Consider the following 72,089-nt stretch of genomic DNA (forward strand, 5'->3'; position numbering starts at 1 on the left):
AAAGGAGATGTGGGACATCCTTGAGGTTACCCATGAAGGCACAACTGATGTGAAGAGAGAGCAAGGAAGCATGCATTGATCCAAGAATATGAGATGTTTAGGATACTTAAAGGGGAAACTATCTCAGATGTGCAGAAAAGATTCACCCACATAGTGAATCACCTCATTAGCCTTAGCAAAATCTTTGAAAGGGAGGAGCTGAACATCAAGATCTTCAAATGCTTGGATAGATCTTAGCAATCAAAGGTCACAACTCTTTTAGAATCCAAGGATTTGACTACATTGACCACTGCCTCCTTGTTTGGAAAGCTAAGAGAGCATGAGTTTGAGATGAATCGGTTTAATGATTAAGAAAATGAAGAAAATTTTGTGAGGATCATTGCTCTAAAAGCTGTTGCACAAAATGGTGATCAAGACTCAAGTGACTGCAGTGATAGTGAGACTCTCAACTTGCTCACAATGAAATTTGGCAAGTAATGAATTTAATTCTACAAACTAAACTTGTTTTGGATATAGAAAACAGGGACACATCAAGGCTGAATGTCCAAGCAACATGAGCAAAAGGAAAGGGGGTTACAAGAAGTATAAAAAGAAAGGCAAAGCAAGAAGAGCATACAATGATGATTCATCTTCAAGTTCTTCATCAAAGGATGATGAGGAACCCAACCTTTGTTTAATGGCAAATGAAGAATCATAACCAAGCAGTGTAAGTTCAAGTACTTTCGTTAATTTTGAGAATTATAGTCAACTTCTTGATGCATTCAAAGAAATTCATGAGGAAGCTAACAGGCTGACCCTATTGAATAACCAGATGAAAGGGTTAAACAATTGGTTGGAAAATAGAGTCAAGGCCTTAGAAGAAGAGTTAAGTCATTCAAAAACTGTTTTTGAAAACCTGTAAATGATTTACCAAAACTCTTCTAGTAAGTGTATCGATTCAAGCTTTTGTGAAAATTGTAAATCTCTTCAAAAGAAGGTCCACTATCTTTTAAAAACTGTGGACAAGTTTTCCAAAGGCCAATCAAATCTTGAAACTATTTTTGCCTCACAAAATTGTATTTTTGGAAAGGTTGGACTAGGATTTAACACAAACAGCAAGAACAGATCAGTTTCAAAACCCTTTTCCAGTTTCTTTGAAAAACAACCTTTTGTTTTGTCGAAACAACCGGTTGAAACTTGCTTTTATTGCATGAAAATGGGCCTGTTAGATTCTACAGAGTGAGATAGTTTTTTGTTCCTAAAGGTATTTTGAAATGGGTTCCTAAGGTTCCTACTAACATCATTGGACCCAAATTATAAAGGGACCAAATCTTGCTTCTTGAACTTTTCTTGTAGGGATCCTTGGCGGCCAAGAATCACTTTTGGGTTTGAAGAATGACTTCCAAAGGGAAAAGCGTCAAGAGCAAAGTCAGTCTTTGTGCCTACACTTTTGAATTGCATATGTCTTGTAGGATTCTTAGAAAGTCAAGAGACATCCTTGGCACATGCATAGTGGTTGCTCAAAAGAGAAACTTCAAGAATAAAGAGAGTATGTTGTTAGAATGGATGGCTTTAAACTAGAGCCGGGAGGGGGGGGGGGGGGTGGGTGAATGGTTTAAATAGGGATTTCAAAAACTTTTAAGTCAAGAATGAAATTATCTCAAGAAACAGTTGATAAGGAATCTAGTTTGCCAAAACACAAAGCTAAAAAACACAGCACCAGAAAAACAATCTGTTGTTTCGTAGAAACAATCGGTTGTTTATACCAGTTTGCAAATATTAAAACTGAATTTAAAGAGTTAAGGGAGAGAGAGAATGCACACAGAGATTTATACTAGTTCACTCTAAACCGAGAGCTACATCCAGTCTTCTCAGAAACCACTGAGGAATTCCACTAAGCAATCAAACCTAGATCACTTACAACACAACCAAGAAAGTGACCTTGATCCCCTCAAGACACACACTTCTCTTGGCCAACACACCAACACTAAGAATGCTGATCTTGATCCCCTCAAGAACACACATCACATCCCGGCAAACACACAGAAGAAACTTGTTCAACATATACAAGGATTACACTTGTTACAGAAGCAAATCTAAAATCAATACAAGCAGAAATCCTATCTCACATTCTTTGATCAATCTCAATCTCTAAGCAATCTCAACTCTTTGAAAATCAGAATCTTTTCTTGTTGTTTTTTTTTTAAAACCCAAATTTGTTTTTACTATTTTATATCAAAGATTGTTGTTTGTTATCAAATCTTAACAAACTATTAATTGCCTTTAAAGATTGGTCAAAGCATTAAAGACTGGAGCGTAATCAGTTAGAATTATTTAAAGCTCAGTTAAAACAAAACCATTTTTCTGTTATGGTATCAAAACAAACAATCGGTTGTTTCTTTGAATCAATCGGTTCTTTTGGTTTTAACAGCTCAACCATTTGAAAAACAGTTTTCAATCTTTTCTCAAAACACCTACGTATAAAACAATCGGTTGTTTCGACAAAACAATCGGTTGTTTTTCACTTAGTTTAAAAAACACTTTTCTTTTAAAAGATTGAGAATGCCTAAGCTTTGGATTCAATCAAGAGTGGATTACATAAACAATCTACCCCAGATCCTATCTAAGACAGCTCAGCAACAGCAAGCACAACCAAGCCTTCAACATCCTTCAAAGGGTTTGGATTCTTCAAAGCTTGAACACCACTTGGTTCAACAATCTCCCCTTATTTGATGAAGACAAATCTCTGATGCTTGTGTTGTACCTGATTGAATCTGAAGCAGTTCCTGCAAAGCACAATTTTAAGCAAAGCATAGAACTTCTGATATTTGATTAGCACAGAAACAAGTATAGGAATTCAGAGCATAATATCAAAGTAATCAACAAACAAATATAGGAGCAAAAACCTATAAGGTTTCACTCATCCAAACTGTTTTGCAGAAAATAAAAACTGAAATCAAACACAACATATATCTCCCCCTATTTGTCTTCACAAATAGACAAAGAGAAGAGATAAAAGATAATTGTTTTGAATACACCATAATTAAACAGCAAAAGCAACAAAAAGAAAAAATGATAAAACCATAAAAAAAAAATTGGTTGTTTCGATACATCAACCGGTTGTTTTTCTTTATTCGTCATCATCAGCATATTGAAGATAAAAGATTTGGTTCTATATTGCCTCGATTTTTTCATCTAGAGTCATGAAGCGCGCATCCATGCTGTCAAACATGTTATCAATCCTCTGGAAATTGCTTGTACACAGATCATGGAGATTCCTTTGATTCTCTACAAAGCTATCAAGCCTATTAACCATGAATCTCTCAAAAGGAGACATGGTTTGCATTCCTTCTTCTTGATTTCCAGCACCAGCAGTAGGTCCAACATCTTGATGTGCTTCAGGTAGATCTTCATGTTGAAAATCTATATCTGCAGCATGTTCATCTTGTTCATGATCAGCAACAACACTAGATGAGGCACCAAAGTCACCATCTTTGCTAATCCATTTGCCACCTACTTTGGTAAAAACCCATTTTGCTGAGTGATCCATTGTTCAACTCTTAAGTTGACTTGACCAACTCAGATGTTTCATCCTCTAGGTTCACTTCAAAATAGAGTAGAAATTTAGATACCAAAGTAGAATATGGATAGTGATAGTCATTTAACCTCATTGCCTTTTGCATGTGCTCTTTGATGATGTGGATCCAATTAATTTTGATCTTCTTCATAATGCAGAAGATGTACACCAGATCCTCCTCAGTAAGAACAGAATGATTGCTCCCCCTTGGAGTTAGAATCCAAGTCACAATGAGGGCTAGCAACCTTTCATCAAGCTTTAAGCCTCCAACCGAGCAAGACCTAACTTGTGCATGTTGGTTCTTCAAGCAACTCTTGTAGTATTGGATTTTGTTGAAATCCTCCACTACTCCAAGGTTTCCCTTGTTAATCCTGAGGCCTGAGTACTTTAGACCAGCAACAGCAGTCCACACTTCATGGGTTATCTCCATATTTACACCTTTTACATGAGAAACTAGGTTGTTTCCCTCAAACTTGAGATTTGTGTAGAAAACCATTATTAAATCTGGGTAGATGTTTCCCTTCATCTCCAGGAACTTTCTGAGAGATTGATCTTTGAGCAGTCTGCTTACATTATCCAGCTTTTGGCTTTTCAGCCAATCAAAGCACACAACCTTGGGGTTGTTTATCACTTTGGTGTTTGTTTCAAACCTATATCTTTCAATTAGATCATTGTCTCCAGAAAACCATCCTTCTAGCCTTCCTCCAAACCTTACAACTTTGGTTTTGACTCTCTTTGAGGTGGGAGGAGTTGAGTCCATGATGGCAGAGAAGAAAACAGATAAAAGCTCACTCACAGATTTTGGAAGAGATGTTGCAATTGGTTGTTCTTGTGGAAGAGATAAGCTACAACAGATTTTATAGCAGTAATAGATAAAAAGCATTCAATGACATGAGTGGGTACCAGATTTTCAGAGAGAGAGGACTTGACCCTGCCCTGCACAGAAAACGTCAGAAAAAGCTGAAAATCACATGGTCTTCACATGTGATCTTTGACTAGTCATTAAGGCTCTTGAATTTCCAAGACTTTGGAATATATTCCTTTATGACTGTTTGTAACTTCTCTCTGAACGTGATCAGCTTCAACACAGGTTCATTGACCAAGGATTCTCTCTTTAAATTGATCTGCAACGGATAGAAATTCAAAATAGAAATTAAATTGATTTCTTCACAATGTTGTCAGGCTCAAAACAATCGATTATTTCGAAGAAACAATCAATTGTTTTTCTACAGCAGTTAAAACTGATTTTGAATTTTAACCATGAGCAGAAAGAGTTCAAAGCAGATGAAGTTAAGCATTTTAAAAAAGATATTTAAACATGAAAAAGAACTTTAAAACAGAAATTAAGAACAGGGAAAAGGAAGGTCTTATCCTTTATGTTGTTCTTTTAATGAGCCATGTGCTTTGTGACCAAGAAGCCTCTTTTAACTGTTGAGGGCCTTTGGACAGATGCAGAACATTGATTCAGCTTCAATGTTGGTCTTTTTCTTCCAAGAACTTGATCAAATGACTTAGTCCTTCACACTTCTTTAGATTTCCTGCACAAGCATGAGTTCAAGCAACAAGATTTGGTCCCTTCACAAATGTAGGTCCAATAGGTTTCTTTTTCTCATTTGGAACCTCACATCCTTTAGGAATCCATTTCATGTAGCCTCTAGGAATAGAGAACTTTCTTATTTTGCAGAATCTAACCGAATGGCACTTCTTCATGCAATAAAAGCATGTAACAACCGGTTGTTTCGATTTAACAATCGATTGTTTTACTGGCTTTCTTAAAAAAAAAATTGAAAACTTATCTTGTTGGTTCTGTGGATTGAAACCTAAACCAGCCTTTCCAAAAAAACAAGTTAGATTTCCCTTTTGAAAGCTTGTCCACAGTGGTTTTTTTGAAATGATTTTCCATGTTGTTGAAATCATCTTTTGATTTTTCAATCTCATCTTCAAGTGATTTCACTCTCTTTTCCAGCCAGCTGTTAAGTTCTTTCAATTGGTTGTTTGAAAGAACCAATCGATTAGCTTCATCATGAGTTTCTTGAAAAGCTTCAAGCAATTCACTATAATTTTGTTCATTTAAAGAAGCACATGAACTTACCTCACTTGAGCTACAAGATTCATCGTCTTCTTCAGTAATCAAGCAGATGTTAGTTTTCTCATTTTCACTTGATGAAGAACTTGATGATGATACCTCATTTTCATCCCAAGTTATGTAGGCTCTCTTTGTTTTCCCTTTCTTGTCTTTGTGGCTAGACTTCTTCTCCTTGCTTTTGTTTGGGAAATCTGCCTTTATGTGACCTTGCTCACCACAGCCAAAACATGTATAGTTATTTGAATTAAAATCATTTGATTTCTTGTTTCCATACCTATCTTTGTTGTTGTCCTTGTTGCGGTTCCTCTTTAAGAATTTGCTAAACTTTCTTGACAGCAAGCTAAGGTTTTCCTCATGACTATCATCACTGGATTCTTGTTTGCCTTTGTGCTTGGAAGCTTTTAAGGCTATGCTCCTTACGTGCTTGTCTTCGCTTTCTTGAACATTGAGTCAATTAATCTCTAACTCATGTTCCCTAAGCTTGCCAAACAAAGAAGCCATACTCAAGGATGTTAGATCTTTAGATTCGGAAATAGAAGTTACCTTGGGTTGCCATGCTCTATCAAGACATTTCAAGATCTTGATGTTTAGTTCTTCCTTTTCAAAGGTCTTGTCAAGGCTCATGAGATGATTGATGATGTGCGTGAATCTTTTCTGCACCTCAGCAATTGTTTCACCTTTGAGCATTATGAACATCTCATACTCTTGGATTAGAGTAAGTTTCCTAGCTCTCTTTACCTCATTTGTACCTTCATGAGTTACTTCCAAGGTGTCCCACATTTCTTTTGATGATTTGCATTGAGAGACCCTGAAAAACTCATTAGAATTTAAAGAAGAGGTTATTATATTTTTGGCAATGCATCGAATTTTGCCTTCTTGCTTTCTGAATCAGTCCATTGAGACCAAGGCTTTTCAATGAAAGATCCATCTTTTTCAAACTTTGGGACAAAAGGACCATTTCTAATTGCATCCCAAATTCCTTTTTCAAGTAATTCCATAAAGATTTTCATTCTCACTTTCAAAAATTGGTAGTTCAAACCACAAAACAGAGGTGGTCTGTTGATTGAAGCACCTTCCCCAAAAGGTAGTCTATCAGCCATTTAAAAAACAGTTTTAGGATCAACTTGAATAACTTTCAAGAACCAAGCTCTTGATGCCAATTGTTAGAATGGATGACTTTAAACTAGAGGGGGGTGAATGGTTTAAAGAGGGATTTCAAAAACTTTTAAGTCAAGAATGAAATTATCTCAAGAAACAGTTGATAAGGAATCCAGTTTGCCAAAACACAAAGCTAAAAAACACAGCACCAGAAAAACAATCGGTTGTTTCGCAGAAACAATCGATTGTTTATACCAGTTTGCAAATATTAAAACTGAATTTAAAGAGTTAAGGGAGAGAGAATGCACACAGAGATTTATACTGGTTCATTCTAAACCGAGAGCTACATCCAGTCTTCTCATAAACCACTGAAGAATTCCACTAAGCAATCAAACCTAGATCACTTACAACACAACCAAGAAAGTGAGCTTGATCCCCTCAAGACACACACTTCTCTTGGCCAACACACCAACACTAAGAATGCTGACTTGATCCCCTCAATAACACACAACACTTCTCAGCAAACACACAGAAGAAACTTGTTCAACAAATACAAGGATCACACTTGTTACAGAAGCAAATCTGAAATCAATACAAGCAGAAATTCTATCTCGCACTCTTTGATCAATCTCAATCTCTAAGCAATCTCAACTCTTTGAAAATCAGAATCTTTTCTTGTTGTTTTTTTTATAACCCAAATCTATTTTTACTGTTTTATATCAAAAATTGTTGTTTGTTATCAAATCTTAACAAACTATTAATTGCCTTTAAAGATTGGTCAAAGCATTAAAGACTGGAGCGTAATCAGTTAGAATCATTTAAAGCTCAGTCAAAACAAAACCATTTTTCTATTATGGTACCAAAAACAAACAATCGGTTGTTTCTTTGAATCAATCAGTTCTTTTGGTTTTAACAGCTCAACCATTTGAAAAACAGTTTTCAATCTTTTCTCAAAACACCTAAGTATAAAACAATCGGTTGTTTCGACAAAACAATCGGTTGTTTTTCACGTAGTTTAAAAAACACTTTTCTTTTAAAAGATTGAGAATGCCTATGCTTTGGATTCAATCAAGAATGGATTACATAAACAATCTACCCCAGATCCTATCTAAGACAGCTCAGCAACAGCAAGCACAGTCAAGCCTTCAACATCCTTCAAAGGGTTTGGATTCTTCAAAGCTTGAACACCACTTGGTTCAACATATGTGTGTTTTCATTTCTCAAATTATGTAAGTGTTTTTTGTGACCATATGAACATCTCAAATATTCTTTTGGGTGAATCTATTAGGGTTCTCTTTGCTAAGGTATGAACATATTGCATACTACATTTTTTATCACTTTAAAAGGTGATTATTTGGTTCTAGAAAATGTTTTCTTTGTTGTCATAGTAAAACAAGTTGTTGAAAGTACGAAACAACCTGTTGTTTTGCCTCTGGCACCTCTGAATAAAGCTTCAATAATTGCTTATGCATGGTTAAACGAGTTTTTGCTTTTCAAAACTGGTTGTTGATCAAATATGCAATATGTATGCCTTAGAATCTGGTCATAAAGGAATATATTTTGTTGTTTTCTTGGAATTCAAAGCCTTTTGTGAATGGCAATCACATATTGGTCTTTATGGGGTTGATGAATATTTGTAAAGGAAATATTGCAATGATGAAGGTAAAGACATGGCAAAGGTCGGGTTCCAAGAGCATATGTTATTATTCAATTCACCACAGAAGAGTGTGCTACATCTATGATGTTGTTAGCTAATAAATTTTTAATAACACTGCGGTATGGAATTGCATTTAAAAAAAGCTCGAGTACTGGAAAAAGATATTCATGCAAAGATCAAAATGGATTTTCCTACTTTGGAAGGCTGCCCGATCTCGAAAGAAGGATTTACTGTTTTGGAGAAAATGTAGGATGACAATTTAAGTTTTGGGAGTGGAAAGACAAAGGTGCAGTTAATAATTTCGTATAACCTTGTGCAATATAAACTTAGCTTTCATATGAGAACATTTAGAAGGTTGAGTTGGTTTTTTATGTTGCTAGCACAACACTAAGTTGCTTGGTCTTGTTTATTGGCATCCGACAACTCGACCCGAATCACGAGGCGTCCAAAAAAGCTTTTGATGTTATCAATACTTACCACATTCACGAGGAGTTTAACTCTATTGGAGGACTGGAAACAACAAAACAAGCTCTGTATGAACTTGATATTTTTTCCAAGAAGACCCGACTTGTTTTCTCATGATAAACTTCTTGGGCCATAAAAGGGTGTCCTATTGTATGGACCACCTGGCACGGGGAAGACCATGCTCGCCAAAACCACTGCTAAGGAGTCTGAAACAGTTTCCATCAATGACTGGATATCAAACTTGGTGAGTAAGTGGTTTGGAGATGCCCAAAAAATTGTGTCTGTCGTATTTAGCTTGCTCATAAGCTCCAGCCTGCCATCATATTTAATGACGAGTTGACATCTTTTTGGGTCAGCGTCATACAGCAGATCATGAGGCTTTGTTAAACATGAAAATTGAATTCATGGCTCTGTGGGATGGTTTTACTACTGATCAGAATGCTCAAGTTATGGTCCTTATTGCTACTAATCGTCTTTCAAAACTTGATGAAGCAATACTTCAATGTCTTCCTCAAACATTTGAAATTGATATTCTTGACCAAAGGGAAATGATCGAGATGTTGAATTGTGAGAAGATTGAAGAAAACATTGACTTTGACCATATAGCTTTCTTATGTGAAGGTTACATTGGTTCGGATCTCTTTGACCTGTGCATGAAAGTTGCATATTTTCCAATTATAGAACTGTTGGATGAAGAAAAGAAATGAGAAGTGCTTCTCCTCCTAGACCCTTGTCCCAAGTAGACTTTGAGGTTATGTATCTCTTATATTTGTGAAGACAAATAGGGAGAGAAATTAGTGGTTTCTTGGTTGTAATTCTACTACTCTGTGGTGTTGTAATTCTGATTAATTTTTTGTCGGCTGCCATACTCTGATACACACCATGATTCTGGTGCACACACCACTGGTGCTGCCACACTGTTTTGGACTATTTTTTTTCTGCTTATGGCTTATGTAGAAAATTGGTTTTGTGTGCCTTATTATCCTGTTGCTATACTTGCTTTGTACGTGTACAAATTCTATTTTTCAGGACCTATCAAGGTCAAAAACTACAACACAAGTAAACTAGGGATTTGTCTTCATCAAATAGGGGGAGATTGTTGAACAAGATGCTTTGATGTCTTCAATCCATTAGGAAAGCTTGAAGACCTTATTGTTGGGTGTGTGTGTTGTCTAGTAGTTTTTGACTTGTTAATTCACTCCTTAAGATGATCCAAGTTTATTTGAATCTTTATCTTTTGGAAAATTTGGGTTTTCTAAAAGGCTATGAAATTTCAACCTGTTGAAACGTCGAATTAACCTGTTGTTTGACACTTAGTGGTTTTTAAAATGGTTTGGAAAAGTTTTGCTTTGTTTTGTCTTTACTGTCAAACAGAATCAACCAGTTATTTCAACAAATCAACTGGTTATTTTTATGAAAACCAAAACAAGAAATTTATTTCAATCGATTGTTTTGAAAAACAACTGGTTGTTTTCATAACAAAATTTTGTTATGTGTTTTAAACTATTTTAAATGGTTTCAACTGCTTTTGGTTTTTAATCTAACAACGTTGACCACTTGATTGAGGTTATATAAAGGTTGTTTAACATTCTTTTGAACTATCTAAGAAAGAGAGATTGCTTAAAACGTTTTTCAAGATTTCAAAAGCTTTGGATCATCTTAAATGTGTATTAGGATTAAGTTCTAAACTTAAAGCTTTGTATATCCAGGTGTATTCTATTTTCTTCTCCTTGAACATTGTATTTCTATGTGTTCTTGTGTAGGGCAGTTTCATAAAGGTGTTTCTAAAAACTGTTGTTTTGCCAAAGAGTGGTGTGTGTTTTTTAGGGGTTCAAGATTATCATCACATTTGGTGTGTGTTTTGTAATCTAGGGTGAAAATTACTAAAAATGTTTTTCAAGAAATCAAGAGCTTTGGATCATCACTTGTGTGTGTAATAGGATTGGGTTTTGTATACTTCTGTACTATAGCTTTGAAAAAACCAGGTGTATTCTATTCTCTTCTCCTTTAACATTGTATTTCTGTGTGTTCTTGTATAAGATAATTTTAGAAAAGTGTTTCTGAAAATTGTGGTGTTGTCAAGGAGTGGTGTGTGTTCTTGAGGGGTTCAAGATCATCAGTCTTGGTGTATGTTTTGTAATCTAGGTTTGATTACATAGTGAATTCTCAGTGGTAAGCTGAGGGTTGGATGTAGCTCTTGGTTAAGAGCGAACCAGTATAAATTTCTTATGTGATTCTCTCTATCTCTACTCTTATAAACTATTTTAACTTAGTTTCATATTGTGCTGGTATAAACAACCGGTTGTTTATTAAAAACAACAGGTTGATTTTCTAGAAATAACCTTAAAACAAAAATTTTATTGAGTTGAACAGAAAATCAATTGGTTGATTTTTCAGAACTTTTCACTTTACCTTCAACCTTTGCAAAAATCTTTCAAAAACAATTCACCCCCCTCTTGTTTATGCCACTAATTCTAACACACTAGAAGACTGAGTTTTTTCTAAATAGTTAATATTATTTTTGGGTCAAGCTTTAGCTTAAATAAATTGTATAAAGTTGTTTAGGATTTCATAGGTCATGTATTGGGCCTAGTAGCATAAAATAACTGGACCAAATATTTGGGCCAAGTAGCATAAGTTTTTGGGCTTGTATTTGGGCCAATAGTAAAATAGGTCTAGTTAGGGTAACAAGCTTCTTTGAGCCCAATGTAACCCTAAAATTTATAGGGTATACTAGAGGATGAAAATTACCTTGGCATGGAGCACATGGATGTTCACATGGCAGCCTAGGAGATGAGAGGATTTAGCATGGAAGATGTGAGTCAAACATGGAAAACATGAGTTCACATGGCACCTTCTCATTGGAGAGTTTTATTTTGAACTTTTAAACTTTTGTTCCAAAAGGTTCAACCCTCACTCTTATAAATTGAGGTATTTAGCTCATGAATTAATAAGATCAATTTAGAGTGTTATGCTGCCAAGTTGCTAGCTCTTACACTCTCTTGTCTAAACCTCTCTAGGATAGACACCTTTGGTCTTCTTCAACTCTTTAAGTGATATGGCCCACCCAATCACTCTCCGTACTCTTCATGCACCTTCAAGGAATCCATAGGCGGCTACTCCATATGCCCTATCCCTAACTTGCTATGAAAGCTAGGGTTTAGGTAGCTTGTTGAACACACCAATGCTCCACCTTTTACCTATAAATAGGGATTCCATGCATGTATAATTCAGACTTGATTGAAGGAAAGAAACTTTGTCAATTTGAGTCTAAACTATTTCAATGTATCACTCACATTCTTACTAGGGTTCAAGCCTTAGTTTAGGGTTTTTAGAAGAAGAAACTTTTCTTCACACTAACTAACGTCACACTAGCTAACGTGAAGCTAACTTTGCCTTGCACCGTGCATCTCCTTCATCCAACATATAAATCATTCCACTGCCACTCTTTTTCCATTTCAACCGGTACAACTCAATCACGCATGGAGCAAGCTCCATCAAGTGGTATCTAAAGCACACCTATGATCCAGCTAAGTGTTCTTAGCTTAATTTTCATTTTTCACTGATTAATTGTTGTCAAATGTGTTGTTCTTTGATGTTTGATGTATTGTCTTTCATTTTGACCGATTAAATTCATGTTCTACAAAATTAAATGGTTCAGAGTACTTAAATTTTCTTTAACCATCAAAAACAACCACGATTTAGGGGTTCTTTGGATGCATTTTTTGCCTTTGAAATTTGTTTGAATTTTCTACATTTTCAATCAGTTTTCTTATAATTGCTTAATTTTCAATTTATGATCTATTCTAGCCATGTTCAATACATGTCTTCAATTCATGTTTACCGTTTGTGTTCACTAGCATTAAAATCCCTTGCCAACTTCACTCAAACCCTTGCATACTCTATATTGCACCATGTTTTCATGGATTCATCTATGGATACCAAGTTTGCTTCCTACACAAGCACTTTGCAGAAGCAATCCGCATTCCATAAGGATAGGGGAAATATTTGTATTGCATGGCACCTACAAAGCTTTGATTGAGCCAAGGTCTTCCATCTTGGTTTGAATGGTAGGTCCATTCCACTGGGTATATGAAACCGTGCCTTTCTTAACTTCTACAAATGTGGGTATCCTTCTCTTTTTCATCCAAACCTTTTGTCTCTGCTTATTTGTGTTTCATTTTACCATCTACCTTGAAGGTTGAGAGATGTTTGTCTCGTATCTTCTATATCTTGGAATGTTTACATGGAGTTTGACATTGCCAATATGAATGTTATCTAGTTCCTTTTCCATCTGTCCTGTATTTCTTATACCATAGAATCTCATGAACTCGGATATTCTTCCTATTGAGTTTTTTTTTTTATATGAATACATCGTTCACCCTTCTCCATTTCTGAAATACTTTTAGCATATCATACTCTCCATTATAACCTTATGCATGTTCCATTTGATAGAATGCTACGGTAAATAACAAGTTCATGTTTTACCATGCTAAAAACTAGTGTAGAAGGGTGCTTATCATTATCATTTTTTTCTTTCAAAAAAGGAATAAAAAATAAATGTTGGAAAGTGCAAAGTCACTATAACCCTCACATCTAATGCATTATTGAGCAATAAGTTTCAAAAGAATAAAATATACATATCAAGTAACTAGACCTACAACACAACTTTAGCTGAATCATGTCCATGAAGGAACCTTGATCAGTTCTAAATTATCAATATTAGTTAAATAATATTTTGGATCTTATTGATCAGACAATTAACATAAAAAAAAATCCTAAATATCTCATATCAGCAGCTACTATTTGTTAACTTTCTTTCAAGAATGATTTAATCTGATTAGGAAAAATATGAATATACGTATTTAAGACTTAGAGATAGAAGAGGCTGACAAAAATAAATAAAAATTAGAAACGAAAGAAGTGTAGATATTAAAAGAAAAGAAAGAAAAAAAAGGTGTCAATAAAATATTTGTTATGGAGAATTATTCACATATCATTACTTATTCATTTATAAACCTTTCGCTTTTAAATTTTTTAGACCATGTTGTGTTGATCTCATCGTGAGATACAGAAGATTTGAATATATTTAGTTATATAATGAAGTTAGAGTATATAAACAAAGGATAATGTTGACCAGTTTTATAATAAGAGTGTGTTTGACTTAACTTAAAAAACACTGTGCATAGGTGCATGCTGACCAGAAATGATGGACAAGTTACAGTTCATCCCCACTAGTTCAACATTTGGAACTTATGATTTGCGATGACTACTTCATCAGAAAATGTTACTTCATAACTCTCAAATTATCTTAATAATACAAATAGAGAGACAGAGAGATTATTTTCTATTAACAAGAAAGGGTTGTATAAAAGGAAAGTGATGAAACAATGATGTAGGGTTGATATGATATACAAATCTAGGGAATTCCTTTCTTTCTTAGTTGTGGGGGTTTATGGACAAAAGGCAGTTTTGGTTCTGATAATTGTTTTGGGGGGCATTGTCACCCATCAAAGTGGGACACAACTGATTGGTGTGTGAACCATGCGCAATCAATTTATTACCAGATAGATTGCAGCACATGATGTTGAACCCCTTGATGGCTACCACACACGTGCTCTACTTCACCAAATATCGTACACACCAACAATTTTTTCTTTCAAATTTCCCTCTGCCCCAGTTTCATCTTTCTTCAGTGCTTCCTTTTCTCCACTCACCATGCTCAAATGGATAAAATCTTACTCTGGTTAAGGTTTTTCTACTTTAGTTTTAGCCCTCCCAGTTATACTTACAGAATGTTTCAGTTTATACATTACAATAAAATCATAAAATAGAAATCGAGATAAAAATAATTAGTTGTTATAGTGACTAAATTAGAAACCATTTTTTAAAACTAAAAAAATTTTGATTTTTAAATTAATTTCTATTATTGTTAAATGGTTTTTAAATTGGTGTCTAATTAGCAACCAAGATTTTTACTACCAAATTTAGAATATAAATAATAAGTAGTAAAAACCTTGGTTGTTAATTAAACACAAATTTAAAAATTATTTAATAATAATATAAATTAATTTAGAAACCAAACTTTTTTTAATCTCTAAAATGATCTTTAATTTAATCACTATAGAAACTAATTATTTTTTTTTAAAGTTAGTTTCTATTTCATAATTTTCTTTTTTAATGAATACATGTAAAACATCAAAAATTATTTTATAAAAACTAAAATTATCTTCTACAACCCAACTTCTACAGAAATAAGAGAATGAATTCCTAAAAGGATTACGGATAAAATATGTTTATTTTATCTTTCTATATTAAAATATATAAAGTTATAGTCTTCCTATAATTTATTTGTTTTTAATCTTTGAATTTTAAAGTGTATTATTTCTTGTCTTCTAAGTATTTAGACAGCGTTTTCTAGAGAAAGAAGTGTTTTAGATCTTTCGATCTTTTTATATTAAAATATATAAAGTTATAGTCTTCCTATAATTTTTATTTTTTTTAATCATTGGATTTTAAAGTGTATTATTTCTTGTCTTCTAAATATTTAGACAGCGTTTTCTAGAGAAAGAAGTGCTTTAGAGAAAATATGTTTTTCGATCTTTCTATATCAAAATATATAAAGTTATAGTCTTCCTATAATTTATTTGTTTTTAATCTTTGAATTTTAAAGTGTATTATTTCTTGTCTTCTAAGTATTTAGACAGCGTTTTTTAGAGAAAGAAGTGCTTTAGATCAAATATGTTTTTCAATCATTCTATATTATAATATATAAAGTTATAGTCTTCGTATAATTTTTTTTTTAATCTTTAGATTTTAAAGTGTATTATTCTTGTCTTTTAAGTATTTAGACCGCGTCTTCTAGAGAAAGAAGAGCGTGCATTTCACATTTAGAGGGACAAAAGATGAAAATTTTATTGAATTTTACAGATTTTAGAAATACTAAAAACATTTTATCCAAAAACTAACTTTAACTTAAAAAATTCAATTGTTTATTCTTTTATTTTCACATAAGTATTCATACAAAAATTTGTCAAACCTAATCCAAAATCCTCCATGCATGTAATGCAAATTCCAATCTTCATATTCAAATTTTGAGCCCAGACAAGACAGTAAAAGAAGATATATATGCTAATACTCTTTTACTATAAATTGCAACTTATTAGAATCACACTTTTTTATGAGTTCCATCAATAGGTCAGGAGAGAGATTGGTGAGATGAGAAGTGTAGGACCATTAAAATTGCGATTTTCAATAAATTTTGGTGAATAGTAAGATGAGATCTGCAAAGAAATGTCTCACATTGAATTGAGTAATAAATAAACAAAACATGGTGAATCCAAACTCCCCAACCATTTGACCTTGGCCTTCTTCAAGTGAAGAAGAAAAGGTAAGTTTTATATAATAATGAATTAGTGTAAAATGTATGAGGAAAAGAACCCTATAGATGTTAATTTATGAGTGTGCAGTTCTAGTGTCTATCTCAGTGGGAGAAACGCATGCAGAGGCTGTACTTGATGCAGAGCAGAAACCATACACATATACCTTGGATCACGAGCCTGTTTGGTGGCTTTCATGCTATTATGTAGAGTAAGGAAAAAGAACATGCATGGCCATGGCTGAGGTTGAGGTCAGGCTTAGCCAGCCACTGCATATCTCTTTCTCTGACATCTTTTTCCAGGAGTTCACTAGTATTGTTTGGTACTTTTGTCTCTACTGCATGGATGAATGCATGCATGCATGCTCTTCTCAGCCTCAATCCCTATGTCCAGCTTTTCCATTCATCTGTCATGTTGTTTTCAGAGGCCTCATCAAATCAAACGCCTTCCACCACAGTCCTCACAGACCCATTCAACTACTTGCGCAAATTGCTTAATTTCCACTACTTTCTTTTCGTTTTACTTTCTCATTTTGCAACAAGGGATCAGAAGTAAAACGTGTGATGCACTTAGGTTATTTTTTAGGAGAGAAAAGAACAGGAGAATATTAGTAGTTTAGCAGAGTGAAATTATATGGATTTTAAAAATCATGGACTCACACCAAGTTTAGCACGATTTCGTGATTCTTTCGACAAAAATACTGTAATTTTAGTAAAAAATTATTAGTAAACAGATTTTGAAAATTATATGTATATGGATACCCAACTTCATTATAAAGAAGTTTAGTTGTGCTATAGGACATGATTTTGATTTTATGATATAGGACATGATTTTGATTTTATGAAAGTGGAGCTATCCTAACTTTCAAGAAAATTAAATAAGAATTAAATTTAAAAATAAAAAATAAATAGTTGTAATATTGACTAAATTAGATATTATTTTAGAGATTAAAAAGATATTGGTATTTAAATTAGTTTATATTATTGATAAATAGTTTCTAAATTGATATCTAATTAACTACCAAAATTTTAACTACCAACTTTAAAATCTAAAAATCTGGAAGCTAATTAAATACCAATTTAAAAAATATTTATCAATAATAAAAACTAATTTAGATATGAATACATTTTTTAATCTTTAAAATAGTATTTAATTTAATCAATATAGTAAATAATTATTTATTTTCTCGATTTTTATTTATAATAGTTAAAAGTCATGTTTGATTCACATTATTTTGATTACTCTTAATCTAACCTTAATTATTTTTTAAAATAAAGTCATACATGATTTTGATGAGACGACACATAATTGTGTCCCTTCTACATGATATATACATGAGGTTTTTTTATAATATGCTATGACATATTATTTTATTTTTAAAAAAAGTGATTAATATATTAATTTTTTATAAGAAAATATTATTTATGAAATTTGAAATTAATATTTAAAAAAAAAAGAATACGAGGAGTAACCTTTTAAAAATTATAAGAAAAAATATATATTAAAATAATTAATATAAGTGTAACCAACTAAATTGATTTTGATGCTACCAATAATCACCACACTTATAATATTTTTTTTTTGTATTTTTAATATATATTTTTTGATAATTTTTATAAAATTACTTATTGGTTTTTTTTTTTAATAATTGCACAACAACATTTTTTATATTTCAAAAAGAATATTTTTATTTAAACAATTAATAATAAGATATTAGTCCATTTTTATAAAATAAAACTATATGTATTAATATTGATGTAAATAAAAAGTAACAAATACACCAATTTTTTTAAAAAAAATCTCATTCAGTTCAGTGTAAATGGTGATTGATTTCTGTATAGTAAAAAAACAACTAAAGTCGTATCATTTCTGCATGATTTTATTTAAAAAATTAAGAGTAATCAAAGTTTGGCATGAATCAAACACAACTTTTCTTCACACTATGAAATAATGTTAATGTTCACACGATTTCACTTTCATAAAACCAAAGTGGTATACATACATTTTTTAAAATCTTCCATTTGGATTATTTATTTATTTTTTTGCTAAAATTACACAATTTTTATTTATTTCATATTATCTCATCTCATATTATATTTCATATTTCATTATATATTGCATTATAATAATTATACTAACAGTAATAAATAATGTAATCTTTATTCTACTTCTCCTTTTAACATAGTAACATAATGTTAAAGGAATAATATTTCATTAATACCTTCATTCTTATTTATACTATGTTTTCTTTGGATCAAAGGATAATTTTTTTTAGGAGTGAAAAAGAAGGGATAGAAAGTGAAAATTGAGATGATTTGAATTAAGAGTGAAAGAAAAGTTTGTAAGGAATTTCATTCATATAATAAATTTTTAAAAAAATTATAAAATAATTTAATAACAAATTTTTTAGAAATATAGATTAGAGTTAAAATAAATTTTAAATTAAAAATTAATATTAAAGATTAATAAAAAAATTAAAGTCTTTAAATTATTAATAAAACATTATATGTTAATTTAATATATATATATATATATAAATATAATATTAATATCACTTACTCAATTAATATTTTACATATATAGTTATTCTTTTAAATAGATAATCACTTTTTTTTTTTTGCGGAATTTTTCCAGAGATTTTAAAGCGGAATATTTTAAAAAATGAGTTTTTCATATTGAAAACTCAGGAATTCTTTTATTCAAAACAAAATACTTTAACGCATATAGAACAGGTTCCTTTGATTGGTTTGGTCCATGAGAAAAAAAAGGAAGGAAAAAAATTTCTTTGTTTGATTTCTAAGATTTTTTTTTTTATCGGTAATAAAAAATAAATAAATAAGAACCACTTCAGGGGTGGTTCAACCCTTATACACGGTACCAACTACCGATTCCTGCCTAAAGCCTCTCAAACTAACAAAAACTTACCTTGTCCAAGTTATATCTAACACACTTAAGTAATTAACCTCATGCACAACAAAGGTTCTAAACACCAATCGGAAAAGGAAAACGAGGTTGATCTGAAATTTAAAGAGACCCAAGACCAAACCCTTACTTGCACCAAAGAAAATACTTCGCACGCATCCGCCACTCCTCTTTTGAAAATTAAGCTATTCCTGTGATTCCATATTTCGCCAACCACCCCGACCCAGATTGTGTTCCAAACACTATTAACGTCTCTGAAGCAGGGCACATCCTAAAATGGTCAAAGTTATTCTTCGGCTCAAAGTGTGACACGACTAGACCCCCAAGCCATCTATAGCATAGACTCCAAACTTGCCGGGCAAAGTTGCAGTCAAAGAACAAATGTCTGCAAGTTTCTTCCTCCTTCCCACACAAACTACACATCGGACTATCCACCAATACCCCTCTTCTACTCAAATTTACCTTAGTAGCAAGCTTGTTTTCCATCAACTATTGTAGATGTGAATAATCCAGAATTTTCTTTTGTAAATAATAATAAAGAATATATAAAAAGTAAAATAAAACTTCAGAATATTTTAATCTGCCCAAATCAAAAAATTATAAGTCATTTGCTATTCATACGCAGCTACAATATTAAGTCCATTTTGTATTTGTTATAGTCGTGTTATATGTGTACCGGTTAGGGTCGTGCAACTAATATTATTGTACCCATCGAATGTAATTAAGATCCACGTTTGTTGGATCGACCGATAACTCAAGTCCAATTACGTTCAATTAAGGTTAGCGAAGTTAATTCATGATTAGAAGATAGGTAATGTCGTCCTAAACACGGTCCAACTCCTTAACCTGACCCAATAAGAAAAGTCCACCAAAGGTAATATAAATAGCACACATTTCAAGAATCAGATTCGTCATCATATACAGTGCTCTGAGAAACGAGTATCGAACGTCTTTGCTGACTTGAGCGTCAGAGTGCCTTCTGCAAGTACCCTTCGCATCTCGATTACAAGGTTAGGAAGGAAGAGCGAAGGAAGGGAACTTAAAGACAGCACAGTCGACCGATCAAAGGAGATAGAAGAATCCTCTCAATAATTCTCTAGAACTCTACCCTCACACGAAAACAATGAGTTTTACAACTGTTTATAAAGGAAGTTATAGATTAAAAGAAAGGAATTTTCACAATTAATTTTAGGTTTTGATTTATATGTAACGTGAGAATTTATAATCAATCATAAATTAAAAAATATACAAATTTATATTAAAAATACTGTCTATAATAAAAATATTTTATATATTAAATTAATAATAAATTGTAATAAAAGAGTTCATGTATATTTTGTATATTCCATTTTTCATATTTAAACTAATCCATGCAATAAAATGATTTCTTGTTATTATAATTCATAATTCGAGTCCATTTTTGTCTTCCATAATTTAAAAGATAAATAGATTTTTTTTAAGTTTTATTATTTATATAATAGTCTTCAAATACGGTTTTATCTATCATCATCACATTAATATCTTATTGATACATTTCAATCATTCATTGTATGCAAACCTAATTCATTGTCACAAATTAAACTCGAGTTAATTAGAAGCAGCTATGATATTAGAATCAAAACCTATAGCCGAGCTACATTTTCTAAATGTCAAAATGGCTTCTGTCAACATTAATGAACATTCATTAATTACCAAATAATAAAAATTAATAATGATCAAGGTGTAGGTTAGATTTAGGTAGACTGAAAGAAAATACATGTCAATTTTAGCTTAGGCATGTAACTAATTTAAAATTAATATACCAAAAAATTAATTATAAGTCATTGTTTCATTTAAAATGTCCCTAATTGATAGTTGAGAACTAATCCTTTCATAGTGGACATTTATGATTCTCTGTTTTTTTTTTTAATCTTTCCATTTTTTTTTCTATTCATATTTGCTTATTTGAATAAAGAATTTCTGTACCCACGGTGAGGGGGAAAAATATGACAAGAGCTACAAAAAGTCAAGCAATATTGTTGCCATAATTAGACAAAAATATGGCATCTATAATTACGATCCTAGGAAAATTTTTCCATAAATATTTATGAAAAATATATTTAAAATAAACCAAATTTCTACTGTAAATTTAAATTAATTTGTATATAATATATAACTATAGTTTTAAAAAAATTCTAATTTATTTTTTTATATAAACTTATACAAACCACTTTAAACAATATTGTAAAATATATAAAACTAGTTTTTAACTCATTAATTTTCTGATGACTTCCCTTTGTGTATATATACTTTAATACAAATGTTTTTCTCAGAACATACTTTTTTATTTTAAATATTTGGCATTGCTAATTTATAAATTAATTAACAAGCATGCTAGCAAGTAAAGAGAAAGAATAATTAAAGCAAAAAATAAAAGTAACCAAATTGAAAAAGGACAAGAAAAAAAAGTGTTTGTGTGTGTTGCTTTGGCATGTTGTGTACCATATGTCTTATCCAACTTTTTATCTCTTCTTCATCATGCTCATCATTCTAGTCAGATCATGTGAATTGACTTAGTTCTAAAGGAACCTTCATTTACCTTTTTCTCACGTAATTTTCTAATTATTATGATTCACATTAAAGTTATCAATGAATAAAGGATTATAAAAAATGTAAAGGAGAAAAAAATTATAAAGAAAAGGAAGAGTCATTAAAAAAAAGCTATCTGTTGTAAAATAAATTTCTAAGTTTAACCAGTAAAATATGTTTTCCATATAATACATATTCTGAATTTTTGTTTTTATGTTTTTTACTGTCAATTTTCATTTTTAATTTAATGAGAAACACTAATTAGTATTAATATATATATATATAAATTTGGGTTTTACTTAAGTCAATTAAATATTTACTTAAACATATTGTGGAATAGGAAAATAAGTGACATGTTTGGTTACATATACAATTAATCAAGTACTTTATTATTACTATCTTAAATAAAAAAAATTCCTCAAATGCAAAACTATCATTATATTCAACTAACCTTTTCTTCAAAGACTTTTTTTTTTGAATTTAAATTATTTTGAATGTTATGATTAATTTTACTACCAAAAATTTAATTTATTATTAATACTAATATTAATTTTTATGATTTTATTATTATTAACTTAATAAAAAAAGCCATATTTTTCAAAAAATAAAGAGAAAGAAATAAGGTTTTTAGAAAAAAGAATAATAATAAAAAGTAGCATAGAAGTTGATAGTAGACGATGATTAGAAGCTTTTCCCAATTTTAAATTTATATTCACCCTTTCAACCCCAAACTATATATCCCCAGTTATATATATCAACTATAAGACCAAACGCGCTTTTAAAATAATCTCTGCTATAACGTGATTTTAGCTCCAAATCAAGGTTTTTAAAGTCATCCCAACCTATTATGATCGCAAATGGTTATATATTATCTTCATATACAATTTTCCACATAAAAATCATAACAAAATCGCAATCACACTGTAGATACAACGTATATACAAAAGAATACGTACACTGAATACTTATTTATCTGAATGTTACAAGACCTTTCTGAAAGTTTAATCTAACCTAATTAAAATTTTACGAAAAATATACTTTATAGAATGATATTTCTAATAAAGTAAAAAAGAAAGAATACATTTGCTTCTTATTAATTATCATTCTTTTACGTATAAAGAAAATCATGCGAGACATCAATATGAAAAAAAATGTTAAAAACACATTTTCTTGTACACCTTTTTTAATACTCTTTTCTATTGATTAAAATGTATTTGAAATGATAATTTTTTTTTGAATCTCACATTATTTAATGACTTCTAATTTTATGATTTGTATATATTAAAATGAATGTACTAAAAAGAGATATATTAAATAATGTGTTGTTAGTATTATTAGTTCATGGCTTACTATCTAGTATAATTTTTTTCTCCACTTAGCATTATTACTCCTCAAACACAGTTTATATACGTTACTTATTATTCCTAATACTAATAAATAAAATTTATGTATGGTCTATATATAGATCTCTCGACTAAATTCATGTGATTTGACAATTTCCTAATTTTACCAAATCTATTTATGGAGACATATATAATATATAACCTCCTAATTTTACTAGTGTAAAGAAACTTTCAAATTTTTACTTCTACAAGCCAGTAACTGTAAAAATTACATCCAGTTTTTCTTTGCACAAAATGAAGTTGTTAATTATTTGAACCAAATTTTGTCAATCATCCATTACAATTTATTAGAAACATTTTTAGAATTAAATATATTCTATTAATTAAAAACATTGCCTAATTTAAAAAAAAAAATGGTAACAAGTTGCCTTATTATTGGTTAAGAAAAAGTATTATATTAAAAGTACAAAAATAATGTAAACACATTTTAATACTTGTTTTGGAAAGTCCTTAATTGGTTTAATAAGAGAAAATCTATTTATTTAAAAGATTCTATTAGTGGTTGTTTTCACTCTCAATTTTTCCGTTTCTGTCTTGACCACAGATACAAATATTCCAACTTTAAGTTAATTATGATAATATTCTTTAAATCAATTACCACATTTAAGTTAAATTTTGATGATTTTGTCTTAAAACTCGGATGTAATTATTAGTTCTAATAATATTATATATCTTAACGAATTTAACTTAAGAATAACAAGAATAAAATAATTAAAATACAATTAAATAATTAACTATTAAATTCTATCACACATAAAATTAACAAACTAAAAAGACTAGGGATTGATCACATACTAGCTTTACCATTACCCACTCTAGCTTGCACCATATATGATTAGGTTACTACCATTTATATCTATTTTTTTTATATGTAATAAATAAATTAAATTAAAGAAAGTATTCGAGAAATGCTGCCATCCTTATACACAAAGTCCAAAACTCACTAAAAAGAGTTATTTGAATAGCACAATAAACACAATCCGCTAAATATCCATGAGATTTTGCTAAAAAACTACTTATACAATTGATCAAGAGACACTAAAACCACCTCCATGTTATTTTTATATAGGCAATATGTTTGAGTTCTATTATGAACAACAAAACTCCTCTTCTGATTATTTAGCAAAGTTGTTGTATTCAAAGTCAAAATCATGAAGTCAAAATCTGTTGTATATTTGTGATTGCATGTAATGAAATTTTTATAAATGTTGAGTTTGAAAATTAGGAGTGACCCTCCTCTTGCTATAAATATAATAAACAAAATAACATAAAAATAAATAGGCATAAAAAATTTGAAAGGCAAGCCCTTCTTGCTAGGTCATGAATATTCAAGAGAAAACTGAAAATCAATAGGTTTTACTGGTCAACATCTTTCTTCTTAGATTCCATTTGTCAGCACACTAATTTGGTTCTCCATTGATATATCCCCACCCTTTGCTCCTGTCTAAAGAAATTATGATTGCAGACTAGTAATACTGATCAATAAAGCACCTCTATAAGCCTCTCTCTCTCTCTCTCTCTCTCTCTCTCTCTCTCTCTCTATATATATATATATATATATATATATATATATATATATATATTCTTATACTGAGCTCTGTGTCACTGAATATTTCTAGAGGGAAAGTAAGCATGAATCTACATCCTATGCTCCTAGCAATATCAAATCTTAATATTTGAATCTTTTAACATGAATAACAACTAAATAAGTGATATTAATTTCTAACAAGAAAACTAATAATTAAATTATAACATATTTATGATTAATTATGTATATATGTACATCTAATATTTAATTAATTTTCTCCATTTTTACTTTATCTACTTTGTGAAGTGAATTGCTCACTTTAGAATAGCTGAATTATCAAATTTATTACATTACTCTTACATCTTTTACATTTCACTTTTGGGAGAAATTTGTAATTAATATATTTAGCAGAATATATAAATAATAATATATTAAAGTAAATTAATTTACGTTATATAAAGATTATGTCAGGAAAAACCAGCGTCTCATTGTTAATGTTTGACATTTTGGTTATGATATTTGTCCTCCATTTGTTTTGTTCACGTCCTAGAAGTTAACTAAATGAGGAACTTGTGTTATCTTAAAAGCCTAACTAGAAACTTAAAACATTAAAGGGTCTAAATCACAAACAAAAATAGTACTTAAGAAATACGTGTTTTTTAATTCTAATGAAAAAGTACATAAGAAGTTATTGTATAACTAGAAATAATCTCAACTATATATTTCTTTCAACTCAACTTTTAATTAATTGGCTGTTAACTAAGTTTCGTATTTAAATAAATACATAATCTTGCTAGCCATTAGTTTAGGACAAGGGATTAGAAATGAAAAAGTAAAATATTAATAAATAAAGAAATACTGATAAAATAATCACTTAAATATCAATAATGCATGTGTTTGTAAGAATGTGAAAAGAATATCACTTAAATGTAATAAGTCTTCACATATCATCTCATGCGGCTTTTGGGGTGTCGTGTACAGTTTGGAATAGAATAAATTTAAATAATTGTTTTAAGTATTTATAATATTGGTTAAAATAAAAATAGGAGATAACGTGCATTTGTTTGTGCAGTGAATATATGGAGAAAGTTTTCATAATTTGTTACTATGTTCTCTCTTTTCCTTTTCCTTTCTTTTGTTTCTTTCCCTAGTACCAAAAAAGGAACCATCAGGCTGGTTAAATGCATGCGGCCTATTTGAAAATGGGTTTGAATGTGCTATTATAAGCAAAAGTTTGCTCTCTTATAGGAAGCTGGAACTGAGTTGGTAGAAAATTTGAAGAAGAAGTTCGTCATAATGAGGGAGAAGAGGGTGCATGCAGTTGTTTTAGAGGAACCACTCATTGCTTAACATAGAGGAAAGGAACCCAACAAAATGTTACATGTCATCATCAAAGGCTTCGAAAGGCGTGGGTGGAAGAGATGGGCATTGATAGTTACATGTGTATCATTCATGAACTTGATAATCATAGCTCATCACTAGCAACGTGGGGTTATTACAATTACCATATAGGTTAAAGGGTAGATGCATTAGAAGAGAAAGTTGAGGTATCATTATCGTCTGGAATGATTGATAGATAACTGCACCCTTAAAGTATGTGTAGTGTATTTTGTGTGTATGGAATAATGCATGTTGAGAAGTGTAGTTATGCTATATGAAATAAGGCGTGTTGAGAGAGATCCGTTTCTAGAATGAATCTGTGTATTTAAAGAGATTAGTTTTTTTGACTCTTGAAAATACCCGATTGACTGAAAAGAGAAGGTTGAGGGGTAAGCTAAGCTACAAAGAGATATATAACTGCTAGAGAGCATAGTGACATGGTCTCTTAACATTTGCGTTTGTGGGGCTACAAACTACCAAAAGATCTTTAATTTCTTCTCTGACCTGACCCTGCCACGCTTTGCAGAAGCATCCGCAAGCTTTTTCAATAGGCCAAGGTACCTTTTCCTCTCTCACTCTGTGTCCATCAATTCTTTGCTGCAAACCTTTTGAGTCATGTGATATATCCTCACCTCAAAGTTGAATAAATCAATAGTTGAATGTTCTAGTAGTTTGTGCTTTTACCCTCCTAGTACAACAGCTTAGAGTTGGAAAAAAATCTGCGGCATGTTAATTCTTCTTCCAGATTTGAGTTCCCATGTAGAAGATATCATCAGTTAACTTATCACCAATCTACTGATTTACCCTGTCCTTTTACTCTCTGTAGAAGAAGAGAAGATAGATAAGATTACCATAGGTCACATAAAGAAGCGTGAGTAATTAAGCTTTTTGTTTGTATATATTCATTCATATGGCTTTGTGAGTGGGTAAAAGGAATCTGAAAGATTGCAATTGCAGGTGTGGCCTTTTGGGACCAGCAACAGTAGCAGAATTGTCACAATTCAAAGCCTGTGGGCAGCCGCAGCAGATGAAGGACTACAGGCAACTATAGTTAAGGGCAACAGCAAGCAAAGCAAAGTGTGTCTGCCTAAAGAAAACCTATGCGGCAACAAACCCTTACAAGAAAAAAATAAGAGAGCCGCATTTAGGAAGAGAAAAGGGAGAGATATTGAAAAAAAAAACTGGATTTCAGTGGGAATCAGTATCAACCACCAAGTCCTATACAAAGTCCACTTGACTCACAACAACAAAACTTGATCAGCACACACAGAGCTCGTTATCAAGTTTCTCAAAACCAACCTCGACATGATGAAGGCATAACGAGAAGTTCCCACCGAATAGAACCATCTACTTTGAACCAAGCCATAAAACACACAAAGAATAATAGAGGAGAAACATTCACAAGGGGCATGAGGAGCAGTGTAGGAGATATTGTTCAAGTGGAAGGAGGACACATTGTTAGGTCCACAGGTAGAAAAGATCGACACAGCAAGGTCTATACTTCCAAAGGGCCTCGTGATCGCCGGGTTAGACTCTCAGCACACACAGCCATTGAGTTCTATGACGTTCAAGACAGACTTGGCTATGACAGACCAAGCAAGGCTGTGGACTGGCTCATCAAGAAGGCAAAGTCTTCCATTGACAAGCTTGCGGAGCTTCCTCCATGGCATCCACCTACTCATGAGGAAAAGCAGAATGATGCTGCAGGATCAAGTGGAATCGTGGCAGTTGAACAACAACAAGAACATCATCAACAACAGTCAGAGTCTTGTGGTTACAACTTTCAGCTCCAGAGGCAACTGGGGGCCTTTATTTCAACCCATGTTGACACTGACCCCATCAATTTTCAAACCAACAACTCCTCTGAAGATCTTGGCCTATCTCTCCACTGCTTCCAAGATCAGCCCGGCCTCATTCATTGGCCATCACAACAAGGTGCAAATCAAGCACCTCCTTCAAATGAACACCAAACCCTTTTTGCGGGCTCAATCCCAGTTGGTTTTGAGAACCATTATCAAAGAACCGTGACTTGGAACAATGAAGCAACGACCGGGGATCATGTGAGCAGAATGGGGTTCTTTCTCAACTCACAGACATTTATTAGCCAAGGTTCTGCTTCAGCTTATGCACAAAGTGAGACCCTTCAGTCCAGTTTTTCATTTCCAATGACTTCCTCTGAGCATCAGAGGCCCCAGCCAGTTCACCAACCTTCCTTCTTTGGCAGCAGGTTTGTGTCTGATGGATTAGCTGGGTTCTGCATTCCTGATAGAATTCAAGGTGTGGAAGAGAACAATGGAGTTGCTTCCAATAGGCCATCTTCTTCTCCTAGTTCTATCCACTAATTCCACAACAAGTACTGAACAATGCTGTAGTCTTCATATCAGGTATTCTACTCATCATAGAGTAATGTTTATATCGTCTTACAATGTACCACTTTATAAAGAAAATATTAAATGAAAACTCGTTTAATACTTATTACGCAAATGAAGTAGAAGGATTATTAGGAATATGTTGAAGGAAGATTTAGAATCTGATAATATTCTGGCCTTTTATGGAACAAATATGATAAACTAGGTAAAGCAATATACCATGCAAAGCTTAAAATCAAGCAACAAAGCTATTTATCCCCCTCTCCAATTAACCATTCCTTGTTAAATTTCTCTCATGCATATTTTTTTTTATTGCAAACATTTTTGGAGTTTTCTCTCACGCATCTTATTACATGCAGGAGTGTTCTCTACCAGATTTGGAGCCGAGTGAAGATTATTTAGGCACATCTTATGATCTACAAAGATTTCCTTTCAATTTGACTTTCCGTTTTTGGTTTTAAATTTAAAGTGAGTTCCCTTAATTTTACCCTGCTATCTATATGTATAATTTACATTGATGAAAATGTCCTTGAGCTGAATTTGGTGGTTATAGTCCTTTCTGTATTGTGAATGTTGAGAATAACATATTTCATCTGATATCTAATGAAAATCAGAAGTTACATGTCCATTCTTGGCAAAACCACATCCAAAGAAACAGAATCTGATTTGGACTTATTCTTTCCCTGTAATAGGAAGAGAATATGGCTTCCCTTTTCCTTGCCCCTCTTGTACGACCTTCAAAGGAATTTTTTGGAAGTCAAACATTTCCTTAAACCATATGGTCAGTAACACTGTATTTGTTTGTCAGCTTCAAGTTCACTCAACAGTACTGTGATTGAAAACTATAAATTCCATAACGTATGCACATTATTTGTTTTTGATTCTGACATAAAGGGCTGACACCCCTTTGCATTTTAATGAGATTTGTGGAATAGTTTTAGCAGTTTCATGAAATTCATGTATTTTCTTTTGCTCTTTATTTGGTACATTCATGCACGTGGTGGTTGAAACAGCAGAAATAATGGTCAATATCCCTCATGATGAGTATCCCCTAAACATAGTATTACAATCAAACTATGTGACATCAAATTTAGGAGAAAAGTTAAACACCAATTAATCGAAGACTAGATGTTGCAGGCTATTAGCAACTACCTATACATTGTTCAGTGTGTTAATGTCACTTTTTTACAAAAAGAAGTCAAAGTTGGCATGTTGAGCATACTAGAATATGAATACTCATCCTACCTATCTAGGACTTTTATTGTGCATACTTGAATTATACAAAAACTTAAAAGGATCATGAGTTTACTGTAAATATAGACGCTAGATCTATGAAACAACTTAATCCTCACTCATAAGTATATTTTTCGTAGTATGTTTGGATTGCTGTTAAGATCCTTCTAAAATTACTTTCAGACCCAAAACTACAAAGAATATCTTTCTCTGGAAGTATGTTACACACTAAAGTATTTTTTAGACGAATACCCAAACATAGTAGGCTAAGGTGGAATATGGAAAATGGGATTCTGCAACTCTGGTGACCTTTGATAATTCACACACTTGTCTGTGATTAGCAATAAAATTTCCCTTTTTCCTTAAATCACCACCTAATACAAGTTATAAATATAGCTTATTCACAAAGTGAAAGTGCATGTTGATGATCACATAAGTCCAAAATTAATTTATACACAGAGAAACAACAGTTATATTTTTAGTTTGGAATATTGTTGTATTCACTTTATCCAAATTAGTGGCAAAACACATTTATACTTGTGCCTTTCACAATCAAATTAAAATGATTTGAAGACTATAGTGTGAGATCGTGTAACACAGTGCGAGACCGTATAATGCAGTGCGAGACCGTGTAACGTAGTGCGAGATCATGTAATGCAATGCTATATAGATTGGTCAAATGATCTTAAATTGTCTTCCAACGAATCTAATAGTAAATCCAGTCCATCAGTGTTCAAAATTTATCTGCAAGCAAATACCAGTAAAGATAAAATGAGATTTGGGTTTGTTATGCAAAAAAATAAAGTAGACGATTATAAAACTAGTAAAGAAAGCAAATTGAATCTCAAGTTTTTTCAACAATGAATTCTTCATCAATTGATAGAAATATATCATTCAATCAATCATCCAAATAGAATTGAATTTACCAAGCATGCGCCATCCAAATATAAACATTCACCCATTAATTCATTAAGTACCTTACTTGTCTTCATGCTTCTACTCATAAGGTTTTTAATCTTTTACCTTTTGAATCATGCGTCCAAGACATTGTTTAGAATAATGAAAACTTAAACAAGAGCTTCAATCAAAGATAGAACTGAATAATCAACATACGTTCAAAAACATTTTTCAAAACAGAAACTAAAACTAAAAAAGACCAGACTGTCTAACATAGTATAATAATTGAAGATCAAAACTTTAATTACATAAAACCTCAGAATTCATTGTGAGATTACAAAAGAATCAACCCAAATATGTTTATTCTTCCATGTGGAGGCAAAACAAATGAATTACAAAGGAGAAGTAAAGAAAATGTACCGTCCCGTATCCGGGTGTTGACTCAGTCAAGGTCAAAGTCAACGACTGGAGAGTCAAAGTCAACGCAAGGCGTCGCCTAGGTGGAGAGACGCCAAGTGCCAGCATCGCCGAGAGGAAGCGTCGCCCGGACAAGGCGTCGCCTAGGCGATGACGTCGCCCAACCAGGGCGTCGCCAGATCAAACAGTGCTAAAGCAAGGCAATCACGGTGTGGTTCCCCGATACCCATGGGTAGGAAAGACCATGGAGGGAGCGACGCCGTGGGAAGGCCTCAGGTCCCGATAGCCCGGGGCAGTGATACAGAGGAGGAAAAGGTGGCTTCAAGGCCATAGTGATAGCATCAGTGGAGGGCAGCCTGACTCGTGAGGTACCCCTGCCGCCCCAGAGACGCCTTGGGGACAGATACGACTCAAGAGGAAGGTCACGCCCAGGGCAGCCGGGTGCAGGGTACGAGAGGAAGGCAGATACGCTCTCAAAGTAAGTGACTAGATGATTGGGGCATGAGTTGGCACCCAAAAAGTCACCCCTAGCGCAGTAGCACTCCCGAGCAGGAGGACTCACGCGTAGAAACGTCCCCAGCTGGGCAGAAACGCTCCCAGATGGGGTCACGGCGTCGTGAGGACCTCCACGTGTACGACAGCCATGCCAGAATAGAAACACCCTTCAGTCAGGTGCCAGGTAATTAAAGTCATTCAATACAGTTTCCGTTTCGAGCGTTCAGGTACTATGATGACTCCCAAGCGTTTCAACGTCTTAAATGCGCTACGTTTTCTAATTAAACGCTTTAATGAGTGCGTTACGTTTGTGATTAAAAGCTCTTTAAGACGCTTTAAATGCTTGGGTAGTTGAAATAGTGCGGAGAATGTTGGAAACGGGTTTGGTTCGAACTTTTGGCAAATTTACCAGAGAACTCTCTAGTTGCTTGCTCGTGCTTGAGGTTACGTACAAGGGACTGGGGAAAGATCTTTGCCTGAGGGAGAAAACACACACATATACATAGTTCTTTTTTTCACCTTCAGAGTGCCATACGCGGTGCTCAGAGACGTAGGTGAACAGTTTTGGTGTTTCTTGCTGGCTGACTTGAGCGTCGGAGTGCAAACGGCCGCTAGGGCGCCTCTTTGTCCTCTTTTTTGCAGGAATCCACAGATAACCAGTGGGAAGGAGTCCCTAGCTGACGGTTGAGGTCGCGCACGAAGACGTCCCGGTCAACCGGACGGAACAGAAAACTAAGAAAAAGTCTAATTCTCTTGTTTTTCGATGCCACTTTGAATCCTTGAACTTTGAATCTTTTAATGTGTTTGGTTTGATTACCTTTTTACTTCCTATATTAAGGGCCACAAATTAATTCCATCCCCAGATTTTAAAAAGTTCGATGTGGTCCCAAAAACAAATAAATGTGGTGGTCCCAACATTTTTTAAAAGGATTCAATGTGGTAACAACACATATAATTCAGTGCGTAGTGGTAGAATTATTAAGGTAAATTTTTTTTAAGGAGGAAAATTTAACATAAGGAACCATATTGAATCGTCTTAAAAAAAATTGGGACCAAATTGAACTTTTTAAAAATTTCGGGACTAAATTAACTTTTGACCTGTAATATAGGGACTAAAAGGGTAATTAAGTCTATAAGTTTTATTGCTCCAAGGATATCATAATAATATTTTGGTTAAGACATTGTTCACAGTTTCTCAATTTCTAACTTCCTAGCATTCTCAGATTTTGTTTCCTATTTGATTGTAAATTTTCTTTCTTAATCTCTTTGTAGAAGAATTGGTTCCAATTCTATTAATGAGATATTGTAGATTTTTATTCTCTAATTCTTCTACTCAGATCTCAATTTCTATTTCGATTTAGATAAACACTTGGACTTTCGTGTGATTCGGCCTAGTCGCAGTAGTAGATGTTTACCTCTAGTTAGACCATCTATTATGAGAAATATTAGACCGTCTATTGCAACTAAAATATAAGAAAAAAATCACAGAAAAGACTCAAATAAACACAATTATATTTAAAACAATGGATATATATATATATATTATTTTAGTCCAACACAACTATGATACAACTATGATTGAATGTTTTAAATGTGAATAAAATTATACTCATCACACATTACATATATCTCTAATTTTTTAAGAAAAAATAATAATAATGGTTCTTTCATAAAAATAATAGTGGATAAATATTTTTTTATAATTTGAAATACAATTAAGGATAAAATATAAATAAGAAATGTGTGTAATAAATGAAAATTGTCTATTATATATTATTATAAATTTTAGATTTTTAACTTTAAAATATAATTAGTAAAAAATAAAAATATGAAATGTGTCTAATAAAGAAGAAAAAATCTCCTTTATATTATTCTTTAAAAGTATATTTAAATATAAAATATAAAATCTCTAAGATATAATTTTTAACAAGTGGTTCTACATATGTTAATTAGTTTATTACTATGAGTTAGATTCGAAATTTGATAAAATGAATATTTTGTAAAAAATAAATCAGTTGATTATTTTTTTTTGTCTGAATTATCGATAAAGGTTTGATATAATATATAATTAGAATGCTAAATTAGGATATAGTACCTAAATGGTGTAATTTTAAACTTTTATTACTGATTTGGGTAAAAGAAAATTGGTTTATTTCGATCTGGGTCATCAATTTCGTTATGAATGTGTCTAATCTTTGGTCTTCCAGATTCTTTATGTTTTATGTGAAGGTTTGGAATAAAATGGGGTCCAGTGTAAGAAAACCAATAATCTTGATTTTGCACTAGGTGAAATTAGACCTCATACGCCTTATAAATATTGTGGAGACTATAAAGTGGATGAACAAACATTGTTAGTTGCAAGTGAGAATAAGAGCAATTTGCGATGACATGAAGACAACGATGACACAAAGCTTGAAACTCCCCACAATTGTACCACCATTCATTCAATCTGACTGTGAATGACGTAGGTCGGTGTTGAATGTTTGAAAGTTAATATTTCCTGAACATCAAGTTCTGAATTTTCTTGATTAAATCTCTCTACATGACACATGGCAAATTCCTGGTAATTTTTTCTTAGTAAAGCAACAATATCTTTTGGAAACTAATGACTTGCTCATAGCATAACTGATGCATTCATGCCTCGTTCAACAAACCATGCATTTGTTCTTTCGAAGGTTGTTTTTACAAGAGCCCAAATTGTTAAGGATCGTGCTCCCTTCAAAATTGAAGTCATGCATTCCGCAAGATTTGTTGCCACATGCTTTTTTCTTCTCCTAGCATATAAGGTCCGAGTCCACTTTTCTAGAGATATTTGTCTATCCACGCAATGACTTAGGGGAATTCAACTCACATTGCAGATAACATGATAAACGTTCATAAAACATATAACGAAAATCATATAAATTAGACAATATATATAGAAAGTGCAAATTTTGGAATACACATTCATATGTTTATAAGTTGTCTCTTGAGCTCTGAATTTTTGAATTTTATGCTGAAGTTCGATGCAATGTGACAAATACAAAATATTGATTGTAGCCCATCCACGTCCCAACCAACTTCACAGGAGATTTCAATGCTGGCAATATGGTCTTTCCTCTATCGATGATGAGGCATACATTAGGTGAGGATGTCACGTATGCACACAATAGTTGAAAGAACTATATTATGGCTTCCTTTGTTTCTCCTTTAACAATTGCCAAAGCCAACAAAAATATGTTACGATTGCCATCTTGCCCAATTGTAGTCAAGAAAGTTCCATGATATTTTTAGGTTAAAAAAGTGCCATAAACTTTGACGAAGCCCTGAGAGATAGAGAACCCACTAAGCTAGCCCAACCTTCTAGAAGGATGACTAGGAGCATGACACAAGACACATGGTTAGGTCAAGATCACTCCATAGCCCCTCAGAGCCCATCATTCCTTAAAGGACCACCAGGAGCAGAGCCCACATGATGGGAGTTGAGCACCAACTAATCTCTTTATTTTTACTTTCAGTAGATTAAGGTGTAAATATCATAATATGGGGTTGTACTTAGCATAAATTGGGCTCACTTTAGGGGTTCCAAATAAAGGAATAAACTAGAGTAGGGTGTGCTTAGTAGGGTTTAGAGTTTAGGGGTTCCGATGTATGCTGAGTGTGATTGTACTATTTTGATTTCAATTTGTTCGTTGTATATTATTGCTCATGAGATGTCTGCTGGATAGGGTTTATTGAATATTTGTTTATTGAGCGAGAAGAAAATCAGAGAAATCTTCTTAAATGGAGAATAGGCAAAGGGAAATCTAGGGTATGGGAGGATTTTTCTTCCTCATAGTGAGTTTACTTATAACCGAGTAGTTAATTCTACTACATCTGACACCCCTTTTAAGGTTATGTATGGATTTAATCCCATTTCACCTCTTGACCCGCTTCCTATTCTAGTACTTGATAAGGCATTGTGCAAGGATGGTTTTGAAAAAGGCATCTTTTATTAAAAACTTGCACCAACACATCAAGCACTAAATAGAAAGGAAGGTAGGCAAATATGTTCAACACGCCAATAAGGGGCGCAAAGCTTCGATCTTTGAACCTAAGGACTGGGTTTGGCTTCAGTTGAGGAAGGATCGCTTCCCTACTAAAAGGAAATCTAAACTTTTTCCCCGTGGTGATGGTCTCTTTCAGATCATTAAAAGGATCAATGATAATGCTTATGACTTAGATTTACCTGACACGTACTTAGAGAGTAATTCTTTCAATGTTAGTGATCTAACTCCTTTCTCTACAGGTGTTTCAAAATCGTGGACAAATTCTATCCAACACCGGGAGTATGATGAAGCCCTGAGAGATAGAGAACCCACTATGCCCAACCTTCCAAAATGATGACTAGGAGCATGACACAAGACATAGGGCTAGGTCAAGATCACTCCACAGCCAGTGCCTCAGAACTTATCATTCCTCAAAGGACCACCTGGAGTAGAGCCCACATGATGAAGACCTAAGAGAGAGGGTGTGATGGAAGAGGGCCAAGCTCAACACCCCATGAAAGACAAGAGCCAAATCTAGAGCGTCTAGCACAAGGTGGAGAGCGTCTAGCACAAGATGGAGGGCGTCTAGAGGGAGAGCGTCTAGAAGGAAGGGGAGAGCGTCTAGGACCTATTACTAGGTCCATGACCAAGCTACGGATGGGAGCCTTGGGCCAAGCCACGATTGGGAGAGAAAACAACTTGTATATGCTACATGAAGGCCCATTAAGGGTAGCTTAGTATTAAGTGTAGTGTAAATAGCATAATCTTGATTCCATGAGACTTGACCTAGATTTGGCAAAGATATGGTCACGTTCTAGAAGGATTCTCCACTAGGACCGATCATGTGCTCCATGTGATGTAATTTGCATTTCATTTTGATTAGCATTAGGGTTGCATTATGGTCCTCCTTAGCCTATAAAAGGAGGAGCCTACACCTTGTATTTTCAAGACTATTTTGAGTAATGAAATGCTGCCCAAGTGCCATTCAAATTACTCCCTTGCCAAATTCTCTATAGAATTAGGTTTTTAGTCTTCAATCTTCACCCTCAAATGGAGATGGCCGAACCACTCCAACCCTCACTACTCCTCAGGGACCTTCAAGGCACCCACACTTCCTAGGAAGGCCTTGTTCCACTCTCCTCCACCAAGCTTCTGCACCCATCATCATATGATTTGAATGCTTCTCTATTCATTTCAATCGGTAGATTTTGTTCAAATTGTGCTTGAGCATCTTATTTCAACTTTGTGTAGGATTTTTGATACTTTGTGTTGCTGTTTTTTATTTTTTAGGTTGCATGAGTCTTGATTGAAATTTTATTCGGTTCATATTAATATGTTTGAGTCATTTTATTTTCTGAATCTATAAGTTTTGTCAAGTCTTGTGTTTCCATATTTGTCATCAAATCCTAGTAGTACTTTTCTTGGTTTATTTTGTTTCTTGTTTTTGGTTTGAAGGCTTGATCTAAAATCTGTTGTGTTTTGATCCTTTGGTGCTTTATATTTTTAGTTTAAGTTCATATTTATGTGTTAGATCCACACAAATTCCATTACACCATTTCCATTGTGTTTTCATTGGTATATCATTCTGTTTTTTGTTTCCAAATTTGCAGAATCCTCTGTTTTCCACCATTCTGTTTTGGCTGATTTTTCTTATGAAAATTAAATGCCACATAAGAAAATTCTGAGCCTCTGGATTTTGCTAGATTGAGGTGTTAGAGAAAGGAAAAAAAAAGAATCAGTTCAAAAAGAGAAATAGAAAAAAAAAGATAAATATTATAAAAACAGTGTGCAATCCTGACGCTACAACTGGCGGTTCTGAGCACTGATTTTAGAAAAAATATTAAAAAAAAATGGTGCATGCGTTTGGAGTGAAACCAACGCCAAAAATTTGTTGCGATCTTGATCTGTTTGAATATAAATTTTCAGAAGCAAATATTAAAAGGCCAGCTCAGAATAAATCTGTGAAAATCACGCATTCTGGACCACAACAATTTGTTTCAGTGGTGCTGTTTTTGGTTTTTAAATCAAATCTAGTGCTATTCCATAGGTTCCTTTTTGTGTGCCATCCTTTCTTTGAGTACCTTTTTATTTGCTTGTCTAATTTCATTGGAACTCTTTCTAGTTGTCACATTTAATTCCATTTGTGTGGTTTTGTTTTTTCAAATTAATTTGTTTCTTGCTTTCTTTCTTTGACCTCTAAGCTTTGTGGTGGATTAAATATCAATTGGTGCTTGTTGAGTGGAAATTGACTTGAGAGGAGTCTAGCTTTGCTTGATAGGTGCTGGATTGAAGATTTTAATTACCTAATTCCAAGAGGAAGAAAGGCAAGGGCAGCAACAAAACACATACTAAATACACCACACACATTGGAAGGCCCAACCAAGAAGAGACAACAAAGGAAGTGCAAATAGAAAATCAACAAAGGGAGTTTCATCTAATTTCTTTGCAACTTAACTCTTGCTAATTACTTGTTTAATTATGCAATTAGACAGTGAGTGTGTCTTCAAGGACTCCAAGTGTCCAAGAAGCCTCACCTAGGGCCGACTAGCTTAAAATTATCTAACTTAGTTTTTGTTAATTGCTTTAATTGCATCTTTTTGTCATTAATTAGCTACGCTTGTTAATTGTTTTTGTCTTGTTTAAGCTTATTTAATTTTGCTTGGTTGATTAGATAGTTTGCATTGTTTCTTTTAAAAATTGATTCCTCCAACTTCATTGTGTTTTAAATGGTTTACCAAGAGAAAGATTTGTGTGAAGATATTGAGGGATAGTTTTTGACTAAGGTAAGACTTGGTATTTAAGTAGTCCATTGTGACTCACCTCTCTTACCTGGAAAACTACCTTCTTTAACTTTCCTCATTTTTCTCAAGGTAAAACATTTCTAAGACACAAAGTTCTAGTCATGTCTTCTCATTCTTCAAAGTCTATGGAAAGTGATGTGAAATCCATCAAATCCCTTTTGAAACAACTTGCCAAGGATGTTCAATTAATTTCCTATAGACAATTGGAGAATGAGTCTAAATCAATGAACTAACTAGGGCAAAAGAAGAGAAATCACAAAATTCAAAAAAATCTCATACTCATGCATCTCATTCCAAAGAAGATGAGTCTCTAGGGGAGGGAAGCCTTAGAATCAATGACTAATACCAACCACCCCCTAGAAGAAATAGGCAAAGGGAGCAAGAGGGCCAAAGGGAAGTTAGGGTAAACCTACCTCATTTCCATGGTAAGGAGAACGTAGAAATTTACCTAGATTGGGAAATGAAAGTAGAGCAACTCTTTGCTTGCCATAGGGTGAGTGAAGAACGCAAGGTACCCTTAGCCACCCTTAGCTTCCAAGGGAATGCCATGTATTGGTGGACCTCTCTCGAAAGAGAAAGACGTCTTCATAGGGAACCTCCCATTGAATATTGGAATGACCTTAGGGGAACCCTAAGACGTCGACACATACCCTCGTACTACCATAGGGAGTTAATGGACAAGCTCCAAAGACTCCAACAAAAGAATATGAATGTAGAGGAGTATAGGAAGAAAATGGAGCTCTATATGATGAGAGCATCTATTAGAGAAGAGGAGGACACCACCATAGCAAGATTCCTTAGTGTCCTCTCTCTTGAGATAAGAGATAGGGTAGAACTCCTTCCCTACCAAGACTTGAATGACTTGGTTCAACTTTGCATTAAAGTTGAACAACAAAATTTGCGCAAAACTTCAAGTTAAAGGGTGGGTTCATACTCTAGCTTTTATCCCAAGAAAGACTATAAGAGGGAGGGTAGCACAACTAGAGAAAAACCAAAGGAAACTACCAAGCCCTTAGCAAAAGATACCTCCACCCCACCCTTCCAAACTAGGGACGTTAAGTGCTTTAAGTGCTATGGAAGAGGGCATGTGCAAGCACAATGCCCAAACCAAAGGACTTTGTTTTTAAAAGATGTAGACGAATACACTAGTGGTGAGGATGAGCCAAGTGAGAGAGAGGAAGGGGGAGAGGATGAGAGGGTAGCTCCATTAGAGGGAGAATTGTTAATGATTAGGAGAACCCTCAACAATCAACCTAGCACATCCATGGAAACATAAAGGGAGAACATCTTTCATACAAGATGTAATGTTTTAGAAACTATATGTTCCCTCATTGTGGATAGTGGATCTAGTTGCAATTGTTGTAGTGCTAGAATGGTTGATAAGCTTAATCTACAAGTAGTTCCTCACCCCAAAACCTTACAAATTACAATGGATTAATGAAAATGGGGAACTAAGTGTAGATAAGCAAGTGGAAATCGAGTTTTCCATAGGGAACTACAAAGACAAGGTTTTATGTGATGTAGTACCTATGGAAGCTTGCCACATCTTATTAGGGAGACCATGACAATTTGACAAGAAAACCTTGCATGATGGTCTCACTAACGAGATTTCCTTCACCCATAAGCATAGGAAGTTTGTGCTTAGTCCTTTACCACACTCTCAAGTGGTAAAAGACCAAATACAAATGAAACATAAGAGGGATGAGAAAAAAAAAGAGTGCTAGAAAAAGAGAAAATCCTTAGGGATAGAAAGGCGTGGGAGAAGAGTGTTTCTTCCCACAAGGTTGCTCAACAAGAAAAGCCTTTTGAAAACATTTTGGAAAATTTGCTTCTTGTTGAACAACCAAGCCTAATCTTTAGTAAGGGAACACTTGCATGCACTGCCACAAGTAATGAACCCATGAGTCTACCTCCTCAAGTGGAAAATCTTTTAAGAGAATTTGAAGATATTTTCTCTAATGAGGGACCTATTGGACTCCCTCCCATTAGAGGTATAGAACATCAAATTGACTTCATTCCGGGGGCAAGCCTACCAAATAGGCCCGCTTATAAAACTAACCCCGAGGAAACCAAGGAGATAGAGTCACAAGTTCAAGACTTGTTGGAGAAGGGTTGGGTTCAAAAGAGCCTAAGCCCTTGTGTTGTACCTGTCTTGTTGGTGCCAAAAAAAGATGGAAAATGGCGTATGTGTTGTGATTGTAGAGCAATCAACAACATCACCATCAAGTATAGGCATCCAATCCCAAGGCTTGATAACATGCTTGATGAGTTACATGGGTCAACCATATTTTCTAAAATTGACCTTAAAAGTGGGTATCACCAAATTCGAATCAAAGAGGGTGATGAGTGGAAAACCGCTTTTAAGACCAAGTTTGGATTATATGAGTGGTTGGTGATGCCTTTTGGACTCACTAATGCCCCTAGTACATTCATGAGGCTCATGAATCATACCTTGAGGGATTGTATAGGTAAATACGTAGTAGTTTACTTTGATGATATCTTAGTGTATAGCAAAACCCTAGAAGACCATCTAAGTCACCTTAGGGAAGTTCTTCTAGTGCTTAGGAAAAATAGTTTATTTACCAATAGTGATAAGTGCACCTTTTGTGTAGATAGTGTAGTTTTCCTAGGTTTCATAGTTAACAAAAGGGGGGTGCATGTTGACCCCGAGAAGATCAAAGCCATCCGAGAGTGGCCAACTTCGCAAAACGTAAGTGATGTAAGAAGTTTCCATGGGTTAGCTAGCTTTTATAGAAGGTTTGTACCTAATTTTTCAAGCTTAGCTTCCCCTTTAAATGAACTTGTCAAAAAAGATGTTGCATTTTGTTGGAGTGATAAGCATGTGCAAGCCTTCCAAAGGCTAAAGGCTCAACTCAGCAATGCACCAATTCTAGCTCTCCCAAATTTTTCTAAAACCTTTGAGATAGAATGTGATGCATCGGGAGTGGGCATAGGTGCGGTATTGTTGCAAGGTGGACACCCCATTGCATATTTTAGCGAAAAACTCCATGGTGCCACCCTCAACTATCCCACCTATGACAAGAGCTTTATGCTCTTGTGCGAGCCCTAAAGACTTGGGAACACTACCTTGTGTCCAAAGAATTTGTAATCCATAGTGATCACGATTCTTTAAAGTATTTAAAGGGCCAACACAAGCTCAACAAGAGACATGCTAAATGGATGGAGTTTCTTGAACAATTTCCTTATGTAATCAAATACAAGAAAGGAAGCACCAACATAGTGGTCGATGCTCTCTCAAGGAGGCATGTGCTCTTTTCAAAATTAGGTGCCCAAATTCTTGGATTTGATCACATAAGAGAACTTTATCAAGAGGATCAAGAATTTTCAACCATAGGGCACAAGGAGGTTACTATGTGGCCGAGGGATATCTTTTTAAAGAAGGAAAACTTTGCATTCCCCAAGGCACACATAGGAAGCTCCTTGTCAAGGAATCACATGAAGGGGGACTCATGGGCCATTTTGGAGTTGATAAAACTCTAGATCTTTTGAAAGAAAATTTTTATTGGCCACACATGAGAAAGGATGTCCAAAGACATTGCTCTAGATGCATATCATGTTTAAAAGCAAAGTCTAGAACAATGCCTCATGGACTCTACACCCCCTTGCCGATTGCAAATGCTCCTTGGGAAGACATTAGCATGGACTTCATTTTAGGACTCCCTATGATGGAGATCAAGCTCAAGAGGACATGGAGGCCAATCAACAAGATCAAGACGAGGTGGAGGCACAAATAGAAGACCCCCATGGAGGTCAAATTCCACCTCAAAGGATTACAAGAAGCATGTTCAAAGCTTTGGGAGCTAGAGGACATTTATTTTCTCTTTTTGTAATTTCTTTAGTTGAAGGTGCTTAGAGGGAAACATTAGAAACCTCTTTTGTTTTAGCATCTTTTAGGCTTTAGTTAAGAGCTTTAGGGGGGTGTATTAGTAGATAGGTGTAGGAGTAGAATAGGAGGTGCCAAAGTGAAGGAAAGAGTCACACCTTCCTCATGCATGGAATAGGCGCCGGTTCTAGAATGTTTTGGGAGGGAATTTTGAAATTGATTAGCTTGCATTTTCAGCATCTTAGGCTATAAATAGAGCTGCTCTCTTTGTAAAATTCAGATTGGAATTAATCTAAGAAAACTCTACTCAAATTTTGAGTGAACTTTGGAGAGCTTTGAGCCTTCTTCTCTAGTCTTATCTTGATGGATCAATGGAGTCCTCAAGTGGCAGCATCACTCTCATCTAGGAGCATTCCACACTTCTAGTGGCGAGATCATCCATCCTCCTTCCATCTTCATGAGCATTTCTTCCCTCCTTCCTTTCTCCTCTTTCATTTGTTTTTTTGTTAGCTTGTGTTCTTGAGTTTGGTTTGGTGTTCTTGCTATTTTTATGAGTATTTTGGTTCGGCAGTTTTATAATTCTGTCCATTCATCTTGTTCCTTTGCTGTTCTTACTCTTTTGTTCGGTTCAATTTGACTAAAATTGGTTCATCCAAATGAGTTTGAGATTTGGTACTAGTTTTTGGTGAGTTCTTGTCTTAGAACAATGATCCAACTCTAAGAAAAGTGCCTCTATAATGTCCAACTCAAGGTGATTCCTAAGAAGGTCAAGAACCTTTCTCTATATGGCTAGTGGAATCACATCATGTGGTATCATGAGTCTTAGGTTCTTCTTGCTTAATTGTTGAGTTGTGTGCACTTTATTTCAAGAGCTCTTTTAATTTCTTGCAATTTAAGTTTCTGTTTTAGAATTTTTAATTGAGTTTTCTTGCTGTTTTTCTTTTACACCAAGTGCTTGTGAAAAGGTTTATGGCACTCATAATTCTTATGAGTATGGTTGCTCTTTTGGAATGGCATTATCCTTCCTAGAGTTTACCTTAAGCTTCCTTTCACTTGTTGTTAAAATTTGTGATGTGTCTTTTAATTTTGTAATCATGTCAAGTTTTGTCTTAGTCATGTTATTCCATAATTGTCATTACTTCTAGTAGTACTTTTATTGCTTTGATTGTTTCTTGCTTTGGTGTCATATAATTTTTTCTGAATTGATGTTGATCCTTTGTGCATTTTCTTTTTAGAATTGAGTTCATACTTGTATTCTAGACATATACAAGTTCCAATACATCATTTTCTATTATGTCTTTGCTAGTTCATCATCCTGTTTTTTATTCCTATTAGGATTCCTCTGTTTCTGAAAAAAGTGCTTACTGTTTTTCCTTATTGCATTTGATTTACTTACTGGAAAATTATGAAATTCTGGATTTGAGATATTCAAAGTGTTAGAAAAGAATAGAAAAAAGAATAATTCAAAAATACGAAGTACACAAAAAATGATAAATAAAATAAAAAAAGTGTACATTTCTGCCGAAAAAAATACGGTAATCTGGCTGCGATTTTGAAAATTTATTTCTCTCAATTGGCTTACTGTTTTTAATTTATTCCAGTGCCATTATTGAGTTAACATCTTGAAGTTTCTGTGGTTTAAATTTCATAATCCAGTTCGCTCTACATCATTCCAGTTAAATCGGTGAATATCAAGCACAGTTTGCATTTAAAAAAAATAAAAAATTTCCAGTAGCTAATTTTTTTTGTTTTCTTCATCTACTGTAGTGCTTTTCCTTAAGTATTCTTTTGTGTGCCTACTTTCTCATTGAGTTCTTTATTTTCTTGCTTGTCTTTCATTCTTACTCTTTGAGTTTGTCTTACACATAGTTTTCCTTTTGCAATTACCTTTCCTTGCTTATACCTTTTCTTGTTTGTCTGTATTGTTTCATTGGTTTTGTGGTGGTTGCTCTTGAGATTGGTGTGCTTGCTTTGACATATTTCATTTGAGGATTCCAAGGCCTTAAGATCAGATTGGTGCAAGAACATTATTTCTTTGAGAGTGATCTCTTTTTTCAGCCTCATTTCACTTCGGCAGTTTCATTGCCAAAGCTCACTGTTTTTGCTAATTTTTAACTTGTTTGCTGTTTTTGTGTGTTTGCTGTTTTTAATTACAAATGGCTGGATTTTCAAGTGATGCATCCTACAAGCAGAATTCTCCTTCCAAAGCTTCAATGCTTGGTGAATTACATGAAACTCAACGAACCATTAGACGGTTGGAGGAGAAATTGCAAAAGATGGAGGTGCAACAAGCTAGACCATCTCCTTCAATTCATGATGAGCATCATAGACCTTCAACAAGAGCTTCTTCCAATGATGTTGGCCGTAAAGATGAGTATAGGAGAAGGAGAACTCCACCTCAAGTCCATGGACAAAGACATCATCATCAAGGAGAAAGAAATCACTACGACAATGGCTTCTATCATGATGCAAAGTCCAAGCTTCCTTCGGTCAAGCTACCTTGTTTTAATGGTTCTAGTGATCCAAATGTATATTTAGATTGGGAGGCTAAGTGTGAACAAATTTTTGAGATCCATGAGATCCAAGATGTGCATAAGCTTAAGCTAGCCACCCTAGAGTTTAGTGATTATGCCATGAAATGGTGACATGGAATTGTAAAGGACTCCATTTTTGTGGTAGTGGATCGTTTTTCAAAGATGGCTCACTTTATTCCTTGCCACAAAGTGGATGATGCATGCCACATTGCAAACCTCTTCTTCCAAGAAGTGGTTCGCTTGCATGGGATTCCTAGGTCTATAGTGTCCGATAGAGATCCTAAGTTCTTGAGTCACTTTTGGAAGACCTTGTGGGGCAAGCTTGGAACTAAGCTTTTATTTTCTACCACTTGCCACCCACAAACTAATGGTCAAACCGAGGTGGTGAATAGAACTTTGGGACAACTATTCAGATGCTTTATTTCGGGGAATCCTAGAGTGTGGGAGAATTTACTACCCCATGTTGAGTTTGCATATAACCGAGTAGTAAATTCTACCACCTCCCATTCTCCTTTTGAGGTGGTCTATGGTTTTAATCCCCTAACACCTCTTGATCTTCTTCCTATTCCCCTTCTTGGAGATGTCTTGTGCAAAGATGGGGATGAAAAGGCTTCTTTTGTGAAAACTTTGCATAAAGACATCAAGAAGAGAATTGAGAAGAAGGTTGGCAAGTATGCTGAACTTGCCAATAAAAGGAGAAAAGCATTGTTGTTTGATGAGGGCGATTGGGTTTGGCTTCACTTGAGGAAGGATCGTTTTCCTACTCAAAGGAAGTCCAAACTAATGCCTCGAGGGGATGGACCTTTCCAAGTCCTCAAGAGGATTAATGACAATGCTTATGAGTTAGATATGCCTGATACATTCTTAGGTAGTCATACTTTTAATGTCAGCGATCTAACTCCTTTTTCTGTAGGTCTCCAGAATTCGTGGTGGAATTCTCTCCAACTCGGGGAGTATGATGGAGATCAAGCTCAAGAGGACATGGAGGCCAATCAACAAGATCAAGACGAGGTGGAGGCACAAATAGAAGACGCCCATGGAGGTCAAAGTCCACCTCAAAGGATTACAAGAAGCATGTTCAAAGCTTTGGGAGCTAGAGGACATTTATTTTCTCTTTTTGTAATTTCTTTAGTTGAAGGTGCTTAGAGGGAAACATTAGAAACCTCTTTTGTTTTAGCATCTTTTAGGCTTTAGTTAGGAGCTTTAGGGGGGGTGTATTAGTAGATAGGTGTAGGAGTAGAATAGGAGGTGCCAAAGTGAAGGAAAGAGTCACACCTTCCTCATGCATGGAATAGGCGTCGGTTCTAGAATGTTTTAGGAGGGAATTTTGAATTTGTTTAGCTTACATTTTCAGCACCTTAGGCTATAAATAGAGGTGCTCTCTTTGTAAAATTCAGATTGGAATTAATCTAAGAAAACTCTACTCAAATTTTGAGTGAACTTTGGAGAGCTTTGAGCCTTCTTCTCTAGTCTTATCTTGATGGATCAATGGAGTCCTCAAGTGGCGGCATCACTCTCATCTAGGAGCATTCCACACTTCTAGTGGCGAGATCATCCATCCTCCTTCCATCTTCATGAGCATTTCTTCTCTCCGTCCTTTCTCCTCTTTCATTTGTTTTTTTGTTAGCTTGTGTTCTTGAGTTTGGTTTGGTGTTCTTGCTGTTTTTATGAGTATTTTGGTTCGGCAGTTTTATAATTCTGTCCATTCATCTTGTTCCTTTGCTGTTCTTACTCTTTTGTTCGGTTCAATTTGACTAAAATTGGTTCATCCAAATGAGTTTGGGATTTGGTACTAGTTTTTGGTGAGTTCTTGTCTTAGAACAATGATCTAACTCTAAGAAAAGTGCCTCTATAATGTCCAACTCAAGGTGATTCCTAAGAAGGTCAAGAACCTTTCTCTATATGGCTAGTGGAATCACATCACCCTAGGACTGCAAGAGGCCATGACTCTATCTTTGTGGTAGTGGACCGTTTTAGCAAAATGTCCCATTTTATTCCTTGCCACAAGGTAGATGATGCTTAAAATATTTCTAGACTCTTCTTTAGAGAAGTGGTGAGACTCCATGGTCTACCTAGAAGTATAGTATCCGATAGAGATCCCAAGTTCATAAGCCACTTTTGGAAAACTCTTTGGGGCAAACTTGGAACAAGACTAGAATTTTCAACATCTTGTCATCCTCGAACGGATGGCCAAACCGAAGTAGTCAATAGATCTCTTGGAACTATGCTTAGGGCTATCATGAAAGGAAACCAAAAATCTTGGGATGAGTACCTTCTCCATATTGAGTTTGCTTACAATAGTGTAGTCCACAAGACTACTAATGCTTTTCCTTTTGAAGTCGTATATGGATTTAATCCTCTCACACCCATGGATTTACTACCTCTTCCTAATCCACAAGAATTTGTGCATAAGGAAGGAGTAATCAAAGTCGATTTTGTGAAGAAAATGCATGAGAAGATTAAAATCCAAATACAACAACAAAATGAAAAGTATGAAAATACAACAATAAAGGGAAGAAAGAAATAATTTTTGAGGAAGGAGACTTAGTTTGGCTTCACCTTCGAAAAGACCGATTTCCAACTCAAAGAAAGTCCAAACTAAGTCCCCGAGGTGATGGACCCTTTCAAGTCCTCAAGAGAGTCAACAACAATGCATACAAATTGGACCTACCTCTTGAATATGGAGTACATGATACTTTTAATGTAATTGATCTATCTCCATTTGTAGATACCAATGAAGACGAGGACGACATGGATTTGAAGACAAATCCTTTCCAAGGGGGAGGGGATGATGGAAGAGGGCCAAGCTCAACATCCCATGAAAGACAAAAGCCAAATCTAGAGCGTCTAGCACAAGGTGGAGAGCGGCTAGCACAAGATGGAGAACGTCTAGAGGGAGAGCGTCTAGAAGGAAGGGGAGAGCGTCTAGGACCTATTACTAGGTCCATGACCAAGCTACGGATGGGAGCCTTGGGCCAAGCAACGGATGGGAGAGAAAGCAACTTGTATATGCTACATGAAGGCCCATTAAGGGTAGCTTAGTATTAAGTGTAGTGTAAATAGCATAATCTTGATTCCATGAGACTTGACCTAGATTTGGCAAAGATATGATCACGTTCTAGAAGGATTCTCCACTAGGACCGATCATGTGCTCCATGTGATGTAATTTGCATTTCATTTTGATTAGCATTAGGGTTGCATTATGGTCCTCCTTAGCCTATAAAAGGAGGAGCCTACACCTTGTATTTTCAAGACTATTTTGAGTAATGAAATGCTGCCCAAGTGCCATTCAAATTACTCCCTTGCCAAATTCTCTCTAGAATTAGGTTTTTAGTCTTCAATCTTCACCCTCAAATGGAGATGGCCGTACCACTCCAACCCTCACTACTCCTCATGCACCTTCAAGGCACCCACACTTCCTAGGAAGGCCTTGTTCCACTCTCCTCCACCAAGCTTCTGCACCCATCATCATCAAAATCAAAGAAGAGCTCATAGGAATGCCATCAGGGTGCCTACTGACCAGGCCCAACCTTTGAGGAGGAAGACTGGAAGCATGACCCAAGACCTAGGGCCAGGGTATGATTCTCCAGCCATGACCTCAACACCTACCATACCTCAGAGGATCACTAGGAGCAGAGCACAGACTTTGGGTGCTGAACATCAGTTGGTTTCACTATTTGTAATTTCAGTAGAGTAGGTGTCTTTTAGCACAAATGGGGAGGGGGGGGTGCCTAGTTTTTTAGCTCATGAAGCCTTGTAGGGAAGGAAACTTAACCCACCTTCTACAACATTAGGCTTATGGTGCGACATTGACCATAGTCAATGACCTAGGCCGCACCACTTTAGCTCTTCCCTTTCTACCCTCACTCCTTGTTCTCCAAGGCTCTTTCACTTATAAATAGGAGGCCTCACCCTTTGTATTTCACATGTTGAATTGAATAGAAAAGTTACTCTGCACAAATATTGTGTGAGATTGAGTGAGTGCTATCTCCTCTCCCTTGGTCTTATCTTGATGAGAATGAAGCTCTCAAGTGGCGACCTTCCACTTATCTTGGTGGTTACCACCCATCAAGTGGCGTGAACATCACTCCCTTTTCCATAAGTTTCCTTCTTCCATTCTCCTTCATTTCTCCTTCCATTTATGTTTATTGGCTTTGTATTCTTCCTTGGTTTTGCTCCTGGCTTTTTATCATGTTTAATTGAGTTTTGCATCCATTCTTATCATATATTGTCTTTTATCATTACCTTTGTGAAATGCACCTTCACACCTACTTAACCACTTGGTTAATGATGGAGGAAGGCCCAAGCTCACCACACTATGAAAGCCAAGCTTCCAAGACCAAGACCGTCTAGCCTTCCAAAAGGAGCGTCTAGCCTCACAAGGAGCGTCTAGCCTCACAAAGGGAGCGTCTAGCCATGATGAGGAGCGTCTAGGCCAAGGCTACATGAGGAGCATCTATGAAGAGTCCTAGACCGTCTAGCTTCACACACACAAGGGCCAAAGCTACGGTTTGGGAGAGAAGAGGCTTTGTTGCATAAAAGGCCCATTAGGGGTACTTAGTAAAATAGGTAGTGTAGAAAGAACTTTGTGAAGGAAACCTTCTAGAACCTAGGGTTGTGTGGCCGGTCATTGCATGGCACATGGCTTAGAATTTAGATTTAATTTTGGTTTTCTTTTCCTTAGAAATGTAGCTTAACATTTAAGCCCAAATAGCCTATAAATAGGAAGGCTATCTCTTTGTATTGGACAAGTTTATTTGAGTATTGTTATGCTGCCCATTTTGTGCACTAGCTATACTTCTCCTAGAAATCTAGGCTATAAACTTCACTCCCTTCACCTTTCTTCATAGAGCTGGCCGAACCTCTCTAATTCATACTCATCATGCACCTTCAAAGCCATCACAACTCCTAGGAGGGCTTTGTTTCACTCACCCATTGCTTCCGCATCCATTTTACTACTTTGATTCAAGAAGAACACATGAAATGCCATCATTTGGTATCAGAGCTTTTGGTTCTTCAAGATGAGTAGCTTGTCTTTTTAATTTCAGTTCTTCTTTATTTCATCTTTGTCATTTCAATTCCTTACTTGTCTTGCTGTTTTTATATTTTAATTTGTTCTTGGTGTGCTTTGTGGAAGATCCAACCCAAGCACTCTTGTTCATTTGATCTTGAACAAGTTCTTGTGCAATTTGTGATAGGATTCCATACACCTTTGTGTTGCTATTTTTGTTTTAGGCTTGGAGTCTTTATTGCTTTCATTATTTTGCTTCATATTATGCTTTGAGTCTTTAAATTTCTGAATCTATACATGTTTTGTCAAGTCATGTTCATCCATATTGTCATCAATTCTTAGTAGTCCTATTTTTTGGCTTGATTGTTTCTTGTTTTGGGTCTCTTTATATTGCTTTAATCTGCTGTTATTTTGATCCTTTGGTGCTTTTTATTTTTAGTTTGAGTTCATAATTGTGTCTTAGTTCATACACAATTTCCATTCTCACATTTTCCATTGTGTTAATTTTGGTTATCTTGCTGTTTTCTTCCAGTTTTCCAGTTTTCCCCTGTAACACCTCTCTGTTCTGGGCTGTTTTGTTTAACAAAATTTTTCCACCCATAGGAAAATTCTGAATTTCTGGAAAATGCAAGTTTAAGGTGTTATAGAAAAGACAAAAAAAAGAATGAGGTCAAAAGGAGCAACAGAAAAAAAATGATAAATCTCACAAAATCAGAGTGCGAATCTTGAGCGTTACAGCTGGCCTAACTGCACACCAAATTTGCAAAAATTATTAAAAAAAAATGGTGCATGCGTTTTAGGTGATTCCAAAGCCAAAATTTAGCTAAGATCCTGAATTTTCTTGTATCCAAATTTCAGAAACAAATTTTTCAATTACAGCTCAGCATAAATCGGGGAACAAAACTGTTTTCTGGCCCACAACATTTTCCAGTGGTGCTGTTTTTTTTTATTTGGTCATCTAATCTAGTGCTTTTCTTTAGGAATTCCTTTTGTGTGCCAACTTTTATTGAGTACCTTTAATTGTTTGCTTTAATTTCTTGAATCTCTTTCTAAGTTGTCATATTATAAATCCTTTTGGTGGTACTGTTTTCTTTCAATTAAATTTGTTTCTTGCTTTTGTTTCTTGACCTCTCTTTTGTGGGTGCTGGAAATTAATTCTCTCTTGGTGCTTATGTGCATGGAAATTGACTTGGTTTAAGGTTAAGCCTTTGTGAATAGGTGCTGGAAATTGGAGAATTAAAGCCAACTTTCTAAGGAGGAGTCAAGCTAAGGCCGAAACAAGCTTCTTGAAACAAACACTACAAACACCTAGAAGATCAACAATCAAGACAACAAAGAAAGTGCACTAACCAAAAAGAGGAACAACAAAGGGGGTTTTCTTATCTCCTTTACAACTTGGATTATTGTTAATTACCTCTTTTAAATTACGTTTTAGACGGTGAGTGTGTCTTCAAGGGCTCAAAGTGTCCAAGAAGCCTCACCTAGGGCCGAATAGCATAGTTATTTTGCTTAGTAATTTGTTGCTTGTTTGAACTTGTATTTCTTTTGTTTTGGTAGAAACGTTTTGCATGTTTAGTATTGTTTAAATTTGTGCTATACCGACTAGTTTGCTGCATATCTAGCTTACATAAGTTTTCTTGCTTTTTGATTTCTCAACTTCTTGTGTTCTAAGTGTTCTACTAAGAGAAAATTTTGTGTGAAGTCATTGGAGGAAAAGTTTTTGGCAAGGAAAAGGCTTGGTACTTAAGTAGTCCATTGTGACTCACCTCCCTTACCTGGAAAACTCCCTTCTCTAACTTTCCTAAACTTTCTCCAAGTAAAACACCTATATACACAAAGTTTTAGCCATGTCTTCTTCTTCTCACTCTCCAAAGTCTATAGAAAGTGAAGTAAAATCTTTGAAAACTCTTTTAAAAGAAGTATCCCAAGCGGTACAATTAATATCTTTTAGACAATTGGAGAATGAGAACAAAATCAATGAGTTGGCTAAAGCTCAAGAAGAGAAGTCACAAAAATCACAAAAATAAAAAAAAACTCATGCATCACATTCTCAAAGTATTGAATCTCTAGGGGAGGGAAGCCGTAGAATCAATGATTATTACCAACCACCCCCTAGAAGAACTAGGCAAAGGGAACAAGAGGTGCCAAGGGAAACAAGAGTAGACCTACCTCATTTTCATGGAAAGGAAAATGTAGAAATATATCTAGATTGGGAGATGAAGGTAGAACAACTCTTTGCTTGCCATAGGGTAAGTGAGGAACGTAAGGTACCCTTAGCCACCCTTAGTTTCCAAGGAAATGCTATGTATTGGTGGACCTCTTTAGAAAGAGACCGACGTCTTCATAGGGAACCTCCCATAGAATATTGGAATGACCTTAGGGGAGCCCTAAGACGTCGACATATACCTTCTTACTACCATAGGGAGTTGATGGACAAGCTCCAAAGACTCCAACAAAAGAATATGAGCGTAGAAGAGTATAGACAAAAGATGGAGCTCTACATGATGAGAGCCTCCATTAGAGAAGAGGAGGAAACCACCATATCTAGGTTCCTTAGTGGCCTATCACTTGAGATAAGAGATAGAGTATAACTATTACCCTATCAAGACTTGAATGATTTGGTTCAACTTTGCATTAAAGTTGAACAACAAAATTTGCGCAAAACTTCAAGTCAAAGGGTAAGTTCTTACTCCAACTCTTATCCCAAGAAAGACTTTAAAAGGGAGGGTAGTACACCTAGAGACGAATCCAAAGAGACTACCAAACCCTTAGTGAAAGATGCCTCCACCCCATACATCCGTACTAGGGACACCAAATGTTTTAAATGTTTTGGAAGAGGGCATGTGCAAGCACAATGTCCAAACCAAAGAGTTTTGTTTTTAAAAGGAGAAAATGAATACACAAGTGGGGAAGATGAACCTAGTACCCAAGAAAAAGGGGAAGGAGAAAGGATACATCCTTTGGAGGGGGACTTATTGATGATTCAAAGAATCCTCCACAATCAACCTAGTGCATCCATTGAAACACAACGAGAGAACATTTTTCATACTAGATGCAATGTTTTAGAAAATATATGCTCTCTTATTGTGGATGGTGGGTCATGTTGCAATTGTTGTAGCACTAGATTGATTGAAAAATTAAAACTACAAGTAGTTCCTCATCCAAAACCTTACAATTTACAATGGATCAATGAGGATGGAGAACTACGTGTAGACAAACAAGTGGAGATCGAGTTTTCTATAGGCAACTACAAAGACAACGTTTTATGTGATGTAGTACCTATGGAAGCTTGCCACATCTTATTAGGTAGACCATGGCAATTTGATAAGAAAACCACGCATAATGGTCTAACTAACGAGATTTCTTTCATCCACAAGCATAAAAGGTTTGTACTTAGTCCTTTACCACATTCCCAAGTGGTAAAAGACCAAATGCAAATGAAACACAAAAGGGATGAAGAAAAAATAGAAAAAGAAAAAAATTTTGGGAAACAAAAGGCGTGGGAGAATAGTGTTCCTTCCCACAAGGTCATCCAACAAGACAAGCACCTTGAAAATACCATTACAAACATGCTTCTTGTTGAACAACCTAGCCTTCCTTTTTGTAAAGGAACACCTGCAAGCATGAGCACAAAAGAAAAGTCTTTAAAAGAAGCTTGCATAGATCAAGAAGGAGAACTCATGGGGCAAAAGAGAGTTGACCAAAATCTAGAGCTTTTAAGAGGAAAACTTTTGTCACCCATGAGCAACAAAGTTCAAAGACATTACTTTAGGTACAACCCTTGTTTTCAAACTACACCTAAAGCGACGTCCCACGAACTCTATCCTCCTTCACCTTTTGTAAAAGATCTTTGGGAAGACACACATTCCATTTTGGCGCTTCCTAGGACAACAAAGGGTTTTTCTTTCTTTAAGGATGTGGATAACCTCTTCCTAAGACATGTGACAAGCCTCCATGATTTATTTTCCAACATAATAGATAGAGCTCCAAAATTTGAAAACATAGCTCTTTCTTCTATGTTTCACGAAATCATGAGAGACACTCACAAATCTTGGGATAAAAATCCTTTCCCTTATAAGCATGCATACAAAGGAGTAATCCACAAAATTACTCATATTTCTCCATTCGAAGTTGTATGTGTTCTATGTCCTCTTGCCTTTATAAAGTTGTTACTCTGTCTTAAAAAGATTATGCCTAAGGGAAAAGTAACTCCTTTGAAAAATTTTAGAAAACATAAGAGGATTAGAGGGCACCTACAACCCTCAAAAGGGAGGTATTGTGAGAAGTTGGCCACAACAAGAGAAAAACAAAAATGGCAACTTCCCACATTTATTTGTTTTTCAAAAGATCACCCTCACTCCTTTGCTTTGTTTCAAGGGTCACATAGATTGACATTTGATCCGGGAGGACACACCTTGACGAAGCAAGAGGCTGCTATCCGAGATCAAGAATGCAAATCTGAGGATAGATCTTCTCAAGCCGGAGGAGATGATGGACACCATCCAGCCACAACCACCCCCTAAGCAAAGCCTTGGATTTGAGGACAAATCCTTTTCAAGAGGGAGGGGATGATGGAGGAAGGCCCAAGCTCACCACACTATGAAAGCCAAGCTTCCAAGACCAAGACCGTCTAGCCTTCCAAAAGGAGCGTCTAGCCTCACAAGGAGCGTCTAGCCTCACAAAGGGAGCGTCTAGCCATGATGAGGAGCGTCTAGGCCAAGGCTACATGAGGAGCATCTATGAAGAGTCCTAGACCGTCTAGCTTCACACACACAAGGGCCAAAGCTACGGTTTGGGAGAGAAGAGGCTTTGTTGCATAAAAGGCCCATTAGGGGTACTTAGTAAAATAGGTAGTGTAGAAAGAACTTTGTGAAGGAAACCTTCTAGAACCTAGGGTTGTGTGGCCGGTCATTGCATGGCACATGGCTTAGAATTTAGATTTAATTTTGGTTTTCTTTTCCTTAGAAATGTAGCTTAACATTTAAGCCCAAATAGCCTATAAATAGGAAGGCTATCTCTTTGTATTGGACAAGTTTATTTGAGTATTGTTATGCTGCCCATTTTGTTAAGCTAGTGTCCAGTGAGAATTTTTCCTAAGGTTTTCACTCTTAAATTCCTAAAATCTCAATCCTAAAAGTAAAGTGTCACGTAAATGAAAACTCTAAATCAACTCACATCACCACATGATGGAAGTTGAGTACCAACTAATCTCTTTATTTTTAATTTCGGTAGATTAGGGTGTATAAAGCATAATATGGGGGTGTACTTAGCATAAATTGGGCTCAATATGAGGGTTCCAAATAGAAGAATAAAATAGAGTAAGGTGTGCTTAGTAATTTGAGTAGGGTGTGCTTAGTAATTTGGGCTTGTACCTAGCCCACCTTTCACGACAAATGCTTATAGGTTTAAGGTTTCTTTGACCTACCCTCTTGAAGGCTTCTCACAAATGACACCCCTACCTCTTTATCTTGTTCTCCAAGACACTCTCTCCTATAAATAGGGTGTCATGCCTCATGTATTTACACATTGAAATTAAATAGAGAAGAAACTCTATTAGAGTGTTTTAGTGAGTCTTGAGTGCTATTTGAATTTGGGTGTTATCTTGACTACAGTGCACTTCAAGTGGTGGCTCTTCACCACTTATCTTGAAACCCTCTCACCTTCCAAGTGACATTAATCATCCCCTCCACTCCATAAGCTTCCTTCACTATTTCTCTTTTCTTTCCATTCATTTGCACCTTCCTTTTTCATTCATGTTCTTTAATTCGTCCTTTACTTTCGGTCATCATCTTATCATAGTTATCTTATTTTGATCTTAAATTCCACACCTCATCATCATCACTTTATATATTTTTTTCTCTTTGCCCTCTAGAAGTGCACCTTCACACTTACTAAACTACTTGGTTAAGTTCGTGTCCAATGTGAATCTTTGGATTTCTAACCATATTCTACCGAAAAACAAAAACTCATAAACAAAGTGTCACCATAAAATGTGCAATCTTAAAATCAACTCACATCAAACTTGGACAATTGTCTTACGATAATTAAATTCAACAATGCAAGGTTTGAACGCCCAGAAGAGACGCTTTAAGATGCAACATGAGTTGTCTTCTACCTCGTCAACAACAATTGGATGACTGATGTACTGTACAATTGTGCCCAGAAGTACTGTATGAATCCTCCCTGTTCTTGAATTCCATTGCCAAGGCCTTTTTGTTTTGCCATCCACGCTCTTTTTTATGTTAGATTCTAAGCATAACGATTTTTGATCTCTTTGATTCATCTTTTTAAGGGGATAAAAGGGTTCTTCCGCACTGAATTTACCATAATTGAAGCAATATGGTTTTGAATCCTGATTTACGTGGTCCAAAGTTAGCACAGTTGACAAATAGGTGTGCCACGCGAACTCCCATTGATCTCGAATTTCGCTATATGACACTCGAAGTCTCCATTGACAACTGTTGTTGCACTGTATGCATTTAGCAACATATCTATTTGTCTTGGACTCCACAAAGTGGAATTTGTATCCTTGCTTAATATGAAACACATGCGTTCTAACAAATCATATTGAAGATTATGTGGTGGTCTAATATTTGACTGATATTAATGCATTGAATACGCCGAGTTATCATCCTCCTGATCCATCACATTTGTATCTTCATTGGTGGAACTGAAACCAGTTAGCATGTTCCTTATAAGTGAATATTCATTGGTGTATCTTGAACTTCGAGATCTATGAAAATTTTCCTTCTTCTCCTTAAAAAAATATTTTTAATTTATCCAAATATGTGTGAGACGAATGTATTAAAATCATATTATGAAAACATAAATCAACCTTTGTGACTTGTTGTTGAAGGACTTTGTCAATCAACAATGTAGGAAAATGAAAAAAGAATTCTTGAAGCCCTTAAACTTGAACACTCACATTTAGGGACACTGGCATTTGTTTGATCTCTAATATATCATGTGAAAATGTGAAAACCTTTGATTTTTGCATTCATTGTATGAAGACCCGTGATATGGAAGCTACACACATAACATTTGCAGAGATTCCTTACTTGACTTGGTTGAAGTGATCATACACTGAGTGAAAGTTGAAGCTAAATAATACTACTTTAGTCGTGTTTGAACATGTGGCAACATGTTAGTGTTGGACATCTTAAGGATTAAACTTTGATATTTGATGAAGCCATATTGAAGACTTGATCCCTTAAGTGTCTAGGTAGTTTAGTTTTTATTTTGTGTGTCTTCATTTATCTTTTTCCTTAACAAATCATGATGAATCCAATAACAAAGTTTTTTAACTGGTTAAAAAGTTTTTCAACTGGTTTTTAAATTGTTTTCTGGAAAGTTACTGTTTTTCAATCCGTTATCTTTTAAATCAATTGATTGAAAATACTTAAAGTTTTAAATTTCTTTTGAAATATGTTTTATATACCGAAAACCATGTTTTAATATCTAATATAAGAAATTTTTTCAGTTTGAGTTCTTTCCATTTGAGAAAAATTAGTTTTCTTGCATATTACCCATACATTTTACAATTTTACATACGTGAGAGCTTTTGTGATTCAAGTTTTTGAGAGAAATAGTTTTTGAAAGATCTTTGAGGTTTCCTATTGAAAAACTTTTATCATTTGGGTTGAGGTGAAAGATATTTCATTGTTGTTGTGAATTTGAGGAATCCTGTTGTATTTATTAATTCACTTTTCAGGTTAATTCGTTCCTTTCTATACTACATTGTATTAGATTGTAGCAAATATATGGTTTCTTAGTAGGTTTCACTGTTGTGATAGGGTGTTGCACTGAGTAGTTTATGTTCATGTAGTGTTCAAGAACAGTTTTGTATTTTTTGTAAAGAAATTGTTTCTTTTAGTGAAATTCACCTTGGTGTGAGACGGGACTGGATATAACTCTGTTGTGAGTGAACTAGTATAAAATTTTGGTGTCATTTATAAGTTCTTTATCTTTTCTTTATTAAATGTCTGCATAATAATATGTATTTATATAATCAATCGGTTCTTTTAAAAAAAATAATCTATTGTTTTTCTTCTCTACAGACTTGTTTTTACTTTATGTAAGAATTGAAACTGTCGTGATAATTTATATTGTTTGTTGCATTGAATATTGATATATTTTGTATCTATTTGCATTAGCTATTGATTAACAATATTTATTTTAGCTGGTAAACCATGGAGAATTTCAAGGGAAACCCAACCTATGTATGTCACCTTGGAAAGAAACTGGCGTCAAGTTATATGACATTAAACGAGCGCTTGTTGGGAGGCAACCCAGTCCACATTTTAGTTTTATGTTGTTTTGTTACCTTTGTTGATTTTATTTCTTCAAAAAAATAAAAATAAAATAAAAATGAAAATCCTATATGCCTCCTAATCATTTTGCAGGTTATGTACTTTGACCTGGGGACAGGTTCTATTATTTAGGGGGGCAGATCCAACAAATGAAGCAAGACTATAGATAAAGATTTTAACAAAAAGCTGGATGACTTCTTAAGAAAAGGGGATTGAACAAAAAGCTGGATGACTTCTTAACAAAAAGCTGGATCTCTTTAGTTTTGATTTTATTTTTTTAATTATTTTGTTTTCTGTTTATTTGCTTATTTGTTTAGTTTGCTTAAATTGCTTATTTTGCATTTTGAATAAATTTGTTGTTTTGTTAGTTTGTTAGGTTTTGAATTATCTTTCTTGAATAAATTTTCGTTTTAATTTGTTTGTTTTCTAGTTTATTCTTTCAAATAAAAAAGAACTAGAATATTAATTTTGAATTGTGGAAAAAAGAATTTGTGTTTAAATATTAAATAGTGAGATGAGTTAGACACAGGTTAGAAAAGAAAATATGATTGAATCCCTATTCAAATGTAGTTAAAATTATGATACATGAAAATTTAACCAATTAAACCAAGTGAGTGTGTGAACCTTAAATAGTTTTGAGAGTTTTACTGATGAATTCACAGTTGTGGTTGCTTAATTTTTATTTTTGTTACATCATAAAAGAGCATGAAGATGATTGAGGCATTTGTTGTGTTAATTAGGAGCCATGACAAAATAGTCAACCTTTATCTTATTAGAATCCCATTTTTTATATATCCCCTTTGGGCTAAGAATTTTTTTGTTAATATTGCACCTTAACCTTTAATGATATATTTTACTACCCTTTAGCATGTTTAAGGAAAGAGAACATAAATGCAATACATATAGAAAAGGGAATGGTTGGTTCTGATTGTGAAAGCTCAAAAAGTTGAAAATAGGAAGAAATTTTTCCTATTATTGAAAAAAAAGAAAAAAAGAAGAAAAAGAAACAAAAGAAGAAAAGAAAAGAAAGAGAAAAGAAAAGAAATCATCATGAAAATCATCAAAAGTTAGAAAGAAAATGAGGAAAAAGGACATCGAAAGAAAGTGGTGATTAGATAACATATATGTTCTCTATAATTGAATTGTAGGTATGTTGATGGAAGAGGCCCAAGCACAAGCCCACATGCAAGCCCACCAAAGGGTAGATTTGTGCCAACCCTAGAGTTATGGCCAAGAGGATCCAAGAAGACGTTCTTTTACATGTTCAAATGCCATAAACTCTAGTGTAGAGTAGACTTTAATTTCTTTTCAAAATTAGCATAGGAACTTTATTTGTATTTTTTCTTAGAATTAATTTTGGCACCTAAAACACCAACCTAGCTAAACTTAGAGTTTCTAAAAAAACCTCTAAATTTACCAAGGCCGGTCTAGAAAGCCCGTGGAGGGGGTGAGCATACAAACTAGACACACCCCTCCCCCTGTGCTCATTTAGGCTCCACTTTTGGGAGGGAATTCATTTGAATTTCCATCTACTTTCTTTTGAATTTCCAGCCCTCTAAACACTATAAATTGAGGTGCTTGGCTCTCATTTTGTAAGATTAATTTGAATAATGAAATGCTGCCAAAATGTGCCATTCTTACTCTCTTGCCTAAAATCTCTTTAGATTTAGGTCTCTAATCTTCAAACCTTTCACCTACAAAGAGAGTTGGCCGAACCTCTCTCACTCTCCTACTCTTCATGTACCTCCAAGGCTGCCACAACTCTTAGGAGAGCCTTGTCCACCTTAATCCATTGAAGCTTTCGCCAAAACCACCGCAAAAACCGCAAGGAGAAGAGCTCAATGCCCTCATATGTTCTTCTTCTTTAAGATGTGCATTTTGTTATCTAAGAAAAACCAATATTTTTTGGAAGCCCAACCTCATTACAACCTTGGAAAAGACCTCAAGATTCATGTTTCTAATATGTTTGTGATTTGAAGATGAAATGAAAAGCAACTGCGATTTGTTATGATTAAGTGAAAATAGAGAGAAACACTTACCTATGAGAATATGAGAAGATATTCCTTGATGAATTGTCATTTATTTGTTTGATTTGATCCTGAAAATTGAATGTGTCTATATTTTTTTTTATATTTGAATTTGGAAGCATCATAAGTTTCTAATTTGATCTGTTGTTTAGTGAATTAAGTTGTTTAATATTTAAATTCAAATATATTCATTTACTTTGCTTGAGGAAAAACAAGATTCTAAGTTGGGGAGAGTGATAAGTGTCTAATTTAAGTAATATTTCATATTAAAATATAGACACTTATGGGAATTTATTGCTAATTTACATATAAAATAATCCCTAATTTATGAATTTATACCTTTTTACATTTTTTATGATCTTTATTTGAATAAGAGTATTTTATTCCCAAATTTGGTGTTAATTGCAGATTTCTAGGGAAGATTGGAGATTTGGATTAAATATGAATGATTTGACCTAAAAAGAGAAAGATGGAAGTGTTGAACCAAGTGGTGTTCAAGCTTTGAAGAATCCAAATCCTTTGAAGGATGTTGAAGCCTCTGCTGTGCTTGGTGTTGCTGTGCTAGTTTAGCTTAGTTCTAGGGTAGTTTGAATGTTGTAATCCACCCTTTGATTAAATCTAAAGCATAAGAATCTCAATCTTTGTGAAAGTAAAATGTTTTCAAACTAAGTTAAAACAACCGATTGTTTTGTTGAAACAACCGATTGTTTGTACTTAGGTGTTTTGAGAAAAAGATTGAAAACTGTTTTTGAAATGGTTGAACTGTTAAGTACCAAAACAACCGATTGATTCGAGGAAACAACCGATTGTTTGTTTTGGGACCATAACAGAAAAAGTGTTTTCTGTTTGACTGAGCTTTAAATGTTTTAACTGTTTACGCTCCAGTCATTAAATGCTTTGACCAATCTTTTAATGCAATTTAAGAGTTTGTTAATATTTGATAACAAACTACATCTTCGAATAAATTCATAAAAACAGATTTGACAATCAATCTTTGATAAGTTTTTGCCAAGAGTTTTTAAGTTTTTCAAAGAGCAGAGATTGCTAAGAGTGTGTGATTGATCAAAGTTGTGGAATAGGATTCTGCTTGTATTGATTTCAGATTATCTTATGTAACAAGTGTAATCCTTGTTCTCTCTGTAAAGACAAGTTTCGTTTCTGTGTTTGCTAAGATTGGTTGTGTGTTCTTGAGGGGATCAAGATCAACAATCTTGGTGTAAGTGTGTTGACCAAGGAGAGTGTGTTTCTTGAGGTGTTCAAGGTCATTCTCTTGGTTGTTTTGTAAGTGATCAAGGTGTGATTGCTTAGTGGATTTCCTCAGGGTTCTGAGAAGACTGGATGTAGCTTTGGGTTTGGAGTGAACCAGTATAAACAACTGTATACAATCTCTCTATCCCTATCTCTTTAAATTCAGTTTTGTCATTTGATAACTGGTATAAACAACCGATTGTTTCGGTAAAACAATCGATTGTTTTTCCAGTATTGTGCTTTTGCTTTATGTTTTGAAAAACTGAATTCTTAATCAAGGTTTCTAGAAGTATTTTCATTCTAGGCTTAAAAGTTTACGAAAATCTTCCTTAAACAATTCACCCCCCTCTCGTTTAAGGCCATATATTCTAACAGGAAGGTCCTAGAATGGAAAAAGATGCAGAGACAGATTGTGCCTTTTTTATGTTTTATCACTTAGCCCATTAGCGCGACACAAGAAGCAACCTAACCTTAGAAAATTAGGTTAAATAGGGGGCTAGAGGCTCAACCCTAGGGGTTAGATTGAGAGGAAAACACCATAGAGTGAATTGTAACCCAATTGGGAGAATGGAAGGTGCTAGAAGTATGCATGACTAATTCTACCCTTTGGGATTGGGAGTAATCTGCTCAAACTCTTATGTATTAAGGTGATATGTTATATATTAATATTCAGTTCTTGATTGATTATTGGTATTGTTGTTTTACTTTTCACTTTCCGTGACAAATTGAGATTCCTAAATCTGACCGGGAGGTATTTTTAGGGTTTGGACCTAAACAACAATACTTAACATATTTGAGTGCTAGGAATATACTTAAAATTTTAATTGCTATTAAATGTCTGAGCTTCGTTCTAAGTTGTTCTTATAATTATGCGAGGGATCGATAGTTAGGGGACATTCTTAATGATTTTATATGCGAGGAATCGATATAAATGATTTTTATACGAGCATCAATTTCAATCAAAGAACTTAATATTGACATGCTAATCAAAATACATGAGAGTAAGAGAGATGAAACCTAATCCCTATTTTTCCAATTGAAACAACTAATTCTTTGTCTATTTTCTTATTGATCATCGCCAACACAACAACTTTCAATACACTTGCCGTAAAAAGTTATCACAAGCATGGGAAAAGTCTTTGATAAAGAAGAATTGAATGTAAAGGTTCTGAAATGTTTGGATGGAAGTTAACAACCAAAAGTCACAACATTCTCTGAATCCGAAGACTTTTTAAAACTGTCGACAACAACTTTATTTGGAAACCTCAAAGAACATGAGTTAGAACTTAACCAAATGAATGATAAGGAGAATTCTGAAAATAAAATTAAGAGTATAGCTCTCAATGTAGTACACAAAAGAAGGTTCTAGTGAAGATGATGAGGACTCAGATCAAGATAAGACCTTAAGTCTACTCACAAAGAAATTCAACAGGTTTTTTAAGAAGAAAAATCGTGACAGATTCAAATCAAAGAAGAGGTATGTTTCTAAACCTAATGATATTCTAGTTATGCTAACTACACATGCTTTGGTTGTGGTAAGTCAAGGCATATTAAAGTGAATTTTCCAAGCTATCAAAACACGAATAAGTCACAAAGTAGAAAGGCAGACAAAGGCAAGGACAAGAAAGCATACATGTATTGGGAAGATAATAGTATGTCTTCATTCACTGATATCTCTGCAAAAAGTGAAGAAGACAACCTTTGTTTCATGGAAGATGGAGCTTCCAATAGTGATTAAGTAAGTATTTGTTCTACTGAGTCTGAGAATTATGATCATCTGCTACATGCATTTCATGAAACACATGAGGAGGCCTATAGGTTTGTTGTTATAGGAAACAAGTTAAAAATTGAAAATAAATTTTTGAATTAAAAGTAAAATCATTAGAAAAAGATTTGCATGATGCTCAAACTAAGCCTGTTAATCTTGAATTTATTTGTTGGCATGCAACTTCTAAATGTGCAGCATCTAGTAAAATGAAAAAGAACTATAAAAATTTTAAAGTTATGGAGGATAATATAGAGTATCTTCTGAAAACCTTATCTAAGTTTACCATGGGAAGATCTAATCTAGAAACTATTTTAGGATCACAAAATGCTCTGTTTGGTAAAAGTGGATTAGGATTCTGGAAAGAAAAATAATGTCAATAAGTTATCTATTTTCTTTGTACCTGCTAAAACACAGTAGCCTCGTTTAACAATTGTAAAAATATGCATTCCATAGTTTTTATTGCATGAAGAGTGGTCATACTTCTTGATCCAATCGGTCATCGGTAGTCGATGATGTCAGCAGCAGATAACCACGTGGACCACTCGTCAGGTGACATGTGGATCAGGTGGCAGGGTAATCATGGAGGAGATCACCCGATATGGTGATCGGTGGTCAGTAACCGAGTGGCCACCGACTGATCAGTTCCAAGATAAACACCCGGGGGAGAACGCGAGAAGCAATAGAGCACCGATCAGTCATCGGGTGCATGGTCATCGGGGTTTTGTGTTACACGCAGTTAAACTGGGACTGAGATTCCCAGCGAGAGCGTTACGCATGGACCTCGCATGATCATACCTCAGGGAATGAAGAGCTCCTTGTCGGTATAGTCGTGCACGAGAGTGGCCTGAGGGAGTTAGTAAGCCGGTCGGTGATTGGTTACTCTCTCAACCCATTACGTGCATGGCATCGTGAAGGGGAAATCGTGTATGCAGAGAGCAATGCTTGGTAAGTGTGCCTAGTCTAGCCACACCTGGCGTTCTCCTGGGAACGTGCGATTCACCCAGATGGGAGAAACGCGCTAAGTTACTCCGCAAGGGAATAACTTAGGCGCACAAAGAGATGCGCTAGAGCCCTTCAGGTGGTGGCACGTGCACAATTAGATGTGAGTTGCATGCCTCCACGTGTCGCTGTCTGAGAGGGGCGCGACCCAGATAAAGGTGCACTCCGTGTCGTGAAAGGTACAGACAGAAAACCCAGACACCCACGACCCTGACTGTGGTACGTTTTCGTACAAAAGCATAACAGAATTCTGACACACGCAGAGAACAGCGTAATAGAATTCTGTTAGGCACAGACACAAAGCTGGATAAAAAAGAGAATCAGAGAGAAATACAGACACACTTTTTTACACACATTATTTTGTTAGTGATTCTGTGACCTAACTTGAGCGTTAGAGTGCAAACGGCCGCTAGAGGCGCCGTCTGTGTGTTTTGCAGGTTGCATTTGAAGTTCCCAGAGAAGGTTCTAAGAGCACTCTTGCAGATAGCACAGTTGCTTGAGGCGGGGCAAGGAAGCGACGAGGCAATTCCTCCGCGCTTGAGTTGTCGGCAGGATCACTTCTGTTGAACCAAGTAGTGTTCAAGCTTTTAAGAATCCAAACCCTTTGAAGGATGTTGAAGGCTAAGTTGTGCTTGCTGTTGCTGAGTTATCCTAGATAGGATCTGGGGTAGATTGGTTATGTAATCCACTCTTGATTGAATCCAAAGCATAGGCATTCTCAATCTTTTTAAAAGAAAAGTGTTTTTCAAACTAAGTGAAAAACAACCGATTGTTTTGTCGAAACAACCAATTGTTTTATACTTAGGTGTTTTTAGAAAAGGTTGAAAAATGTTTTTCAAATGATTGAGCTGTTAAAACTAAAACAACCGATTGATTCGTGGAAATAACCGATTGTTTGTTTTGGTACCAAAACAGAAAAACTGTTTTAGCTTTGACTGAGCTTTAAATGTTTTAACTGATTACGCTCCAGTCTTTAATGCTTTGACCAATATTTTAAATGTAATGAATAAGTTTGTTAAGATTTGATAACAAATAATATCTTTGAATATATTCAGAGAAACAGATTTGAGTAATAAGATTCTAACACAAGTTTTTGAGTTTTTCAAAGAGTTGAGATTGCTTAGAGATTGAGATTGATCAAAGAGTGTGAGATATGATTTCTGCTTGTATTGATTTCAGATTTGCTTCTGTAACAAGTGTAATCCTTGTATCTGTTGAAAGAAACCTTGTGTGTTTGCTGAGAAGTGTTGTGTGTTCTTGAGGGGATCAAGATCTGCATTCTTAGTGTTGGTGTGTTGGCCAAGAGAAGTGTGTGTCTTGAGGGGATCAATGTCACTTTCTTGGTTGTGGTGTAAGTGATCTAGGTTTGATTGCTTAGTGGAATTCCTCAGTGGTTTCTGAGAAGACTGGATGTAGCTCTGGGTTTAGAGTGAACCAGTATAAACATTTGTGTGCATTCTCTCTATCCCTAACTCTTTAAATTCAGTTTTGATATTTGTTTACTGGTATAAACAACCGATTGTTTCTGCGAAACAACCGATTGTTTTACTGGTGCTGTGCTTTTAGCTTTGTGTTTTGAAAAACTGATTTCTCAATCAAGGTATTCTCGAAGTAATTTCATTCAAGGCTTAAAAGTTTGCGAAAACCCTCTTTAAACAATTCACCCCCCTCTAGTTTAAAGCCATATATTCTAACAACTTCTAGGTGTTGTAGGCTAAAAATTTATCTTGTTCCAAAGGGTTTAGCCAAAGGGTTGCCTAAGGAAAGGTAATAACTCATATGGACCCAAAACTAAGGGTACCATCTTTATTTTTTTTATCTGTTTTATAAAAAAAAAAAAGGAGAAAGAGGATTAAACCTCGTATTAGAAACCCTAAATCGAAGCAGGGAAGCTCACCACAGAATCCAACCAGGGGAGCAATCCTCGTATTAGAAACCCTAAATCAGAAATTCGAAATCCCCAATTTGAATAACCTAAACCCTAATTCAATATTCACTAAAGTAATGTAAGCACCATCTACGTAACTTACACGTGTCTGCCACATAAGCACCACTTAACGCCGTTTGGTGATATTTAACAGAAAGGACCATTTTGAATACATTTTAAAAAACTTAGGGACCAAATTGAATTTTTTAAAAACCACTGTACCAAATTGACTATTGGCTATAAATATAGGGACGAAAACGGTAATTAAACCTTTTAAAATAAAGTATATTAACATTACCTACGGATGCTTGATGCAGAAAATCAACCGGGCAAGGTTCTTGAAAGTCATTCAAGTTTCGATCCTAAACCTTTTTTTAAATGGCTGAAAAATTACCCTTTGGGGAGAGTGCTTCAATAAACAGGCCACCTCTGTTTTGTGGACTGAATTATCAATGATGGAAGGTTAGAATGAAAATCTTTGTTGAATCAATTGATAGATGAATCAGGGATGCTATTGTAAATGGCCCTTTTGTTCCTAAAATTGAAAAAGATGACGTTTTCATTGAGAAACCTTGGTCCCAATGGACTGAGAGTGAAACTAAAAAGGCTCAATATGATTACATTGCTAAAATAATCATCTCTTCTTCCTTAAATTCCAATGAGTTTTCAGGGTCTCAAAATGTGTTGTTGCAAAGGAGATGTGGGACATCCTTGAGATTATCCATGAAGGCACAATTGATGTGAAGAACAGCAAGGACAAAAAAGCAGCCATCAAACTGGTACAATGTCAAGAATGTTAATGAATTTAATTCTACAAACTACACTTGTTTTGGATGTGGTAAACAGGGACACATCAAGGTTGAATGTCCAAGCAATTGAGCAAAGAGAAAGGGGGTTACAAGAAGTATAATAAGAAAGGCAAATCAAGAAGAGCATACAATGATGATTCATCTTCAAGTTCTTCATCAAAGGATGATGAGGAAGAAAATCTTTGTTTCATGGTAAAGGAAGAATCTGAATCAAGCAGTGTAAGTTCAAGCCATTAATGTTGAATACTATAGCCAGCTTCTTGAGGCGTTCAAAGAGACTCATGAAGAAGCTAATAGGTTGTCCCTTTTGAACAACCGCTTGAAAGGTTTAAACAGCTGGTTGGAAAACAGAGTCAAAACTTTGGAAGAAGAGTTGAACAATTCAAAAACAGATTTTGAAAGTTTGGAAATGATTTACAAAAACTCTTCTTGCAAGTGTGATTTTAGCTTTTGTGAAAATTGTGAATCATTTCAAAAGAAAATCCACTACCTTTTAAAAATCATGGACAAGTTTTCTAAAGGCTAATCCAATCTTGAAATTGTTCTTGCTTCTCAAAAATGTGTTTTTGGCAAGGTTGGGTTAGGTTTGATCCAAACAGCAAGAACAGATCTGTTTCAAAATCCTTTTCAAGTTTCTTTGAAAAACAACCTGTTGAAATTTACCATTACTGCATGAAAAGGGTTCACACTGTTAGATTCTACAAAGTGAAGAGGTTTTTTTTTCCTAAAGGTATTTTGAAATGGGTTCTTAAGGTTTCTAAGGCTCCTAATAACATCATTGGACACACATTCATAAGGGAACCAAATATTGATTCTTAATCTTTTCTTGTAGGTATCCTTGGCAGCCAAGAATCACTTTTGGGCTTGAAGAATGACTGCCAAAGGGAAGAACATCAAGAGCAAAGTCAATCTTTGTACCTACACTTTTCAATTGTATATGTCTTGCAGGGTTCTTTAAATGTCAGAAGACATCCTTGGCACATGTATAGTGGTTGGGAAAAAGAGAAACTTCAAGAATAAAGAGAGTATGTGTGTTTTCATTTCTCAATTTATGTAAGTGTGCCTTGTGACCATATGAACATCTCAAAGTATTCTTTTTGGGTGAATCTATTGGGGTTCTCTATGCAAAAGTATGAACAAATTGCATACTGCATTTTTCATCAATTTAAAAGGTAATTTTTTGTTATGAAAAATGTTCTCTTTGTTGTCACAGTAAAACAACCGATTGTTTTTTCGAAACAACCGATTGTTTTGTCTTTGACACCTTTGTATAATGCTGCCAAATTTGCTTATACATGGTTAAACCTATTTCTTTTCTTCAAATCTTGCTTTTGGACAAATATACATTGAGTGTGCCTCAGAATCTGACAATAAAAGAATATATCCAGTTGTTTCCTTAAAGTTCTATATCATTTTCTATTCTTGAAATGTCAACATTGTTTGTACTGCTGGACTACTGTATTATCATTTTGATTTATGCTTTATACAACCCTTCTCATTGTCTATTTGTGAGAACAAATAGGGGGAGAAGTTTATGCTTGATTTGGTTGTATAAATAGCTTTAAAACTGATGCATTATGTTGTTGCTGCTATGCAGTTGAAAGCACTTGAACACTTCACTTTTTCTTGTTTTTATGCTAATGTTGTATAGGTAGAAAACTGGTTTTTGTGTGTCTTGTTATCTTGTTCCTATACTTGCTTTGTATATTCAATAAATTCTGTGTTGCGGGACCTTTCAAGTACAAGTGATATGATGAAGACTAATCAAAGTGATGCTTATTATTATGGTTCAAGAGCATACACCTTATTCAAATTCTTGACAAGTCAAAATTCATGACCTATGTAAAGTAAGTTGTATATGTTCATCCTATGCTTTTAGCTTCATAAGACCAAATGAGCTTCTAAACATGTGAGGGAATGCAAAGGTATGATTGTATTTCATTATGCATTTCCCATCACTTTGAAATATGATTTGCTTTGAAAAACATTTTCTTGCTGTCTCAGAAAAACAACCGATTGTTTTTTTGAAACAACCAATTGTTTCACCTCTGGCGAATTTGGATAAAGCTGTTATGAATTCTTATGCATGACTACAACTGTTTATTTTCTTTCAAAACCCATTATGGGTCAAATATGCATTCTTTGTTCCTCTGAATTAGATAATAAAGGGATATATTCTTTGTTTTCCTTGAAATTCAAATCTTTCTATGTATGGCATTCACATTGGTGGTCATGGGTTAATGAATATTTGTATATGTAATTACATTTGGATTTTTGCAAAATATTGGGTTGTGTGTGCTGGAAGAGTTGCCCAAGGATAAGTGGTTTTGTTACAATGACTACAATTGAATATATGTGGTTGTACAAAATTCAGTTCCTGCAAGAGAAAACATTACACCAGCTCCCTAGACAAAACTATATTTTGTTGATGGTTCAAAAGATTTGGGTGTACATGGTTGGGGATGTGCTTTCATCCCAGCTGACTTGCCTCTGTTGACATCAAGTTATGAGGATGAAATATACTGTGTGGAGAATGTGATTTAGATTATGAGACCAACTTGAAGATAAACTTTTTTTAAGTACTCCATTGTTGAAACTGCTCGATGAAGAAAAGATAGGGGGAAAAACTGTGGTCTCCTTGTTGAAATTTTTAGGGTCTATGGTACTTTAATTCTGCTGTTGTCACAACTCTAATACATCATAGAATTTTGCTGCAATTCTGATATGGTATCACAAGTTTGTTGCTGCAATGGTGCTGCTACACACTGGTATTCTGGCTTTTCTTAATTGTGTTTTTACCCCTTCTTCTATTCTATTTGTGAAGACAAATAAGGGGAGATTTATGTGGTTTTCAGTGTTGAACTGTTGCTGCTATTAATTGTTTATAATTGTTGTTGTTTCACTCTGATTGTGCACCTCTTTCACAATGGGTTTCACAATGATTTTGATGGTTTTCTTTTATGGAAATCACATGGTGAAAACTGGTTCATTGCTGCAAGTGAAACCTGGATATGATTACTGTCTGGTACATGCATGATTTCTTTTTTGTAGGTGCTTTCAAATTCAAATAGATCAACACAAGCAAACCAGGGATTTGTCTTCATCAAATAGGGGAGATTGTTGAACATTGGCTTTGATGTCTCCAAATCTATGTGGATTGCTTGAAGACTTTGATTATGGGTTTCTGGGTGTGTTTTGGGTAGTTTAAATTTGTAATCCACACATAAAATTGATCCAAGGTTATTTGGTTTTAATCCTTTTGAAAAAGAAGGGGTTTCAAAGAGAAGCAGAAAAATAACCTGGTGATTTATCGTTTTAATTGGTTGTTTTTCTCTCGTTTTAAACTGTTTGACTTTCCTGTCAAACCAATTCCATTGATTATTTCGAAAAATCAACCGATTGTTTTTTGAAAATCCTTAACAGAATTCAATTTAACTTATTCAATCTGTTTTGTCTATTTTAAAACTGATTTGGCTTTTGCCTTAAATGCCTAAAACGGCTATATTTGATAGCTATAAATCTGGTTACCCTCCATATTAAAAAAGATACAGAAAGTGAGATTGAAAACGTTTTGAGAACAGATTTGATTCAAAGTTTTGCAAGATCACCTAAAACATGTGCATTGGTTCAAGAACTGATTTAGGAGCTTTGTGATTTCTTGAATACTAGCTGATGGATTGTGCCTTCATAACCGAATTGATTTGTTGAATTTTTGGACGATTTGTGGAAGCTTCAATGGATGAGACGAACAAGGATGGTTCATATAGAGTTATGGATTCCTTGAAGGTGCATGATAGGTAAGGAGTGATTGGTTGGGCCATATCACTTGAGCTAGGTGAAGAAGAATATTAAAGTTTCTATCTTAGAGAGGCAAGACAAGGGAGTGAGATGGCTAGCCATTTTGGCAGCAATTCACTCATTTATTAATCTTAGAAAATGAGAGCCAAGCTCCTCAATTTATAGGAGAGAGGGTTAAACATTTTGGAGCCAAAATTTGAAAATTCAAAATAAAACTCTCCAAAGAAGGTGCCATGTGGAGTCATGCTCTCCATGTTGAGCTCACACCTTCCATGCTAAATCCTCTCCACTCCTAGGTTGCCATGTGGACATCCATGTGCTCCATGCCAAGGTGATTTTCGTTCTCCAATATACCCTATACGTTTTAGGGTTACATTGGGCTCAAAGAAGCCCAATTGTTACCCCAATTAGTCACTTTTAACCCTAACTAGACCTATTTTACTATTGGCCCAAATACAAGCCCAAAAATGTATGCTACTTGGCCCAAATATTTGGTAGAATTATTTTATGCTACTAGGCCCAATACATGGCCCATGAAATCCTAAATCTGACCAAAGCTCTAGTTTATGTTTTGATGAGTTGGAGGTCTTCTTGTATATCCCTTCACCATAGAGTTGTCCTCTTGATTGGGCCTACAAAAATAAACAAAAGCCCAATTAGACCCATATTTGCAATTAAATCAATAAACAACCTCTAGGTCTTCATCCTCCTTATTATGGGGTTGTGTGTGGCTGGGGACTCTATCATCATCCCCTCCTTCTTGAGAGGATCTATACTCAGATCTACAGGATTGATCTCGAACAACAACCTTATTCCTGCTTTGAAATATATGCTCGTCCTCCAGGATCAAATATTAACCTACAGTAAATATCAAAGAAAAGTGAGATAAGGAAATTAAGACTAGTGTATTAAAATAAAATAGTAAGGAAATAAGGTCCTTTGGTATTTTTATAAAAGTTTTGTTGGAAAGAAATAGGGCCCTTTTCAAAAATATTTTTGCTTCCTTTGTGTTGTTCATTGCCCAAGATAAGAAACAACATCACAAAGTGTTGTTTTTGTGATTTCTGAGAATAAGAGTAAGCATTATGATTTAAAGGAAAAGGAGAGTTCAAAGTATTGCAATCCCCCTTTAAGGATTCTTTTTCCACTATGCTTGTTGGAGGTGTTGTAAGATACTCCTCATTCTTTCTAGATTCCTCTTCTTCTTTTTCAAACAACCCCTCACTTGGCTTTTCTATGGAGGAAAGGTTTATATTTATATCTAGTTCAGCTCCAGACACAAATTTTTCTTCAAGCATATTCTCACAAGGGTTTTCTGTGGAAGAAGAATTTATGTCAATGTCTAGTTCAACTCCAGACAAAGGATTTTCCTTTAATTCCTTTATCTCTCTCTCTCTTCTTTCATGTATCTTTCTTTCTTTAAGATCTTGTAACTTTTCTCTTCTTACATATTCTTTTCCTCCATTTATAAATTTTCTTCCTTTTTCTACAAGCTCTTTCATTTCTTCTCTAAGCTTATTCTTTTTCACATATGAAGGCAGATCAAATTTTCTT

The 72,089-nt window shown here is 34.7% G+C and overlaps 1 protein-coding gene and 1 pseudogene across 4 annotated transcripts; both read left to right on the forward strand.

Annotated features, from left to right (window-relative positions):
- Positions 1-7,990: 7,990 nt before the first annotated feature.
- LOC137839245 (uncharacterized) lies at positions 7,991-9,637 on the forward strand (annotated as a pseudogene).
- Positions 9,638-26,206: 16,569 nt separating this feature from the next.
- On the forward strand, positions 26,207-29,051 carry LOC137829049 (transcription factor TCP4-like). 4 transcript variants are annotated; one of them, XM_068635851.1, is made up of 4 exons: positions 26,304-26,599; positions 26,869-26,913; positions 27,000-28,426; positions 28,771-29,051. In XM_068635851.1, exon 3 carries the CDS (start codon positions 27,452-27,454, stop codon positions 28,382-28,384), a length of 933 nt encoding a protein of 310 aa, XP_068491952.1. In that variant the 5' UTR covers positions 26,304-26,599; positions 26,869-26,913; positions 27,000-27,451; the 3' UTR covers positions 28,385-28,426; positions 28,771-29,051. The 4 variants fall into 4 exon arrangements, 2 of the variants coding, with proteins under 2 accessions (XP_068491946.1, XP_068491952.1); XR_011084008.1 differs by lacking the exon at positions 26,869-26,913 and having other exon boundaries at positions 26,398-26,599; positions 27,000-28,175; positions 28,267-28,426; XR_011084009.1 differs by lacking the exon at positions 26,304-26,599 and having other exon boundaries at positions 26,639-26,913; positions 27,000-28,175; positions 28,267-28,426.
- The last annotated feature ends 43,038 nt before the right edge of the window (positions 29,052-72,089 follow it).

The sequence above is a fragment of the Phaseolus vulgaris genome, chromosome 11 (assembly GCF_000499845.2).
Source record: "Phaseolus vulgaris cultivar G19833 chromosome 11, P. vulgaris v2.0, whole genome shotgun sequence".
Classification (NCBI taxonomy): Eukaryota; Viridiplantae; Streptophyta; class Magnoliopsida; order Fabales; family Fabaceae; genus Phaseolus; species Phaseolus vulgaris.

Coding starts and splice junctions, on each gene's coding strand:
- LOC137829049 (XM_068635845.1), top strand. CDS start 27,452: ATGAGGAGCAGTGTAGGAGATATTGTTCAAGTGGAAGGAGGACACATT.